General features: G+C 41.0%; 1 protein-coding gene across 1 annotated transcript; it reads right to left on the bottom strand.

The window, feature by feature from the left end:
- Positions 1-24,271: 24,271 nt before the first annotated feature.
- On the bottom strand, positions 24,272-59,710 carry LRIT1 (leucine rich repeat, Ig-like and transmembrane domains 1). The gene is made up of 5 exons (XM_072129969.1): positions 59,450-59,710; positions 45,464-45,930; positions 42,973-43,278; positions 30,151-30,327; positions 24,272-26,493 (listed from the first exon to the last, which is right to left on the bottom strand). The coding sequence occupies exons 1-5, from the start codon at positions 59,569-59,571 to the stop codon at positions 25,724-25,726; spliced, it is 1,842 nt and encodes a 613-aa protein (XP_071986070.1). The 5' UTR covers positions 59,572-59,710; the 3' UTR covers positions 24,272-25,723.
- Positions 59,711-72,089: the final 12,379 nt, after the last annotated feature.

Raw genomic sequence — 72,089 nt, 5'->3', positions numbered from 1 at the left:
GTGACTTGCTATACTTGTATTGATGTATTCCTCTCCTTCCATCTCTCCATTAACCATGCTGTTTTCCTTTTCCTGATACCATCCGTTACATTCAATCGGAAGTGGGGTGGAGCTACGTGAAGGTGTTAACTTTCTCTTCTCCTATATATTGTTTGCACTGGTCATTATGTTTTATGCTACGACTAAGGACGGTCAACGTCCGAAGCGCGTCAGTTTTTTGACCCCATGCTGTAACATTTTTTACTTTTTCCTAATAAATATGGACTTTTAATCTATTCACTGTTTGTGATGCTGGAGATACCTCCTCTACCTTTCCTCAAGTCTTCCACTAAGTTTGCTGCCCATGCAAACTCTCTGTGCATCAACACCCTAATGACTGACACGCTGCACTCCAGGGAGGTGAGCTGAATCCAACTTTTTTCTTTTTACTCATGTCTGACTTTGATAAATCTGGCGCACAGTTGGAATGAGCTCCGGAATGCCCCCTTAATTTGTCTTGTATGTAGAGTAGTATTCCTTACTTCATGATTACAATTCTATATGCATATAGCAGTTGATCCCGGATGCAGTTTTTACCTGTATAGTTTGCAGACGACGCCACATTCATGAAATGTGTCGTTTTTCAAGAATCTTGCACTCCCTGCACTGCCCCAACAGAGTGCACCAACTTTTTTTGTTGCACCTTTAACATGAGGTGTGCAGTACACTTCTGTTGCACTCTACATGATAAATGTGGCGTGCGGCCCGACTGTGCACCGGAACGCCAATTTCAATGACAAAATTGGTGTAGTGTGAAAGATAATGCACCCGCACCAAAAAAAAGATTGCCACATGTGTCGCACAACCACTAACCTGTGGTGTGAACAGCGACAAAGGTTCCTGCAAAGATGGAATACTTACGCATCAGAACAAGAACCCGGAAAGAAATAATTACAGATCTAATGTCAATGGACTGACCTACAGGAACAGATAAGTCAGACTCTAGTTACAAAACAAAACATATGATTTATTTTTAGAATTTAAGGACCTTGCCAAAATGTAATTGAAACATAGTTTTGATGTAATGTTCTTAGAGTTATATTTGAGTAAGGATAAGACCCCTAAAGGTTTATCTATACATATACAATCAGCCTTCCCTGACGATCTCCCATATGCAACAGACTGGAATAATTTCCTATCTGAATGCTCTAAAAGTCTGATATGATGTGGGATTGCTAAAAGAATGATGCTTATTGAGGAACTCACGGCCAAAATAATAGCTGTGGGAGAAAAATTAGAAAAATATTCAACCCACTCTGATCACTCAAAATGTACAAAAAAGATTAATCAACATAGAAATGAAATAGTATCATAGTATATAAGGCTGGAAGGAGACGCAAGTCCATCAAGTCCAACCTTTAAGAGTTAAATAAATGTTTTATCCCCATAACCTGTGATATTTTTGCTCTCCAGAAAGGCATCCAGGCCTCTCTTGAACATGTACATAGAGTCCGCCATAACAACCTCCTGCGGCAGAGAGTTCCATAGTCTCACTGCTCTTACAGTAAAGAACCTTTGTCTATGGTGATGGTAAAATCGCCTCTCCTCTAAGCGTAGAGGATGCCCCCTTGTCCTGGTCACAGGCCGAGGTATAAAAAGATCTTTGGAGAGATCCTTGTACTGTCCGTTCAGGTATTTGTACATTGTAATGAGGTCTCCCCTCAGCCGTCTTTTTTCTAAACTGAATAATCCCAAATTTTTTAATCTGTCAGTGTATTCTAGTTCCCCCATTCCCCTAATATTCCTGGTTGCTCTCCTCTGCACCCGTTCCAGCTCTACTATATCCTTTTTATACACTGGTGCCCAAAACTGTACACAATATTCCATGTGTGGTCTGACCAGGGATTTGTATAAGGGCAGAACTATGTCTTTATCATGAGAATCTATTCCTCTCTTGATACATCCCATTATTTTATTTGCTTTAGCAGCAGCCGCCTGGCTCTGGTCACTAAAATTAAGTTTACCATCCACCAATACGCCCAAGTCCTTTTCAGCTTCAGTTTTACTAAGTAATTGACTGTTTAGAACATAATTATACTTTTTGTTTCCATGGCCCAAGTGCATAACTTTACATTTATCTACATTAAACCTCATCAACCATTTCTCTGCCCATCCCTCAAGCTTCCACAAATCCCTCTGTAATGCTAAACTATCGACCTCAGTATTTATTACTTTACACAGCTTAGTATCATCTGCAAATATTGAAACTTGACTGTGTAAACCCACTACAAGGTCATTAATAAAAATATTAAAAAGAAGTGGCCCCAATACTGACCCCTGTGGCACTCCACTGGTAACATCAACCCAATCTGAGAATGTGCCATTAATGACCACCCTCTGTTTTCTATCACTAAGCCAATTACTTACCCAAATACACAGATTTTCTCCTATTCCCAGCAGTCTCATTTTATATACCAACCTTTTATGTGGCACGGTGTCAAATGCCTTTGAAAAGTCCAGATATACAACATCCACAGCATCCCCCAGATCCAGTCTTGAACTTACCTCCTCGTAGAAACCAATCAGATTAGTCTGACAGGACCGATCTCTCATAAACCCATGCTGACGCTGGGTTATAAGGTTGTGCACAGTGAGATACTCCAGGATAGCATCTCTAATAAACCCCTCAAATATTTTCCCTACCACAGCAGTTAGACTCATGGGTCTGTAGTTTCCAGGATCGCTATTTGATCCTTTTTTGTATATTGGTACCACATTTGCTATGCGCCACTCCTGTGGAACATAACCAGTCCTCAGTGAATCTTCAAATATTAAAAATAACGGTCTGTCTATCACCGTACATAATTCATGCAGAACCCGGGGGTGTATGCCATCTGGCCCCGGTGATTTATCTATCTTAGTGGTTGCGAGGCGGCGCGGTACCTCTTCCTGGGTTGAACTGTTGACATTCCATAGAAAATTTACATTATTCCTCATTGTGTCTTCCACCAGGGGATTTTCCTGGGTGAAGACAGTTGAGAAGACGACATTCAGTAGATTGGCCCTTTCCTCATCTCCTTCCACCATGACCCCCATGTTATTTCTTAGGGGACCCACACTCTCTGTTTTTAGTTTCTTATCATTTATATACTTGAAAAATAATTTGGGATTATTTTTGCTCTCCCTGGCAATATTTCTCTCAGTCTCTATTTTTGCGGCCTTTATCTGCTTTTTACAGGATTTATTTTTCTCTCTATAATCCTGTAATGCCTCATCGCTACCTTCACGTTTTAGCACCTTAAACGCTTTATCTTTCTCGCTTATTTCTTTCCTTACAAGACTAGTTAGCCACATAGGGTTTTTCTTGTTCCTTTTATGCTTTTTCCCATAAGGTATGTGTTTCTCACAGGACTTTTTCAGAATATATGAGAAAAAATCCCATTTTTGGGGGGGGGCTTTTGTCTTTGAGAACATTATCCCAGTCTATGCCTTTAAGGTCTTCTCTTAGTTGTTGAAAATTTGCCCTCCTGAAGTTTAGAGTGTTGGTTGCCCCTTCACTAACGCTCTTAGTAAAGCGTAATACAAAATCAATGATATTATGATCACTATTCCCCAGGTTCCCCCCAACCTGTAGTTTTGATACCCTATCAGGTCTCTTGGTAAGGATAAGGTCCAGCAGTGCCCCCCCTCTTGTTGGCTCCAGGACTAGTTGCGACAGGTAATTGTCTTTTGTTGTTGACAAGAACCTGCTGCCTTTGAAGGACCTGCAGGTTTCGGCCCCCCAGTCGATATCTGGGTAATTGAAGTCTCCCAAGATAAGTACTTCACCTTGCTTTGAAGCCGCATCCATTTCACTTATCAGCATTTCCTCTGCTGCCTCCACTATATTTGGAGCCTTATAACAAACCCCTAGTAATATTTTATTATTCTTTTTCCCTCCTCTTATCTCCACCCATAGGGACTCCACATTTGCGTTACTGATGTCATCTCGCAGGACGGGCTTGAGGCAAGAATTCACATATAAACAAACCCATCCACCTTTTTTATTTATACGATCCTTTCTAAAAAGACTATAACCATCTATAGTAACAGCCCAGTCATAGCTACTGTCCAGCCATGTCTCGCTAGTACCAACTATATCATATTTCCGCTCCAACATCAAGAGTTCCAGTTCCTCCATTTTGTTTGTGAGGCTTCTGGCATTTGTGTACATACACTTTATATGGTTTTCCCTGTCCGTATTCCTTTTGTCCTTATTCCCCAATCTCATTCCAGCCCCCCTTCCTCCCCCATGGACTATGACTCTTCCCAGCTCTCTATGTACACTGTCTATTTGCCCTGCACAAGTGTAGTTGCCCTCCCCCCAGGTCTCTAGTTTAAACACTCCTCCAACCTTCTAGCCATTTTTCCCCTAAAAGAGCGGCCCCCTCCCCATTGAGGTGCAGCCCATCCCTACTGTAGAGCCTGTAGCCGAGAGAAAAGTCAGTCCAGTTCTCCATGAACCCAAAACCCTCCTTCCTACACCAACTTTTGAGCCACTTATTTACCTCCCTGATCTCCCGCTGCCTTTCTGGTGTGGCACGTGGTACAGGCAGTATTTCGGAGAAAATAACCTTTGAGGTCCTTGCCCTGAGCTTATGGCCTAAATCTCTGAAATCATTTTTAAGGACCTTCCACCTACCTCTTACTTTGTCATTAGTGCCAATGTGGACCATGACCGCTGGTTCCTCACCAGCCCCTCCCAGTAATCCGTCAACCCGATCCGCAACATGCCGAACCCGAGCACCCGGCAAACAACACACTGTTCGGAATGCACGGTCTTTGTGACACATTGCCCTGTGTGTTCCCCTAATAATAGAATCTCCCACTACCAGCACCTGTCTGACCTTGCCTGTGCTCCCATTACCCTTCTTACTGGAGCAGACAGTCCCCTGGTTGCTAGCGGCCACGTCTTTCTGCAGCATTGCTACCCCAGAGCTGATATCCCCCTCATCCGCCAGCCTGGCAAACTTATTGGGGTGCACCAGATCAGGACTAGACTCTCTACAACTCTTCCCTCTACCCCGCCTTCTACATGTTACCCAACTAGCTGCCCCCTCACTCTGCACCTCCATACTTCCCTCCCCACACCCATCTTCCCCAGAGAGTTTGTGCTCCAGGAGCAGCAAACTTCGTTCCATATTATCAATTGCCCGCAGCCTTGAAACTTGCTCATTTAGATCCAGAATCTGGGCTTCCAGATGAGCAATTTTCACACATCCCACACAGCAGTATTCCCCCTCGAACGGCTGTTCAAGGAAAGCATACATGGCACAGGATGTACACTGTGTACCAATGCCACTTATGGAGTCCATTGTTCTAATGGGGATTACAATAGAAATATGCACGGAAAGAAGAATTTACAGTCAAAGTAACACAAAACACAGCAGTTACCTGCTAAAGCCCCTCAAACGTAAGTCCCTTAAACCTAAGTCACACTTAAGACACTGCCCACACTTGGGATCAATGCACACTCGCCGCCAAGCTCACACACTCGCTTTTCTGATGCTTTTTTTAAAGGTAATGTGCCACAAAAATCTGCAGAGCTCACTGCAACAAGATCTGGCTGCCGAAAAAACCAAAAAACTACTCAACGAGAACCCTAAAACAAAAAGAACAACTACAACCAGAAGTTTGGTAATACAGCCAAACAACACCTTTCCAAATACTACTCTATACAGCATATCCACAACAAGAGAACAGAAACAGAGTATATACCAGAAGCATATCCAAAAACCCAAGAGAACAACCTAAACACGCACCAATGAGAAAAAGAATAGAGAATACAAACAACACACAGTTAACTAACAACCAACAGACCCCAAAACTGAAACAGATCATTCCCTCAAGCGATATATCAGCTAATCCTTTTTTACCATCGCTAAAGATAAATACCACACCCACAAATGACAACCAAACAACAAAAAATAGAGAAAATGTAATTGACTTCAACGATACAATACTCACTACACATGAAGATACACCAAACATCTCTAGATTCCCCTCCTGTAGCTCAGATATTAGAGCCACCATATTAGAAACTCCTCCATCACCTCTCTCTATCAATCTCTCCCACAATGAGTGTTTTTAAGAGATAGGACCTACTCGTCCGCAAACCCCACTACAACAGATCACCAATCTGAGTAGTTGCCAAACTCTGATACATATCACAAGAATGGAAACAAATACATCTCTGAAAAAGAAAAAGATACAGAATCAAATAATAAAATTCTTTGTTCCCCTACACACTCCCAACCCCCAAAAAAGAAAAGAAAAAAACGAGGATGTAGAGGAGGAATCAGAAAACGAAGTGAAACAAACCAAAAAAATTCCCCAAAAAACACAAAGAAAAAATCCAAAAAACAAAGAAGATAAAACATTATGTACCACAAAAATATTCAACCTGTCTACAAAAATACGAACAGCAGATGAAATTACAGCGCTTGAAAAAGGTTTAAATTTCTGTCTGTCAAAAAATACAGATAAATTAAACTTTTTCTTGATTCAAATCAGTTTGTAAGAAAACTGACCCTAAAAAGATTCTTCAAACATAAGAAGAAACCAGTCACACAGACCATAGAGGAGCCAAATAAATCAGATTGTTATACTCACCAAAATGTGAGGGGGAAATCAAAATTTAACCCAACACACACCAAAGGTTCACGTCTGGAAACTTTTTAAGATTTAGTAGCGCAAGAATTCTGAAAGATTAGCGCAAAACAATCACCTGGGAAAAACTGGACTCAAAAAGGGAAAATAGCACTGCATGTTTTAAAAAATAATAAAAATATCATGATAAGAGCAGCGGATAAGGGAGGGGGTATCGTGATACAAGATAGCACGACCTACCTTAAAGAAGCAGAGCTAATACAGTCGGATAAAAAATATTACAAGATCCTAAAAAAAGATCCTGCAAAAGAGTATCTACAAGAATATAATATTCTCATCAGTAGTGCATCAAAAAATAAAATTTTAATAAAAGAGAGAAAAATTTTCTTACAGTAAACTACCCAAAAAATGCTTTTTTTACCAATTACCTAAGGTACATAAGGATGAATCAAATCCCCATGGTAGACCTATCATTTCAGGGATAGGGTGTTTGACCAGCAATTTGTCGCACTTCAGAGATTTATTTCTCCAACCGCTAGTAATACAGTTACCTAAAAAATTCCACACAGTTATTTAAAAATCTAAAAACTGTAAAATGGACAAAAAGATACCACTTTTTGACAATGGACGTTATGTCACTCTATTCCAATATATCCCACAATCTAGGACTTAGAGCAGCAGAGTGGTTTCTCTCCAGTGATACAGACCTGTCATATACACAAACCGAGTTTCTTCTCAAAGGCTTAGAATTTGTACTAACCCATCATTTCTTCGATTTCCAGAATAAACAGCATTACCAAATCCTTTGTACGGCCATGGGTACTCGAGTGGCCCCCAGTTATGCCAACTTGTTCATGGGCCACTTCGAGTCCCTTATGGTATACACTACAAAATTCATGTAATACACACATAATCAAATATTTTTGTTACATGCAGATCTTAAAAAGGTACTTGCTAACCAAAATCTGAACAATATATATGACGATTTATACATGGCAGCAAAAGAAATTATACTTTTTTTTCAAATAGACATCAATCATATTCCAGGATAGATTTTTTCACAGTTAGAAAAGAATTATTGAATAGAATTTTAAACAGAAATTCTTCCATTACATGTTCTGACCACACTCCAATCACAATGACCCTAACTAGAACAGGAAGGGTACTTGTCTCAAGTCGGCGCACACAGATACGTCATATGCACAAGATGAATCCAATAAAGGGGCGTATTTTTTTCGGTATCTTAGGAACACAATGCGTTTCGGAGTCTAATATGACTCCTTTATCAAGTGGGTAGATACTGCAGCGCGGGTGAAGTATCTACCCACTTGATAAAGGAGTCATATTAGACTCCGAAACGCATTGTGTTCCTTAGATACCGAATAAAAATACCCCCCTTTATTGGATTCATCTTGTGCATTTGACGTATCTGTGTGCGCCGACTTGAGACAAGTACCCTTCCTGTTCTACCAACTACGCTTTTAGACTGGTTTGGCAACCGTGTCTCGACGACCCTTGTCCACAGGCAGCACCAGGAGATATCAACCTTTTCACCTTCATTAGAGTTGTGCCTAATACAGCACAACCAAATCCGGTGAGCCTCTCTCCACTTTCCCTAATCAGCACCACTGCCTACGACCATACTACTCTATGAGCGCTTTTTGGTCTTTCCTTGTCCGCCTTTCAATGACCCTAACTAGACATATGGTTCCATTCTCTAATGCTAACTGGAGATTAAACTATTGGACTAAAGATATAAAGATAGGGTAGACATGGCTACACAGGGGGATAAAACAGGAAGATAACCAGGAGATGCATTGATAGGTAAAATTTCAACATTAGAAGAATTACATAAACAATCACCTACAGACCTTATTAATATTCAATCACTGGATTTAAGACAGTGACTCCAACATTTACTTGAAAAAGATTATACTAATAATTTATATAAATTAGGCATGAAAAAATATAAAGTTGTATCAAGGGCAAAATAATCATTATCTAATAATTTAAAGAGAACAAGTAGACAGGAAAATAGAAAAATTAATACTCAATGGCCGAGAAATTTATGATCCACAAAACATACTAGATAGTTTTAGTGACTATTACTCAGATTTATATAACTTAGTAGGAGCAGGTAAAGTAGTTAGACCCTCAAGAGAAGCAATGAAAGAGTACCTAAATTCCCTAGGACTACTAGAATTAGATTCTAATCAAAATATGGTTCTGGACGCACCCTTTACATTAGGGGAAGTTAAATGGGTTTTCAAGCATTTGACAGGGTTCTTTAGATATTCCTTGAGGCTGTCTTAATCCAGTTTGGTTTCTCCCTGACTTTCCAGGGATTAATTATGTCTCTATATTCAAATACAAAAGCATATGTCTCGGGGATGGGGCATATCTCTAAAAAGTTCTTAATAAGGAATGGGGTTAGGCAAGGCTGCCCCCTATCACCTTTAATTTTTAATTTAATAATGGAGAGCCTTGCCCAGGCTATAAGACAAAACCTGCATATCCAGGGGATTAACCCCTTAACGCTGAATCCACTTTTCACCTTCCTGACACGGCCCATTTTTTCAAATCTGCCCTGTGTCACTATAAGTGGTTATAACTTCGGAACGCTTTAACATATCCAAGTGATTTTAAAATAGTTTTCTCGTGACACATTGTACTTCATGTTAGTTGAAAAATTTTGGTGGTATGTTTTGCATTTATTTATGAGAAAATCAGATATTTGGTGAAAATTTGGAAAAATTCTTGATTTTCAAACTTCAAAATGTTCTACTTTTTCCATACATAGTCATAACCGCAAAAATACTTAATAACTAACATTCACCGAATGTCTTCTTTATGTGGACATGGATTTTTATGCATAGTCTTATTTTTGTAGGATGTTATGGGGCTTTGAACGTTAGGTGCGATTTTTCACATTTTCATAAAAAACGCAAAATCCTGCTATTGAGGGACCTGCTCTGGTTTCAAATCACTTTGAGAGGCCTAAATAAAAGTAAAACCCCATAAATTACCCCATTATAGAAACTATACCCCTCAACGTACGTAAAACAACTTTTATGAAGTTTGTTAACCCTTTAATTGTTTTACAGGGGTTAAAACCAAATCGGATGCAATTTTGAAAGGGAAATTATTTTTACTAAATTAATGTGTTTTTCAAAAAATGTACAAATTTTCAGTGGATAAAATACCAAAACTCTCCACAAAATTTGATACCCTATCCCTCCCGCGTATAACAATCCCCCATATGTGGTGGTAACCTGCTGTATGGGCACACGCCAGGGCATCAAAGAGAAGCTGCGCCATTCAGAGCAGATTATGCATTGTCACTTTTATTGGCTATACAATCTTTATTTTTTGGGCAATTTGGACATTTAAGGGCTTATTTTTTGCGACATGAGATGCACTTTACAAATACTTCATTTTAGTGGGTCATTAGCTAATTGATGAGGTTTAATTAACTCTTGAATGTATGGGTGAAAAGAGGTTGTTAGGGGTTAACACCCGCGATCGGAGAAATCTCCGATCGCGGGTGTTAGAGGCAGGACGCTAATATATAGCTGACACCCGCAGCTTCTGGCCCCGGCTCCATTCAGGAGCCGGGGCCAGAAGCATGACGTAATAGTACTGCATTTTGCGGGAACGCACCTCCCCCGATGCAGTACTATTACTTCAAATGTCGGGAAGGGGTTAAAAGCAAAGAGTCAGAGCATAGAATAGGTCTATATGCCGACGTTGTAATTATTACTTGTCTAGACCCATTATCATCTTTAGAAGCCGTAAGGCAAACTATTGAAAAATACTCCTGCTTATGATACTATAAAATAAATGAAACAAAAAGTAGTAGCTTCTTAACCCCTTAGCGCTCCGCGCCGTAGCTGTACTGCGCAGCTTCCCACTATTGGCGCTCAGCGCAGTACAGCTACTGCGCGAGCGCATACTATTTTAGAATTGTCACCACGTCGCGAGACGTGGTGACATCGGGCTGAAATTTGGGTGACAGAGGCAGGAGGAGTTCCTGTCTCCGTCACCCGACCAATCAAATTGGTCCCGCCCGCCAATCGCCGTGATTGGCCAGTCAAACCTGACTGGCCAATTACAGCGATTTTAGGCTAAAAAACGTGCTTTTAGCACTTTCCTCTTCCTCCAGCGGCACCATTTTGGTTTGGTATCGCTGGAGAGAGGAAAGAGCGTTACTGTGTGCACCAAAATACACTTTTACACTATAAATAGTGTTCTGATCCTTATCTGATCCCTATTGTTCCCTACAAATTCCCATCCTATCTGTTTTTTCCTGTGTCCTGTGTGTTCCCTGTGTGATCGCCTTGTGTGATCCCACGTGTCTTCCGTTTTTCCCTGTCTGTCCCTTCTGAACCCAAACGCACTTTTCAGTGCGCTGTGTTAGCGTTGTTCTGCACTGGACGCACTTTTCAGTGCGCCGTGTGAATAGCGCTGCACAGAATCTTTAGCAATCTTAGCGGTAGTTAGTTTGTCTTAGGGCAAGCTAGGTGCATTTGTAGCGCCTTTTTGCGCGGTGCACATAGGTTTTTTTTCGGTGCCTGGTAATATTTTTTTCCAGAACGCCGTAGGTGTACCCGTACATAGCTACTTTTTGTGTGTGCCATCTGTGCGGCTGGTCCGTGTGGCTTGGTGTGCATTATCTTTTTTTTTTGTGTGCTATCTGTGCGGCTTGTCCGTGTAGTTTAGTGCGCATTATTTTTTTTGTGTGCTATCTGTGCGGCTTGTCCGTGTAGTTTAGTGCGCATTATGTTTTGTGTGTGCCATCTGTGCGGCTTGTCCGTGTAGTTTGGTGTGCATTACCTTTTTTTTTGTGTGCTATCTGTGCGGCTTGTCCGTGTAGTTTAGTGCGCATTATTTTTTTTGTGTGCTATCTGTGCGGCTTGTCCGTGTAGTTTAGTGCGCATTATTTTTTTTGTGTGCTATCTGTGCGGCTTGTCCGTGTAGTTTAGTGCGCATTATTTTTTGTGTGTGCCATCTGTGCGGCTTGTCCGTGTAGTTTGGTGTGCATTACCTTTTTTTTTGTGTGCTATCTGTGCGGCTTGTCCGTGTAGTTTAGTGCGCATTATTTTTTTTGTGTGCTATCTGTGCGGCTTGTCCGTGTAGTTTAGTGCGCATTATTTTTTTTGTGTGCTATCTGTGCGGCTTGTCCGTGTAGTTTAGTGCGCATTATTTTTTGTGTGCCATCTGTGCGGCTGGTCCGTGTGGCTTGGTGTGCATTATCTTTTTTTTTTGTGTGCTATCTGTGCGGCTTGTCCGTGTAGTTTAGTGCACATTATTTTTTGTGTGTGCCATCTGTGCGGCTTGTCCGTGTAGTTTGGTGCGCATTATCTTTTTTTTTTTGTGTGCTATCTGTGCGGCTTGTCCGTGTAGTTTAGTGCACATTATTTTTTGTGTGTGCCATCTGTGCGGCTTGTCCGTGTAGTTTGGTGTGCATTATATTTTTTTTTTGTGTGCCTGCTAGACGGTTTATCCGTGTAGTTTGGTGCACATTATCTAATTTTTCTTGTTCTCTATTTTTTTTTGTGTGCAATGTCTCAGAAGACGTACACCGTGTTGGAGGCATATAACATGCTTGCCTCTGACACCGAGTCAGCTAGTGGGGATGATGGTCCCTTTTACCTATCATCATCCTCCTGCTCATCTTCCAGTGACCTGGAAGGACCCCCAAGAAGGCGCCGTAGGGTTCCAGGGACTTCTGCAATTGAAGTGCCTGGGACTTCTGCAGGAGAAGTGCCTGGGACTTCTGCAGGAGAAGTGCCTGGGACTTCTGCAGGAGAAGTGCCTGGGACTTCTGCAGGAGAAGTTTCTGGGACTTCTGCAGGAGAAGCGTCTGGGGCTTCCACTGACCCCACATGGGTAGCCCCAGATAATTATACCCCTCAGGTCCCTGACTTTTTGGGCCATCCTGGCATTAACTTTGACACGACAGGGCTCAGAGCTGTAGACTTTTTTAAGTTTTTTTTTGATGAGGAGCTGCTAAATATTATTATATTTCAGACAAATCTCTACGCTGCACAACATATTGCCCAAAACCCCACGTCCTTTTATGCACAACCCTACAGGTGGACCCCTGTCACTGCAGCAGAGATGTACAAGTATTGGGGCATAATACTCCTTATGGGGATAGTAAAGAAGCCTTCAATCAGGGACTACTGGAGCACAGATATACTGTACCACACCCCCATGTTCCGCATGGCAATGAGCAGGATGCGCTTTGAAGCCATCCATAAGTTTTTGCACTACACTGACAACACACAGTGCCCACCCAGAGGTGACCCCAGTTATGATCGGTTATTTAAGGTCAGGCCCATATTAGATCATTTTAGTGCCAAGTTTGCCCAGGCATATACTCCCGCCAAACATGTGAGCATAGACGAGTCCCTGGTACAATTCAAAGGGAGACTTCAATTCCGCCAGTACCTGCCCAATAAGAGGGCAAGATATGGTGTGAAAATGTATAAGCTGTGCGAAAGTTCATCAGGGTACACATACAAGTTCAGGGTATATGAAGGGAAGGACTCCTCTATAGTGCCCCCAGAATGCCCCCCCTTCCTGGGTGTTACAGGGAAGATAGTGTGGGATTTAGTGCACCCACTGCTGGACCAGGGCTACCACCTCTACCTGGACAATTTCTACACCAGCACCACCCTGTTCAAGTGCCTCACTTCCAGAAATACTGCGGCATGCGGCACTGTACGCAGAAATCAGAGAGGTCTCCCTAAGTCGCTGCTTGGGCAAAAACTTAAAAGGCACGAAAGCAGGGCACTATGCAGCGACTCTGTATTGTGTGTTAAGTACAAGGACAAGAGAGAGGTCCTTGTATTAACCACAATACATGAGCACACCACCACCCCTGTCCCAGTACGAGGTGCCAGTACAGAAACCCCCAAGCCAGACTGTATTTTAGATTATAACAAATACATGGGAGGGGTGGACTTGTCTGACCAGGTGCTTCAGCCGTACAATGCCATGCGGAAATCGAGGGTGTGGTACAAGAAGCTGGCCGTGCACATCATGCAGATGGCATTGTATAATGCTTATGTGCTGCATCGATATGCCGGCCAGAGGGGAACTTTCCTGGAATTTCAAGAGATGGTAATAAAGTACTTTCTTTTTGGAGACCAGGAAGGGGGGAGTGCTAGCACATCTGGAAGTGAGGCCACATCACGTATTGTACCAGGGCAGCACTTTCCAGGAGTAGTTCCCCAAACAGCCAGCAAGGGAAGGTCACAAAAGAGGTGCAGGGTGTGCTCCAAAAATGGCATTCGGAAGGACACCATTCATCACTGTGAGACATGCCCAGAAAAACCAGGGTTATGTATGAAAGATTGCTTCCGAATTTATCATACATCCCTGGATTTTTAGAGTACCCTGTTGTTACCCTGACGCACAGCTTATACATCATGCCGCACCTTCCCTTCTAAGCCCTGCCATGTGCCCAGCCTCTAGATTACTGTCCCGTATGCTTTACCCGGGAAAACATGCATCATGATTTTTAGGGTGTTTGTCTCCCATGGCAGCAGCTGGGCACAAAATGACATAATAGATATTTTTTACTATGCACTATCCATTTTGCACTTTTTCAGGGGTCCACCTGTGGGGTTAAAATGCTAACTATACCCCTAGATTAATTCATGGAGGGGTGTAGTTTCCAAAATAGGGTCAGTTCTTAGGGGTTTCTACTGTACTGGCCCCTATTGGCATCTACAAATCTTTCATGATGCCAAAAAGAAAAAAAAAAGTACAATGTCTGTGCTCCAACAAGTTATTCCCTTTTGAGCCCTGCCGTGTCACCATCCTACAGATTATTGCCTCCTATGGGGTATTGCCCTAACCGGGGTAACCCGCAGAATGATTTTTGATGTGTTTTTCCCCAGTGGCATGAGTTGGGCAAAATACTTTTGTCACTTCAATGGCATATTTGATAAATTGCAATACAACTGTTTCTCTGCACTACTCACTTTGTATTACATTTGAGCCAGCACCTTAGGGGTTAAAATACTCATACAAGCCTACATACATTCTTTGAGGGGTGCCCTTTCCAAAATGGGTTCACTACTTGGGCTTTCTATTGTACTGGTACCTCGGGGGTACCCCCCATTACCAATCTAGTGAAAACGAAGCTTGAAAACCTAAATTGTGCTTCTTTCTTCCTGACCCCTGCCGTGTGCCCAGCCTGTAAATTATTGGCACATGTGTGGTAATGCCGTACTCAGGACAACCCCCAGAATGATTTTTGGGGTGTTTGTCTAAAGTGGCATGGGTTGGGCACAGTATATGAGGCACAAAAATGACTTTTTTGAGATAAAAACACAATTTTTACTCTGCACCATTTACTTTGCATTCAATTTTGACCAGCGTGTTGGGGGTTAAAATGATCATACAAGCCTACATACATTCTTTGAGGGGTGCCCTTTCCAAAATGGGTTCACTACTTGGGAGTTTCTATTGTACTGGTACCTCGGGGGTACCCCCCATTACCAATCTAGTGAAAACGAAGCTTGAAAACCTAAATTGTGCTTCTTTCTTCCTGACCCCTGCCGTGTGCCCAGCCTGTAAATTATTGGCACATGTGTGGTATTGCCGTACTCAGGACAACCCCCAGAATGATTTTTGGGGTGTTTGTCTAAAGTGGCATGGGTTGGGCACAGTATATGAGGCACAAAAATGACTTTTTTGAGATAAAAACACAATTTTTACTCTGCACCATTTACTTTGCATTCAATTTTGACCAGCGTGTCGGGGGTTAAAATGCTCACCACAACCACCGATAAATTCTTTGAGGGGTCTAGTTTCCGTAATGGTATCATTTATTGGGGGTTTCTATTGCACTGGCACCTCACGGGCCCTGCCAACATGACATGGCACTCCAAATCCAAAGGTGTGAAAACGGAGCTGGAAAATCAAAATTTCACTCCTTCCGTTCTCATCCCTTCTGTGTGCCCAGCCTGTAAATTATTGGCACATGTGTGGTATTGCCGTACTCGGGACAACCCGCAGAATGATTTTTGGGGTGTTTGTCTGAAGTGGCATGGGTTGGGCACAGTATATGAGGCACTAAAATGACATTTTTGAGATAAAAACGCAATTTTTACTCTGCACCATTTACTTTGCATTCAATTTTGACCAGCGTGTCGGGGGTTAAAATGCTCACCACAACCACCGATAAATTCTTTGAGGGGTCTAGTTTCCGTAATGGTATCATTTATTGGGGGTTTCTATTGCACTGGCACCTCACGGGCCCTGCCAACATGACATGGCACTCCAAATCCAAACATGTGAAAACGGAGCTGGAAAATCAAAATTTCACTCCTTCCGTTTTCATCCCTTCTGTGTGCCCAGTCTGTAAATTATTGGCACATGTGTGGTATTGCTGTACTCAGGACAACCCGCAGAATGATTTTTGGGGTGTTTGTCTAAAGTGGCATGGGTTGGGCACAGTATATGAGGCACTAAAATGACATTTTTGAGATAAAAACGCAATTTTTACTCTGCACCATTTACTTTGCATTTAATTTTGACCAGCGTGTCGGGGGTTAAAATGCTCACCACAACCACCGATAAATTCTTTGAGGGGTCTAGTTTCCGTAATGGTATCATTTATTGGGGGTTTCTATTGCACTGGCACCTCACGGGCACTGCCAACATGACATGGCACTCCAAATCCAAACATGTAAAAACGGAGCTGGTAAATCAAAATTTCATTCCTTCCGTTCTCATCCCTTCTGTGTGCCCAGTCTGTAAATTATTGGCACATGTGTGGTATTGCTGTACTCGGGACAACCTGCAGAATGATTTTTGGGGTGTTTGTCTAAAGTGGCACGGGTTGGGCACAGTATATGAGGCACTAAAATGACATTTTTGAGATAAAAACGCAATTTTTACTCTGCACCATTTGCTTTGCATTTAATTTTGACCAGCGTGTCGGGGGTTAAAATGCTCACCACAACCACCGATAAATTCTTTGAGGGGTCTAGTTTCCGTAATGGTATCATTTATTGGGGGTTTCTATTGCACTGGCACCTCACGGGCCCTGCCAACATGACATGGCACTCCAAATCCAAACATGTGAAAACGGAGCTGGAAAATCAAAATTTCATTCCTTCCGTTCTCATCCCTTCTGTGTGCCCAGTCTGTAAATTATTGGCACATGTGTGGTATTGCTGTACTCGGGACAACCTGCAGAATGATTTTTGGGGTGTTTGTCTAAAGTGGCACGGGTTGGGCACAGTATATGAGGCACTAAAATGTCATTTTTGAGATAAAAACGCAATTTTTACTCTGCACCATTTGCTTTGCATTTAATTTTGACCAGCGTGTCGGGGGTTAAAATGCTCACCACAACCACCGATAAATTCTTTGAGGGGTCTAGTTTCCGTAATGGTATCATTTATTGGGGGTTTCTATTGCACTGGCACCTCACGGGCCCTGCCAACATGACATGGCACTCCAAATCCAAACATGTGAAAACGGAGCTGGAAAATCAAAATTTCATTCCTTCCGTTCTCATCCCTTCTGTGTGCCCAGTCTGTAAATTATTGGCACATGTGTGGTATTGCTGTACTCGGGACAACCTGCAGAATGATTTTTGGGGTGTTTGTCTAAAGTGGCACGGGTTGGGCACAGTATATGAGGCACTAAAATGACATTTTTGAGATAAAAACGCAATTTTTACTCTGCACCATTTGCTTTGCATTTAATTTTGACCAGCGTGTCGGGGGTTAAAATGCTCACCACAACCACCGATAAATTCTTTGAGGGCTCTAGTTTCCGTAATGGTATCATTTATTGGGGGTTTCTATTGCACTGGCACCTCACGGGCCCTGCCAACATGACATGGCACTCCAAATCCAAACATGTGAAAACGGAGCTGGAAAATCAAAATTTCACTCCTTCCGTTCTCATCCCTTCTGTGCGCCCAGTCTGTAAATTATTGGCACATGTGTGGTATTGCTGTACTCGGCACAACCCGCAGAATGATTTTTGGGGTGTTTGTCTAAAGTGGCACGGGTTGGGCACAGTATATGAGGCACTAAAATGACATTTTTGAGATAAAAACACAATTTTTACTCTGCACCATTTACTTTGCATTCAATTTTGACCGGCGTGTCGGGGGTTAAAATGCTCACCACAACCACCGATAAATTCTTTGAGGGGTCTAGTTTCCGAAATGGTGACATTTTGGGGGGTTTTCTATTGTACTTTTACTTCAGGGGCTCTTCAATTACACTGTGGCACCACAAAATATTTGCAGCCAAATTGGCCTTCCAAATTCCCGGTATCGCTAACTCTGTTCTGGACATCGATGTGCGGGGAAACAGCAGCTGACATCCACATGTCTGGTATTGCCGTACTCGGAAGAAGCAGGGCAAGAAATTAGGAATATATATTTACCTCAAATTCCTTCTGAATGTATCCGTTTTAGGGCTAAATTGGAAAGATTGAAATCAAAAATTGAAATTTCAAAATTTCCACTCCATTTTCATATGCTTCCGGAAAAATAATTAAAGGGTTAACAGACTTCTTAAATGCTGATTTGAATAGGTTGAGATGTTAGGTTCATAAAATGGTGTTACTTGTGGGGGTATATAGTACATAAGCCTTTATACGGCACTTCCAAACTGAATTGATCACCAAAAAGTTCGCATTTTTCAAATTTCAAGAAAATCTGAGAAGTTGCTACTAAAACTTCAAACCTTCTCACATCCATAAAAATAATGGAAACGTAAAACAAATTATGGATATAAAAAGAAGACCAATGGCAAAAGGTTTCTATCAAAAAAAATTTGTGGTATCACTTTTTGTCTAAAAATTATAACATTTGAAACTTTGAAAATAGTCATTTTTTTCAAATTTTTCCTAAATTTTTGAATTTTTACCCCCCAAAAAAGGAACGGATCACCGAAATGACACTACTAACATAAACTACAATGTCTCACGAGAAAACAATCTCAAAATCACAGAGATATCTTAAAGCGTTGAAAAGTTATTACCACAGGAAGAGACACTGGTCAAATTTCCAAAAAAAGTTGCGAGCCTTAACCTGCAAACAGGCTGCGTCCTTAAGGGGTTAATGAAGCAAGTGAACATAATATTAACTCGAAATTTTCTTTTGATTGGGCGCAAACTGGTATGGTATATTTGGGAATTAGGCTAGCCTACAGTCATGGCCATAAGTTTTGAGAATGATACAGATTTTAATTTTTACAAAGTCTACTGTTATAAAGAGTGATCAGCTTAACAGCAATTAATTGCAAACTCAATATTTGCCTACACAATGAACTTTTTCCCCCAAAACACATTTCAACTTCATTGCAGGCCTGCCTTAATAGGAGCAGCTAACCTCGTTTCAGTGATTGCTCCATTAACACAGGTGTGGGTGTTGAAGAGGACAGGGCTGGAGATCAATCTGTCATGATTAAGTAAGAATCACACCACTGGACACTTTAAAAGGAGGCTGGTTCTTGGCATCATTGTTTCTTTTCTGTTAACCATGGTTATCTCTAAAGAAACACGTGCAGTCATCATTGCACTGCACAAAACTGGCCTAACAGGGAAGACTATTGCAGCTAGAAAGATTGCGCCTCAGTCAACAATCTATTGTATCATCAAGGAAATCAAGGAGAGAGGTTCCTTTGTTGCCAAAAAGGCTCCAGGGCGCCCAAAAAGGACCGGCAAGCGCCAGGACTGTCTCTTAAAAGTGTTTCAGCTTTGGGATCGGGCTAACAGCAGTGCAGAGCTTGCTCAGGAATGGCAGTAGGCAGGTGTGAGTCCATCTGCTCGCACTGTGAGGCGGAGACTCTTGGAGCAAGGCCTGGTGTCAAGGAGGGCATCAAAGAAGCCACTTCTCTCCAGAAAAAACATCAAGGACAGACTGATATTCTGCAAAAGGTACAGGGAGTGGACTGCTGAGGACTGGGGTAAAGTCATTTTCTCTGATGAATCCCCTTTCCGATTGTTTGGAACATCTGGAAAACAGCTTGTTCGGAGAAGACAAGGTAAGCGATACCACCAGTTTTGTCTCATGCCAACTGTAAAACATCCTGCAACCATTCATGTGTGGGGCGGCTTCTCAGCCAAGGGAATCGGCTCTCTCACAGTCTTGCCTAAAACACATCCATGAATAAAGAATGGTACCAGAATGGTCCTCCAAGAGCAACTTCTCCCAACCGTCCAAGAGCAGTTTGGTGGTCAACAATGCCTTTTCCAGTATGGAGCACCTTGCCATAAAGCAAAGGTGATAACTAAATGGCTTAGGGAACAAAACATAGAAATTTTGGGTTCACAGCCTGGAAACTCCCCAGATCTTAATCCCATTGAGAACCTGTGGTCAATCATCAAGAGACGGGTGGACAAACAAAAACCAACAAATGGTGACAAAATGCAAGCATTGATTATGCAAGAATTGGTCCAGAAGTTGATTCAGAGCATGCCAGGGCAACAGGTCATGTGAAACCAGAGGGCAACAGATCATGTGAAAATATAATATTTGTGTCCAGGGCCGATTCTAGCATATTTGCTGCCTGAGGCAAATATTAAAATGCTGCCCCTCCCCACACACTCCTGTTCCATTGCCCGCTCCCTGTTCAGTAAATGCTGAAAACTTTACTAACAATTAACATCCCCACAGGATCACTGACACTGTGTGACTGACTACAGGTTCTGAGAGTCATTAGTGACATCTAACACCTTATAGATGACAATCTCTTCCATCAGGAGGACTTTATTCCGGGTTCTCCAATCCATGACATATCACGGCTGAGTTCACAGCCAGATATCTTCAGCTCCGTGCAGCACATCTCCATCCGGTGTCGCTAAAATACCACAGTCAATTACAGTATGAAGTATGAAGGAACTGTGCTCCTAAATAATATATACCCCTCACAACACAACTGACCTCACTCTCCCACATATAAAACATCCCTATATATATACATATATATATATATATATATATATATATTTATATATTCTACTGGAATTATAGCATGCACAGCACTCCAATCAATATACAACACCCTGTTATTATGTTACATGTGATTTTATATAGAGTGCTACCCTGATTAATGTAATATATATATATATATATATATATATATATATATATATATATACAATAGGAAAATACAAGCAGCACACAAGACGTCTTGAACAGGTGGGTGCAGGCAACTTAGGACTGGGCCTTAAGTCCTCCAAATAGAAATATGAAGAAAACGTGCAGCACTCTGTTTGAAGTGAAAAAATATAAATGTGGTCCTTTTATTCCATCACATATAACAATAGTGACATTTCGGCTCAAGAGAGCCTTTTTCAAGCCCTCAATTTATTTTTATACGCCCCCCCCCAGTATAAACACAATCCGGCCCCATATAAATATATACAGCCCCCCCCAGAATAAACAGAATCTGGCCCCCCATATAAATATATAGAGCCCCCCCCCCAGCATAATCAGAATCTGGCCCCCTATATAAATATATACAGCCCCCCCCCCTCCTCCTCATGGCAGATGCGGCCCGCTGAAGTCAGCTGGAGTTCACCTTCTTCTTCCCGGGGGTTGTTAGTGCATGTCTTGCGACACAAATTTCTTTGTTAAATCCCCCGCGTTGTCCGAATCTGTTGAATCGTCCACCGGCCCACCCCCAATTTGTGTTGCATGAAAGCCGGCACCGATGCACCAAAATCCGATGCGCCAAAAACCCTTTCTAAATGCGACGCAAAACGGAAATCTTCGGGTATTCCGACGATAGTGCGGACCGCGGACCCTTAATAAATGAGCCCCTATATGTTAATAGATGGTGAGGTGGGGCAGGCCTCCCCAATATATTAATATATCGCTAGGCAGTAATCTTGGAGACCTGCAAAAAATATTGTTTAGATAGCCCTTCAGAAAATTGGATGCATATAGAGGCGGATTATGCAGGGTATGAGCAAATAAAATACTTGCCTATACTCACCAACCTAGGCATAAAAAAGGGTCACACTCAACTCTTCATTACCACCTGGGTGATGATTAATGTATGGGCTGGACTTTGTGCAAAATATTATGGGAGCTGAAAACAACTAGTTCTGGAACCATCAGATATAAAATTGATCCTGCTAAACACATGTGTAACTAACCTGAACTTTGGAAAAGACAAGGTATGTCTACATTAGCTGACATCTGGACAGAAGGGGGTATAGCTCCATTCAAACTCATAATAGAGACGTTTCATATCCCCACATCAGAATTTTTAACATAAAATCATAGATCTAGTAGTCAAAGAGCCCTTTATACTATCTCCAGAATTCCCAATATTAAATATTATGTCAAGAGATTTGAAAATTGAAAATTTTTTGAATATAGATGGATAATCAACAAAATTCTGTCAGTTGACAAAAAAATTGATAAATAAATGGAAATGGAAAAACAATGCGATCCTCTACATTAATAGAATGATACAAATGGTACGGGGGATATGCGGCATGTACAGTGTACAGTATATAAATAAGAGTAGTTGAATGTAACGTATAAATAGAAATAGAAACATAATTGGTATGTATAAAAAAGGGATGAAGATGAATATCTAAATTCTCAAGGTAAAGTATACAGGGGAATAATGGGTAAAATCAATGAAATTTTAGGTATACAGGTATACAGATTGATGGATAAGCAACAGTGTGAATAATTAATTAGAAATGAAAGGATCATTAAATAGCTGGAATACTAATGCAACTAATAACCAGCTAAGTACTAAGAAAGATAGGGAGGGCAAAAATCTTAGGAAAAACACATCTTATTTATAAATGAATAAATAAATTTAGTATGGCAGTATACGGGGATTTTCCTCCTCATTCATTACAATGTGCAATTAACACATTTTAATGAATGGGTTTAAAAGGAGACAGGTCTTCAGTAGAATCCATTTACATCTGTCAATCATTTGATGTAATTTCCTTTTTTTACAGTGTGCTTTTCTCAATGTATTAATGGGGCACTTTTACTTACCCGTCCCTGCGCAATCCCCGAGGTGCGTTCCCCGACGAGAATGCACAGCTGCCGCGATTCACTACCAGCGTGCGTCCGATATCCTGCATCTGTCCCTTCCCCGCTCAGGTCCGCCGGAGTTCACGTTCTTCTTCCCGATGCATGTAAGTGCTTGGCTTGCGACATAATTTAAATTTTAAGTCCCGCGCCTAGTCCAAATCAGTGATTTGTGTCGCATGAAAGCTGGTGTTGATGCGCCAAAATCCGATCGCGTGCGCCAAAATCCCCAGTTAAATACAGAATATCCAACGATAGTGCGGTCTGCGGACCCATAGTAAATGTGCCCCTACGCATGTTTTATATGCCTGATGCCACTTACTCAAGGCTCCTAGAATCTTTTTGTGCTGTGTACCCTTTAAAACCCAGATCAGAAGCAGCGAGATATGACTTTGCCTTGGTCACGGAGCAGACGGCTTGCAGCTTACCAAGACCATCTTCAACAAAAATAAAAAAGCCATCCGATGTTCACAATAAGGTAAGCCTAATATATATATATATATATATATATATATATATATATATATATAGATAGATAGATAGATGAAACGTAGCCTTGACACGTGTGAATAAATGAGTACGTTTTTCTGATTTCCACAAATCTCGGAGTGCTGCCACTTTTTTTTGCTGTTATATATATATATATGTTTATGTAAATCCCACTGTACCGAAGATACGCTTGAATCGGGCGCGCTTGCCCTCTGTTTTTGTTTCCCTTCTGCAAGGACCTACTTCTCCCAAATCCGAGAGAAGACACTTCAGCAGTTCCCAACTCCTTTGACATATGTGTCGCGGACAATTCTTAAATACTTGTGCAAGCAGTTTGCACATGAAACACCTTTTTGAAGGCTGGTTCCAATAAAACAATGGAAGACAAGATACCATGACTTTAGTTATTAGCCAATTTAGAAAATCTGTTCCAAAAAGAAATAGACCCCCATATGCAGACAGCTGATCCAACATTTCAGAACTACTTTGATGTGTCAGGATGATTAATATGTCTCCTTCTGAGGACTGCTTTTTTGGGCTGCCTTTGGGCTGCCTAAGTTTATACATGTCATGTGAGCAAAAATAAGAAAAGAAAACTAGGCAAAAAATGTGGCGCTAACGTCTAAAAAGTATTGGAGTATCCACATCAAGAAATATTGACTCACCTCCTTCTAATATAAATGAAAGGGCAATTTATTCAGCATAAAAACACACAAAGTAATAAAATATAATAATAAATTTTACAGTCCTTGTTTATGCGTTTCAGGGAAAACCCCTTTCTCAAAACCTAAGGACAAATATATGTTAGCTGTCATGGGCTGACAAGGGAACAAGCTCAATGTTGTGAACCAATGGACTACTGAGCCCCCCGTAGAGGTAATTTGACATACATCCCCGAGTACCCCCGAATAGGGTTTTTTTTAAAATTATCTCTCATCCATCTAGAAGATATCACCTAAAAGCAGTCTCCAATGGAGGCAAACTAACCTTTCCAGAATTTGTAAATCCTACGGTTTATACACTCAATCGATTTTGAGTTTGATTAACAAAGACCACACTATAAAGATATTATATTGACAGAATTTTCAGGAAACCATAAGATAATATTTATATCAAAATTTATTGATATTTGTAAAACATCACAAAACACAACAAATCAAGATAAACACAAAGAAGATGAACGAGTCCAAATTCCATAATAGCACAATCATAGATTTAAAATAGCAGTGATAAGGTCCAGATAACCAGATTATCAAGGAAATATCATGACTATGTTTCATTATGGAAGTCCATACCTTGTGATTGCAGCAATCTGTAATACATGGATTTATCCCCATATTTATAAAGTCTGCAAACTTGTCATTCACATATTCCTTACTCCAATAGAGAACCAGCACCAACATATGAACATATTTACTTACACTTATTTTACATTCCTGGTACAATGGGGTCATTTACTAAGGGCCGAATCGCGTTTTACCGTCGGGTTACCCAAATTTTTTCGTTTAGCGACAATTTACCCTGAATTGCCCTGGGCTTTTGGCGCACGTGATCGGATCGTGGCGCATCGGCGCTGGCGTGCACACGACAGAAATCGGGGGCGTGGCCAAACGAAAACCCTGATGGATTCAGAGAAACCGCTGCATTTTTTTTAAAAAAAGTGTCGCTGGACACGCGCTTACCTGCACTCGGCCTGGCTCGGTGAAGTCCAGTGAACTCCGATATACTTCAGCAGCGACACCTGGTGGACGTCGGAGGAACTGCCCTAGTGAATCGCCGCAAGACCCGAATCCTCCGCAGAGAACGCGCCGCTGGATCGCGACAGGACCGGGTAAGTAAATCTGCACCAATGTGTTAATAAGCTGTGGTTTGTAGATAATAAATAAGTGACAGAATACATTTTTTGTAACACATAGTGCAGGGGTCAGTGCATTGTTTCTTCAGATTTTTTTTTATATTACTTCATGAGGAATTCTATAGTTATAATTTACATTGTATCAGTTATTTTGTTAAACCAGTGAGATGCACAATGGTTGGTATGTCTCTTTCTTTGTAGTCACTTTGATTAGGTCATTTGTGCAGTTATGACTTAGCAGCTAATGATGTTTCTTTACTACATATTTCCGGCAAATGGTTGATACATTTTTCTGAATGTGAACTCAAATAAAGCATACACAACCTTTCAGCAAACGTTGCAAAAAATCTGTAGCACAGTGCATGTACATCTATGGAATAGCACTGTGTTTGGTCACTGAGTGTGTGGCATCACCTATAAGCTGCTTGGTGGAGGCCTGGCTTCTGAGAGTCACTGCCCCCTCTCCTCTTCCCTCTGTATATAACTTCTATGTAATCTGACATCTTGGTGTCTGTTGATCTTGCAAGCAAGAGGGAATGCAGCAAAGATTTCAGAGTGGAAAGATTAGGAGGAAGGTAGAGTTTATGTAGCAGAAGAAAGAGGCACATGTATCTGATAAAATATATCCCAAAGTTCACTATTGATTTATGCAATGTGTGTTGAAAAGTTAGTGATCTTTTAATATTAGTCATTCTGTATCAGCAGAAAAACTCATTGGGCTGTCCTTCAGGTTTTGGTATGGCTTCAGAATCCACACTGGATCGTGCAGACAGCAGCCTATTAGATTCATCAAGATTATGTCGAGTCAAATATTCTCCTTCTGATGCCTTTGCTTTGGAGCCTGTTGCCAGACTTTCAAACGTTACGTAGGAATCTTGTATGTCTTTAGATTTTCGACCTAGCCCCTTTTTGCATCTCCTTTTCAGAGCTCCACAGCAGACTACCAAGGTTAAAGGGACAGCAATGACACAGGCCACGCTGATCACCACTACATTAATCAGTTTCTGAGTCCCTCCAGCATTCACAGCTTCATCGGTGGAGAAGATAATGCATTGTTCTTTTCTTGGCACAAGCCCTTTTACACAAACACATGCAATGTATTTGGTTTTTGGAATTAGACCATCTATGGTAATTTTTGTCTTGCCGGGCTCTACATTGATTCTTCTCATTTCTCTCTCTCCAAAGATTGCATACAGAACACTGAAGACTGTAATGTTTTTGGCAAGAGGAGCTTTCCAAGCAAGTGACACACTGTGGTCAGTATCACCTATAACTTTAACCGCTCTTACCATCCTCTCGGTCTCTGGCTGTTTTGTTGGGGAGCTGAGCATGATATTTCTTGGATCCTTGATGTCCGGTTTCATTACAGAGTTGGGATTAATGTTCTGTAGACCACTGTCTGGCAATCTATTTCCACTGAGTTTAAATTTTTGCATCCAACTATTTTCTTCTGTAGATTGATATTTTCCTGAAATGAAGCAGATAATGGAAAATTACATAGGGAAAAAAGTCTCAACTTTAAAAATAACTTTTTATAAACTTTAAAACAAAAAATGTACAGAATTTCCTTGTTTAAAATAGGTTATGCAAAAGGTAGGTTTTAATATTTTTTTCTGTAAAGAGAACCTGTCCTGCCACATACAGTACCTTTTAGATTTCTATATACATATTCCACTGATATCTATGGGATATCTATGGGATTAGAGGCACCAAGTACTGGCATGGAGCCAGGGAGCTGCAGTATACAGTCAAGCTCATTTCCTTACTGATGCTCACACTGCTTTTCCAGCTTTCCTCATGAATGAGAGATGGATATGAGATTCCATGAAGAGAATTCCTAAGGGCACAGTGAGGTTGATTTTTCTTCAAATAGTTAGGTTTCCCTTATTCCCCACCTTCCTGAAGGAGTGGTTAAAGTTGTAGCAGAGGCATGTCACACATAACCACTGTGTGTCTCTCTCTCAATGTTCCAGCAATAGATTTCATACAGCCCTTGCAGGGGGAAGTAAAGTAAGCTTTATACCATATATATTCAAGTCTATAAAAAAGTTAACACTGTACTCACCTTTCTGACACCCCTGCAGGTCCTCTTCTTGCCTTGGGTATGATGGCTCCGTCTTCGGTTATGATGGCTACTCTTCAGGTACCTACACAATGCCAGATGCTCACAAACAATGACATCAGCAAGCGGGCTGAAGAGCAGGAGGACCAGAAAACAGAGCCAGAGCACCCAAAGCAAGATAAGGACCTGTGGGGGCATCAGAAGGGTGAGTACAGTGTTAATTTTTTTTTATAGCTTGGCATACTTGGGGCAGGGGGTGGGTGGATATATATTTGCGGAATGGGCTGGCTATACATTGGTGGGGCAGGGGAAGGCAGGCTATATACTGGGGACAGGGGCTGCTGGCTATATACTGAGTTCTGGGGCTGGCAGGCTTTTTACTGGGGTGCAGAGGCTTGCTGGCTGTATAGTGGGGGGCAGGGGATGGCTGTACACTAAGGGCAGGGGCTGGTAGGCTATATACTGGGGCACAGGGGCTAGCAGGTTGTATACTGGGGGACAGGGAATGGCTGTATACTGCAGGCAGGGCTGGATAACTGTAAACTGTGGACAGGTGGCTGGTTGACTATGTACTGTGGGGCAGGGGGGCTGACAGGCTATATACTGAGGGAGAGTGGCTGGCAGGCTGTATACTGAGGGAGAGGGGTTGGCAGGCTATATACTGGGGTATATGGGCTGGCAGGCTATATACTGGGGGGCTGGCTATATACTGGGGGCATGGGCTGGCTGTATACTGGGTGCAGGATCTGGCTGTATACAGGGGGGGCAGGGGCTGGCAGGCTATAAACTGGGGGATATGGGCTGACAGGCTATATACTAGGGATATGGGCTGGCAGGCTATATACAGTGAGCAGGGGGCTGGCCAGCTATATACTGGCTGGAGGCTGTGACCAATGCATTTCCCACCCTATCCTTATACTCGAGTCAATAGTTTTTCCCAGTTTGTGTGTTAAAATTAGGTACCTGGGCTCATACTCAGTTCGGGTTATATCCGAGTATTTACGAGTATATATATATGTCTGTGGTTGAATATTGGCAGATGGTCCCCAAGTACATTCTGGCAGAATGGTTGTAGAAGGGACAACTGTCAGGAACAAGGAGGGAGGGCAGTACATGTTTTAACACTGCAGTGTCATGGGTGTCCCTGTGCCCCTCTCAGTAGCGGCGCCCTAACGGACCCTCACTTACCTCACCACGCTCCTGCTTCCGTCCAGGCCAGTTGTTGTACGATCCGCTCCCTAGGGTACTCGCGAGCTGGCTCTCGAAGATTAAAAGGGCCAGCGCACCGCTGATTGGCACTGGCCACTTCCAGCGGATCTTTGATATTGCCACCGCTGACAAGCCGCACCTGTTGAATGACCTGGAGGCACCATGCTGCAGCAAGACCATCCTGCTTTGCAGCGGGCTTTGGTGAAGACCGGATGCCACTTAGATTCCGGTCCAAGGTGTCAGCTTGTGTCATTGTCCGCGGTGGTCCAGGGAGTTTACTAACCCCGAGTCCCGACATGCAGCCATGGAAAGGAACCATGGAAAGTGCTTTTAGTTAGAGTTTTTTTTATGAAGTATTTTGCATGGGTTTTGATTTGAATGGCAGGTACTAATACAGTATAAAGCAGCTAATCACTGAATTAAACACATGGCACATCACTGAGTGACACAAACTGGGCATCCAGCACTAGAATGGAAGGATCATCAATAAGCAGCTTGTAATGTTAGTTACGTAGATAACCTCTTAAGGGTTGATATCAGTTTTGCAAATGGAGGTTATGAATTTCAGCTCATTCATCTTCCATACTGTCTTAGGTTAGGACCTGCTTATACCATTACAAGGAAAAATATAAGGTTTAAATTGTCCTCTGTATGAATTGTCTTTCTGCATAACCTGTTATGCAGTTTTTCAAAAGCATGATGAAGTTGAGATTCATGTAGCCAGGTATTGGTTATTTGGTAGATTTACAGTACTTTTATTTTCATATTTACATGGAGATAATGGAGTGCAATGTGAGAGTGCATGATGTTCCCCCCACCAGATATACGAAAAGGCGTTACAGCTGTATTCTGCAGTTCAAAGTACAAAGTATAGCAGTTCAAAGCTATCCCCCCCACCACCATTATATGAATCCACTCATAATAGACAAGAGGGCGGTAACCTTTTCTTTTCATACAGCACATAGATACACACTCATTGTCTAGGAGAAACTATATCACATATACACATCTAGTGGTCATACATTTTGAATGCGTTGATGGAATAAACAAACACATAATTGAGGGACACAGTTACGATCACATAATGTATGCCATTAAGCATTTTGTTCTTTTTGAAAGATTCTATGCAAGAGACAAGATAAGTTTTCAGCTCAGTGAAAGTTGAGATTACATCCTGCCTACAGAAAGTTATGAAGATAGAAAGGACACAAAGGCAAAGATATACTTACAGACTTGGCTGCAGTTTTTAGTGAATGTTGTACATCACCACTGTGCTGGTCAATAATTCACTATAACTATCACAAGGTTCGGTATTGCATGGCATCTGCTGCTTTCGTGGTGCGGTGCTGGTGGGGCCCCGGAGCCACGGAGGCTAAGCCTATATGGGTGCTGAGGGAAACTAGGCCTTGGTCCCTTCTAGTTCTGTGTTGCAACGGCAGTGGATGCCATGTGATGCCGCACACAATAGTGTAGGGATCCACCACAACGTATTCACAGTGAAGTAGTTAGTGGCTCATGCAATTTGCTCAAAATGTAACTTAGAACCTTGAGTTTGTAAAAGTCTAGCGGAAATATGTCACTTATACGTGTGGATGTGTAGTCCAGACCTTTTTTTCTCTTCCAATGTCAATAATTCACTATAACATCTTCTATGCTACTAGAATTTGCATTGGTCTGTGTGATATGTATAGGAGAAATAAGCAGCTACATCTTCACTTTTTTTTCCATCAGGGACACAACATTCATGATTCAGCTGCATTGTCTATGTTTATATCACTTATGTACGGTACATCTAGAAAGGAGAAAATGCTCTGTCGCAACAATAAAAAACTACCACCTACTGTGACTACTTACCACTGTCATTCGGTTCATCAGTTGTGTTAGAGTCGGTGACTAAAACAGAAATGAAGGTTTCTGCCATTCCCAGGTTATTCCTGGCTTTACAGATATACTCGCCAGAATCTTTATAGCTAACAGTAGGAAGGTTAAGCATGGACCAGCTCATACCATCACTTGCTATTTCTTGGTGCACTGTAAAACAAAAACAATAAGAAGCTTTATGGATCAGTTTAAAGTTTTCAATGCCAAATGTTTATGCATAGCCACAATATGCTGACATAAGTACATGATCAGAACTGTAAATAAAGCGAGAAAATGTACAACTTTCACATATTTAAAAATATTATTGTTGAAAAAAATGCTAGCAAAATAGCAAAAAGGATATTAGAGCATAAAAACATGTTACTAGAATATGTTTCATTTAATAAAAAGAAATATAGAAAGGAACCTCGATACCACCAAACCTTAAATCCGTACACTTCATTTCAAGGAAATGTGTCTTTACTTTTTAATGATTTGTTAAAAAAAGTTTTGATGTTAATTTCTAGGATCAATATAAATATATCCTGAAATTCTCACTCTGGACAATAGGCTGAATAATAGACCTAATAATGACTAATTCATTAAAGGAAATCTTCCATAAAAATTCATCATGATAAACCAGGACTCATAGATCTAGGCACTGTGACTGTGGTAATCTTCTTATATTTGTTATCCATGGACTACTTCCTTCTAGAACAAACTAAATAGTTTAATGAGTTAGAAGTGCTATGGGGGCAATACTTGTGCTGCAGATTTATAGGCTGTTACACTGTGCAGGAACATAGTATCAAAGGATCATAGTTTATACACATGTCCATCAAGTTCAACCAAGGAAGAAAAGGGATTGGATGAGGAAGGGATTTAGGGGAAACAATTCTATATAACATAACTGTCAATGTTATTTAGGTGTAAAAAAGCATCTAGACCCTTCTTGAAGCTCTCTGCTGTCTCCGCTGTGACCAGCGCCTGAGGCAGGCTATTCCACAGATTGACAGTTCTCACAGTAAAAAAAACCCTGTCGCCTCTGGTGGTTGTTTTCTCCAGATGAAAACAGTGCCCCCTCATGTTACCCTATGCTCTTTCAGCACTTCTCCCCTCCCTCTGCTTGATGTTATCTCATACAGCATGAGGGGGAAGTGCTCTTGTACAGTATAACAAGCTTGTAAAGCCAGCTTAGGGAGGGGCTTTTGTATTGCCCTCAGAGCTCTTCTGCCTCACTACCATAATTTTAAATATTGATTTTTAGAAGGAAGGAGGCTATGGGTAACAAATATAAGAAGATTACCACAGTCTTGGTGCCTGGATCTATGAGGAAGTGTCCCTGTTTCATCATGGTCGATTTTGATGGTCAATTTCCTTTCAGGTTTTTCTCATCAGCAGTCATTTACTTTCCATTACAGACATAACTGATAGGATTGGATAACACAATATAAAGCCTCAGTAGAAAAGACCAGCACTGCCTCCACTATTCACAATTATGTCACTTTGTTTTACTTTCTATTGGCACATGCCTAGAAAACTTTCTAAGGAACTCGGTGAACCCATTGCATCCATTAGGTTGTTATAAAGTCTATTACTAAAGGCTAGAAAATAAGAGAAGGAAATAGTATAAGCAACCAGAAAATTAAAACAAATGAGAAACAAATAAAAAGAGCATTTCACCATTCTGGTTTTGATTATTGGAAACAAAAGTTGGGGCACAGTCCTTTTACAAACAACCTGTGTGCCATCTTAGAGGGGATGCCTTGGAATGGACCTTTTATTTTACCCCAACGGTTGTAAAAGTAACAACCTATACTTACTCCTCTCTCATGCTCCAAGTCAATGGGATACAAAAATTCAGTAGTGCGCACCCACTATAGCTAAATAGAGGCTGCACCTGCAGGCTAAAGCAAGAGCAGGCTGTCAATGTGTTGTCACAAACACAGGATGGTGGTGATTAGATGTGCTGTACTTGATGGGAGACAAAGGTCAGAAAGAGTTAAAGTAAAACTGTAAAATATAAAAACTTTTGCCTTACTCTGCACTAAGCAAAAATAAGTAATTCTCTAATTGCTGTAATTGGCTACCTGCAGGAGTTTAGCTGCTAGAGAAGGTTTTACCTTGTCCCCTAAAGCTAATCTCCATTTGCCCAGTTTCCTGGTGACCATGGGAAACCATATAGAACAGCTACAGACAACAGGAGGCTTATTGAGAGGTGCTGTAGGAGAGGAGTGCAAAAAATAGGACCTTGTGTGATGCTACAAGCATGTGACTCATCACATGCTTCAGGTCGTCCAATTACAAACTTGCTGTCTAGATTCATATGAATGCCTTCAATGCTCTTGCCTCAGTGCCCTAAGCTGATGTCACAACCAGGAAGTGCCTCCCTCTTTAGGAATAGGTGAATATGATTTTATAGGAGATTATGATAGATATACCAGGCTATATCTCAGGCTAGGAAGAATCCAGCAGCATGATACAGGTATAGTTGGAATTGTTGTGAAAGGCTCTCTCTATTTTTGTCAGTAACTTCACACTTAGGCTTTAAGTATAGAATGTTTGTGGTTTTTATACCCCTTGAAAAAACCTAATCCTGGAAACCCCTTTAACATCTCTGTTTTAAAAAATATTATGTAAGAAGTGTGAAAATACATGTTCCAGTACTAGCTTCGTAAATACTTAACATCAAATTCTAGTAATTATGAATAAATTGATGGATTTTAGTGATCTGTTAAAGATATATTCCTATACTGCTTAAGATTGTCCATTGAGTGCAAATATGAAACAAATCAATTGGGAACAAAATTGCAAACATTTTAAATATTTAATAAACACAATTCTTCAGCATAGTTTGTTTCTGAGGATTTAATGAAAGTATTTAGTGTAATATATATATCTGGAGAGATGGAAGGTCTGATTTTAGTCTGACATGAATAAAGCAAAAGAAAAAAACGTGAATCTTTGTAATAACAAAACTTAGTGGAAAACCCCCTAATATATATATGATGAAGGTACACAGTACAATATTCTTGAAAAAAAAAACAAAGCATTAAGCCAAATTAAAATTAAAAAGGTCTACTAGCCAAAAGGCAAAGATCACAAAAAAAATTGTTTTATTAAAAGCCTTGTGCCAAAATGACAGCCATTTTACTTTTATGACCTGTCAATTTTTCGGGGGGTTCACCAACTTCCAATTATCTGTATAATTTATATTGCCACAGTCCAGAGTGCTCAAGTGGTTTTTGTTGCTCCTATTCAATGTACATAAGGATCATTCTTTATAGTTCCCAACAAGAAATCTTATGTATCTTCTGCCACTTTACAATTAGATTTCAAATTCTACACACAAACAAATTCCTCCTATAACAGAAACAATGTTTTAAGTTTCCTCAATTAATGATCTCTCCTCAAATTTCCAGGTCAAAACCAAGACAGGAATCTAAGAAGTTTTTCAAAGGAAGGCTGCTCCCTTTTTAAGCCCATGAAAAATGTTCAATTACATTTGCCAAAATTAATAATGTTTTCTGGGGAGCTAGACAGCATAAGATCGGCCTGTTCACCGATGATACTATCCTATATCCCGTTTTCAACCCTGCTACCTCAGAGATCACTGACATTTCCACCCTACTTAAAATATTTAAATTACAAAAATGGTCAAAAAATTGAGTTTTAGGGGCAGGGCCAGATCCAGCTCTAGCTTTCAGTAGGCTTCTGGGCAAGAGAGCCTCTTTGCAGTGAACTCACGTGGCAGCATTAAAAATAAAGAAACTAAAACAGTCTCCTGTTCCCTAAAATCTTCCCTAGTTAATCATTAGAGATGAGCGAACATACTCGTCCGAGCTTGATGCTCGATCGAGCATTAGCGTACTCGTAACTGCTCGTTGCTCGGATGAGTATTTCGCCCGCTCGAGAAAATGGCAGCTCCCGCCGTTTTGCTTTTTGGCGGCCAGAAACAGAGCCAATCACAAGCCAGGAGACTCTGCACTCCACCCAGCATGACGTGGTACCCTTACACGTCGATAGCAGTGGTTGGCTGGCCAGATCAGGTGACCCTGGGATAGACTAGCCGCTGCCCGCGCTGCTCGGATCATTCTCTGTCTGGATGCCGCTAGGGAGAGAGCTGCTGCTGGTCAGGGAAAGCGTTAGGGTGTTCTATTAGCTTACTGTTAGGCAGGAGTGATTCTACAACAACCCAACAGCCCTTCTTAGGGCTACAATAACGTTATACTTTTTTTTTTTATTTGCTTGTGGCTGGGCTTGCTGGCACTAGTAGTGCAGCTAGTACCATATTGTGAGGAATTTGCAGGGGGACTTGCTACCGTTGTGTTTAGCTCTTAGTGACACACATATCCACCTCAAACACCAAAGTGGGAAAATTTATTAGGGGTTTGATTTCAATTAGGCACAGTCTGGCAGTTTCTTTTTATTTTACGTTTATTTTTTCATAACTCAGCGTCATCTCATCAGTGTGCTTTCCTACTTGGCTAGAAAATAGCCAAAGGAGAATCCAAACGGCTTACTTACGCCTACAGTAGCGTTATATATATTTGATTTCTGGTTGATCTGCTGGTGGCTGTAGTTGCTGCAGTGCATCTACTAGCAAATTGTGAGCAATTTGGAGTGAGACTTGCGACCACTGTGTTTTGCGCTTAGTGACGCACATATCCATCGCAAAGACCGAAGTGGGAAAATTTATTAGGGCCCGGGGTTGGATTTCAATTAGGCACAGTCTGCCATTTCCTTTTTTATTTTACGTTTATTTTTTTCATAACTCAGCGTCATCTCATCTGGCATAGTAGTGTGCTTTAATACTTGGCTAGAAAATAGCCATAGGAGAATCCAAACGGCTTACTTACGCCTACAGTAGCGTTATATATATTTGATTTCTGGTTGATCTGCTGGTGGCTGTAGTTGCTGCAGTGCATCTACTAGCAAATTGTGAGCAATTTGGAGTGAGACTTGCGACCACTGTGTTTTGCGCTTAGTGACGCACATATCCATCGCAAAGACCGAAGTGGGAAAATTTATTAGGGCCCGGGGTTGGATTTCAATTAGGCACAGTCTGCCATTTCCTTTTTTATTTTACGTTTATTTTTTTCATAACTCAGCGTCATCTCATCTGGCATAGTAGTGTGCTTTAATACTTGGCTAGAAAATAGCCATAGGAGAATCCAAACGGCTTACTTACGCCTACAGTAGCGTTATATATATTTGATTTCTGGTTGATCTGCTGGTGGCTGTAGTTGCTGCAGTGCATCTACTAGCAAATTGTGAGCAATTTGGAGTGAGACTTGCGACCACTGTGTTTTGCGCTTAGTGACGCACATATCCATCGCAAAGACCGAAGTGGGAAAATTTATTAGGGCCCGGGGTTGGATTTCAATTAGGCACAGTCTGCCATTTCCTTTTTTATTTTACGTTTATTTTTTTCATAACTCAGCGTCATCTCATCTGGCATAGTAGTGTGCTTTAATACTTGGCTAGAAAATAGCCATAGGAGAATCCAAACGGCTTACTTACGCCTACAGTAGCGTTATATATATTTGATTTCTGGTTGATCTGCTGGTGGCTGTAGTTGCTGCAGTGCATCTACTAGCAAATTGTGAGCAATTTGGAGTGAGACTTGCGACCACTGTGTTTTGCGCTTAGTGACGCACATATCCATCGCAAAGACCGAAGTGGGAAAATTTATTAGGGCCCGGGGTTGGATTTCAATTAGGCACAGTCTGCCATTTCCTTTTTTATTTTACGTTTATTTTTTTAATAACCCAGTGTCATCTCATCTGGCATAGCAGTGTGCTTTCATACTTGGCTAGAAAATAGCCATAGCAATAGGATAGCATCGTTTGGTTTTAAAAACTAAAAAACACACAAAAAAAAAAAAAAACACAAAAAAAAGTTAAAAAAAAATTAAAGTTATAACTCTCATTTTCAAAATGTTTAACCCGAGGGCTAGGGGTAGAGGACGAGGGCGGGGACGTGGGCGTCCAACTACTGCAGGGGTCAGAGGCCGTGGTCCTGGGCGGGGTGAGACACCACCTGCTTATGAGGGAGCAGGGGAACGCCGCAGAACTACACTCCCTAGGTTCATGTCTGAAGTTACTGGGACTCGTGGTAGAGCACTGTTGAGGCCAGAACAGTGCGAACAGGTGATGTCGTGGATTGCCGACAATGCTTCGAGCAATTTGTCCACCAGTCAGTCTTCCACGCAGTCCACCCATGTCACCGAAATCGGCACTCCTCCAGCTCCTGCACCTCAGCCTCCTCCCCCCAGTCTGCCCCCTCCCAGCAAAATTTGAACCGGCATACTCTGAGGAACTGTTTTCTGGACCCTTCCCACAGTCACAAACCACTTGTCCGGTTGCTGATGAGCAATTTTCCGATGCCCAGGTTTTCCACCAGTCGCAGTCTGTGGGTGATGATGACCTTGTTGACGTACTGGAAGAAGTGTGTAAAGAGGTGTCCGACAATGAGGAGACACGGTTGTCAGACAGTGGGGAAGTTGTTGTCAGGGCAGGTAGTCCGAGAGGGGAGCAGACTGAGGGATCGGAGGATGATGAGGTGACAGACCCAAGCTGGGTTGAGAGGCCGGGTGAACACAGTGCTTCTGAGACGGAGGAGAGTCCTCAACAGAACAGGTTGGAAGAGGCAGTGGTGGGGCCAGACGGAGAGGCAGGGCCAGAGCTGGTGCATCAGCGCCAAATGTGTCAACTAGTGAAGCTCCCGTGGCGAGGGCTCCTGCGGCGAGGGCTAGATTTTCAGAAGTCTGGAGGTTCTTTAAGGAAACACCGGATGACCGACGGACTGTGGTGTGCCACATTTGCCAAACCAGGATCAGCAGGGGTTCCACCACTAATAGCTTAACTACCACCAGTATGCGCAGGCATATGAATGCTAAACACCCCACTCAGTGGCAACAAGCGCGTTCACCTCCGGCCGTGCACACCACTGCTCCTTCCCCTGTGTCAGCTGATAGTCAGCCCCCTGCCCAGGACCCTGCCACAAAAACCCCATTGTCGCCTCCACGATCCTCCACAGCACCCACCAGCGTTCAGCTCTCCATACCCCAGACGCTGGAGCGGAAACGCAAATATAGTGCAACCCACCCGCACGCCCAAGCCCTTAATGTGCACATCTCCAGATTGCTAAGCCTGGAGATGCTGCCCTATAGGCTAGTAGAGACCGAGGCCTTTCGCAGCCTCATGGCGGCGGCCGCCCCTCGGTATTCGGTCCCCAGCCGCCACTACTTTTCCCGATGTGCCGTCCCAGCCCTGCACCAGCACGTGTCAGACAACATAATCCGTGCCCTGACCAACGCCGTTTCTGACAAGGTCCACCTGACCACGGACACGTGGACGAGTGCTGCCGGGCAGGGCCACTATATATCGCTGACGGCACATTGGGTTAACTTGGTGGAGGCTGGGACCGAGTGTGACCCTGCGGCTGGTCATATACTGCCGACGCCGAGGATTGCGGGGCCTACCTCGGTCCAGGTGTTTCAGGCCTACTATGCCTCCTCCTCCTCCCACCCCTCCTCCACCTCCTCCTCCGAACGACCATCCGTGGGCATGGCGCCATCAGTCGGTAGCTCTAGGCACAGCAGCAGTGCCGTCGCTAAGCGACAGCAGGCGGTGCTCAAACTGCTGAGCCTAGGCGATAAAAGGCACACCGCCCAAGAACTATTACAGGGCATCACGGCGCAGACTGATCTGTGGCTGGCACCGCTGAACCTAAAGCCAGGCATGGTTGTGTGTGACAACGGCCGTAACCTGGTGGCGGCTCTGCAACTCGGCAGACTGACACATGTGCCATGCCTGGCCCATGTGTTAAATCTGATAGTTCAGCGTTTCCTCAAGACATACCCCAATCTGTCTGATTTGCTCACGAAGGTGCGCCGCATCTGTGCGCATTTCAGGAAGTCCAGCACAGATGCTGCCACTCTCAGGGCAGCGCAGCGCCGCCTCCAACTGCCCGCTCACCGACTGTTGTGCGACGTGCCCACAAGGTGGAATTCAACACTGACCATGTTATCCAGAGTTTACCAGCAGCGCCGAGCGATTGTAGACTGCCAGATGTCAACTTCCACCAGAACTGGTAGTCAGGTCAGTCAGCTTCCTCAAGTCTACAATGAGGAGTGGACGTGGATGTCTGATATCTGTCAGGTGCTGAGTAACTGAGTCAACACAGATGGTCAGTGGCGATGCCGCCATCATCAGCCTCACCATCCCGCTGCTTGGCCTGTTGAAAAACTCTCTGGTCAGCATGAAGTCGGAAGCTTTGCGCTCCTCACAAGAGACGGGGGAAGAAGATTCCCTTGTTGATAGCCAAAGCACCCTTAGGTCTGTTTCTCAGCGCATATCGGAGGAGGTGGAGGTGGAGGAGGATGAGGAGGAAGAGGAGGAGAATGTTGGCGAGACACAAGAGGGGACCATTGTTGAGTCCTTCACTGTTGAGCGTGTATGGGCAGAAGAAGAGGAGTTGGAGGAGTTGGAGGAGGAGGAAATGGACAGTCAGGCCAGTGAGGGGAGTGAATTCTTACGCGTTGGTACTCTGGCGCATATGGCAGATTTCATGCTAGGCTGCCTATCCCGTGACCCTCGCGTTCAAAGAATTTATTCCAGCACCGATTACTGGGTGTTCACTCTCCTGGACCCACGGTACAAGCAAAATCTTTCCACTCTCATCCCTGGAGAGGAAAGGAGTGTGAGAATGCATGAATACCAGCAGGCCCTGGTGCACAAGCTGAAACAGTATTTCCCTTCTGACAGCGCTAGCGGCAGAGTGCGTAGTTCTGCGGGACAAGTAGCGAGGGAGAGTAGGCGAGCAGGCAGCTTGTCCAGCACTGGCAAGGGTACGCTTTACAAGGCTTTTGCCAGCTTTATGTCACCCCAGCAAGACACTGTCACCTGTCCCCAGTCTCGGCAGAGTAGGGCTGATCTTTACAGAAAGATGGTGAGGGAGTACGTAGCTGACCATACCATCGTCCTAAATGATCACACAGCTCCCTACAACTACTGGGTTTCAAAGCTGGACATGTGGCACGAACTGGCGCTGTACGCCTTGGAGTTTCTTGCCTGCCCTGCCGCTAGCATCTTGTCCGAGCGGGTTTTCAGTGCAGCTGGTGGCATCATCACCGATAAGCGTACACGCCTGTCGACTGACAGCGCTGACAGGCTGACGCTTATCAAGATGAATAAAGCCTGGATTTCTCCTAATTTCCAATCTCCACCAGGTGAAGGAAGCTCAACCTGAATAATTTATCCACTCCTCCTCCTCCTCATTTTCCTCCTTCTCCTCCTCTTTGTACAGTAAAGCAGAGGAAACTGGCTATTTTTTGACAGGGCCCACTGGCTCTAGCTATAGTACTTTATGCATTTAATTTTTATGGAGGGCCACCGACCCGGTCCTCTGTTTTAAACAATTTTTGGGAGTGCCACATACAGGCACTCAATCTATTCAATTTTTCTGGAGGGCCACCTACCTGCTCCTCTGGTTTGAAAACTTTTTTGGACTGCCACATACAGGCACTCAATCTATTCCATTTTTCTGGAGGGCCACCTACCTGCTCCTCTGGTTTGAAAACTTTTTTGGACTGCCACATACAGGCACTCAATCTATTCCATTTTTCTGGAGGGCCACCTACCTGCTCCTCTGGTTTGAAAACTTTTTTGGACTGCCACATACAGGCACTCAATCTATTCAATTTTTCTGGAGGGCCACCTACCTGCTCCTCTGGTTTGAAAACTTTTTTGGACTGCCACATACAGGCACTCAATCTATTCCATTTTTCTGGAGGGCCACCTACCTGCTCCTCTGGTTTGAAAACTTTTTTGGACTGCCACATACAGGCACTCAATCTATTCCATTTTTATGGAGGGCCACCTACCTGCTCCTCTGGTTTGAAAACTTTTTTGGACTGCCACATACAGGCACTCAATCTATTCCATTTTTATGGAGGGCCACCTACCTGCTCCTCTGGTTTGAAAACTTTTTTGGACTGCCACATACAGGCACTCAATCTATTCCATTTTTATGGAGGGCCACCTACCTGCTCCTCTGGTTTGAAAACTTTTTTGGACTGCCACATACAGGCACTATCCAAATTGAATTGTCTCCATAGCAGCCTCCACACGTTGTCTCCATTGCTACCTCCAAAAGTCGTCCATATAGCTGCCTCCATACATCGTCCCTTTATCAAACGAGGTGTGTCAGGCCGAAATTTGGGTTTTTTTTCATGGATTCCACATCAAAGTTGTTAACTTTGTCGCCACCCTGCTGTGTTATCCACAAAATACACTGGCAAACTTTTACCATTTACGGATATTATTTCAGCGCTTCTTGCGCATCTGTTTACATTCCCCTCACCCGCCATATCCTAAACTTATAAGAACGCTACTACACTTGATCTTATACAAAAGGTTCTTAGAAGTGCTGTTTGGGGAGTAGCCTAGAGACAGGGGCTTGGATTGGCGAAAGCTCGCCTGGCAGCGGAGCGCCAGCTCCATGCCAAGAACCAACTAACATAGTTTTAACTGCAGCACCTTTAATCTACTACTAGTTCACTGCCTCCATACATGGCCGCCTTATCAAACGTGCTGTGTCAGGCAGAATTTTGGGTTGTTTTCATGGCTTCCACAACAAACTTGTTAACTTTGTCGCCACCCTGCTGTGTAATCCTCAAAATATACTGGCAAACTTTTACCATTTACGGATATTATTTCAGCGCTTCTTGCACATCTGTTTACATTCCCCTCACCCGCCATATTCCAAACTTATAAGAACGCTACTACACTTAACTTGGTGCAGGCTGGGACCGAGTCTGACCCTGGGGCTGGTCATATACTGCCGACGCAGAGGATTGCGGGGCCTACCTCGGTCCAGGTGTTTCAGGCCTACTATGCCTCCTCCTCCTCCCACCCCTCCTCCACCTCCTCCTCCTCTGAATTACCATCCGTGGGCATGGCGCCATCAGTCGGTAGCTCTAGGCACAGCAGCAGTGCCGTCGCTAAGCGACAGCAGGCGGTGCTCAAACTGCTGAGCCTAGGTGATAAAAGGCACACCGCCCAAGAGCTATTACAGGGCATTCCACATCAAACTTGTTAACTTTGTCGCCACCGTGCTGTGTTACGGATATTATTTCAGCGCTTCTTGCGCAGATGTTTACATTCCCCTCACCCGCCATATCCCAAACTTATAAGAACGCTACTACACTTGATCTTATACAAAAGGTTCTTAGAAGTGCTGTTTGGGGAGTAGCCTAGAGACAGGGGCTTGGATTGGCGAAAGCTCGCCTGGCAGCGGAGCGCCAGCTCCATGCCAAGATCCAACTAACATAGTTTTAACTGCAGCACCTTTAATCTACTACTAGTTCACTGCCTCCATACATGGTCCCCTTATCAAACGAGCTGTGTCAGGCAGAATTTTGGATTGTTTTCATGGCTTCCATGTTAACTTTGTCGCCACCCTGCTGTGTAATCCACAAAATATACTGGCAAACTTTTATCATGTACCGATATTATTTGAGCGCTTCTTGCTCACCTCCTTTGGTTCCTCTCTGCCACCCATTGGTTTGAAGCCTGAGTCCATTTAGGGTATGTCGCCATGCCACTCTCTAGCCTGCCGCTGCTGCCGCTGCCTCTGCATGCCGTCCCCTATAGTGTCAGGGTCAATTATTGCATGTTTTAGATGCTATCTAGCCTCATTCTGTCACTCTGTCATGGTCATGCTGTTGCCCATACTTTTGGCATAATGGTGCGATTAAGCAGCCTCAGAGGCATCCATGCATGCTGCCCCTGCTGTTTCCTGTCCATTTCCGTGGTGTTTCCATCCTTTTCTGAGGTTCCCAGGTGTTTGGCCAAGCTTCCCTGTGCAGAGCCTTGGTCCCCATGAAAAATGCTCGAGTCTCCCATTGACTTCAATGGGGCTCGTTACTCGAAACGAGCACTCGAGCATCGGGAAAAGTTTGTCTCGAACAACGAGTACCCGAGCATTTTAGTGCTCGCTCATCTCTATTAATCATCCCAAACAGTACTCATGCTTATTTTATAAAAAGCCCCCCTCACACCCTATGGATTCATTAAATACAGCCCCCCTCCAGGGACGAATTAAAGGGTGAACCCGCACCACTTCGCTTTACGGGGGCCCTCCACCAAGTGTGGGAATTCCGTCCAAATCGCACACTATATACCATGATCCGACGATCCTCAGGCACCTACCCTTTAATCCAGCCCTGTTATTGTCTAAGGGAGATAGTGGAACAGTATGTTCCCCGCTCTGCCATAGTCTGCGGGAGTGCTTAGGACTGGGGTGTTGACGGCTGTATGTAGATGTATTACTGGGGGTAAGGCGGCTATATGTAGATTTATTAATGGTGGTGAGGCGGCTGTATGTAGATGTATTACTGGGGTTGAGGTGGCTGTATGTAGATGTATCACTGGGGGGAGAGTCGGCTGTATGTAGATGTATTACTGGGGGGTTGGCAGCTGTATGTAGATGTATTACTGGGGGTGAGTTGGCGGTATGTAGATAAATTGCTGGGGGGTTGGCGGCTATAAGTAGATGTACTACTGGTGGGATAGTAGATAGTGAGAAAAAAGACGTGTATATAAACGCTACATTCATTGGGGGTCTCTGCCAGATTTTGCGCCCAGGGGCCCCACCAGCCTTGATCTGTCCCTGCCCCCCTCACCCCTATGGATTCCTTAAGTACAGCATTATGTGGTCCCCCCAAAGCAGTTCTGGGCCCTGGAACTTGCCAAGGTGTGCCCAGTGCTGGTGCCGGCCCTGTTTAAGGGTCACTATTTGGAATTTTACCTGATCCATTAATTGGGTTCCCATCAGATCTTCTCCATGTCAGTTCTGGGATTGGAATACCCATGGTGCCACACCGCAGTAAGACTGTGCTGCCAATCATTGTCTTGAGCTTTGCCACAGAAGTGTGAATGACTGGACTCTGACATTTCCTCAGCTCCACTTGATTGAACTGTACCCCTGCAAGGCTGCGTGGTGAATAGCACTTTAGGCGAGGCTCTATGAATGCTACAGATGGAGATGGGAAGTTGAGGAAATGAACCATTTCATATAGGCTGCAATCACATAACCAAGGGTTGTCCTGCAGACCTGAAAACATGAACATATTTTGATTATTGTTTTTGAATTACTTTTAATAGAGATACATTTAGGCAGATGTATCAAAACTGTCTAAAGACATGACCCACATTCATAGACTGCACCAGATTTCTTAATTTTTTGCTTAGTTTATGCCAGATAACTATGGCAAAATTCTGATGCACTTGCATTATTTTTGACAAATAACCATTTTCCAGTGAACCCCCAATTTTGTTTTACTTTTCTTTAAAGTGTCATCTAAAATCTTTGATACATGTGGCACAAGGCATTTTATGTCGAAGAATTCAGTCAAAGTTGCCACATGCGATAAAAACCTACAAAGAATAATGGTCAAATCTTGTTTCCCTCTTCATGTCAAGAATAAAAATTTCAGAAAAGACTCAATGTCACAGCACGTTTGGTAGGAATGTGATCTTTAACTGTTCTACATTGTTTCTACAATGAATTCAATAAAACCATATCTTAATATTCAGATGCACAGTGATTTTGCATTTTAACATAACTAATCCAAAACTAAATGTCATCCAAACATGTTTGCTGAAGTAAAAGGAAGTAAAAGGTTGATCAAGATATAACTGCTACATTCAGAAATTATAGCAACGTGATGTAAATCTTATAGCTTGCATTTCCAGTGGATGTTATTAGAGAACCATAAATTTGCTACAGTTTGTTGAAATATGAATACCTCTTTAACCTCTTGCTCCAAACCACTTGTCATAGTAAAAATGGTGGGTGGTAAGGGGAGTATGGAGAGGGCTCACAAGCGGAGCTCTCTGCATGCAACCCAGGTGTTTGCTGCATTTTCTAGATGCAGATTGAGGAAATAACTTTCTGATTTAGAGATGATTTTAGTGAATGTTAGGACCCAATCATTTTTGTGGAAGGTTGAATCTCTATTTCTGGACCATCCCAAATAAAGATCAGACCATGGTGGACATTTTTGTAGCCCCTCTGACTCCGCTCTGAAAGGGAGCATTTTCCATTGTCAGAAACAGTGACACAAAAACTAAATCAATCCAACATTTTTCATAAGTTCCAAAAGAAAAATGGTCTAGGTGAACTACGTGTTTACTGCACCCTGCACGGAAAGTCTGTCGCTCTGGGAAAAATGTCATGAACGCCATAAATATTATTGAACAGCTCAAAGGACAGAATCTCTTTGTTTTGTGGGCATCAATGGATTTTGACATAAACATCGTTTGATCATGCATATTCCCTTTTCATTGGGGGTATTCGAGTAGAGTGCTGAGATATCAAGAGTGACCCTCAAGTAGGTAGACTTCCATTAGATGTCTCTAGGAAATGTGAGAACGCTCATAGAATCACGGTAGCTTAGGGGTTAGCATTACAGCCTTGCAGCACCGGGGACCTGGGTTCAAGCCCCAGGGTCAACATCTGCAAAGAGTTTGTATGTTCACTCCGTGTTTGTGTGGGTCCTCTGGTTTCCTCCCACACATACCGGTAGGTTGATTAAATTGAGAGCCCCTTTGGTGAAAGGGTCCAATTTGGCAATTTCTGTGCAGTGCTATATAATCTGTGTGGGCTATATAAATATAGGAATTATTATTATTAAGTTTGACCACATGTCTCATCCATCCTGCATTTTCTTCCCATTTTTTTGTGACTTTTTGTAGTTTGTAACTTTTTAGGCACAGAATCAAGCAGTGTACCAAAGTGACCTGCCTCAAGGATTTAATGCCGTTGACATATTTATCTTTGTAGTCCAGATGTTTGTTCAACTTGTGCGACTTTTGAAATTGAGCCATTCTTGCGCCTAATAAGTCACAAAACAGAGCACGGTAGACACAGATGTACTTTTGCACACCGAAACAAAAAGTTGCGAGACTTAACAGGCAACTCATCACATGCATCACAAAGGGGAAAAAAACTAAATATACATTGCAATAATTAAGTAGGCCACCTTTAGGATTCCAGCAAGGGAGAAAAGAATGACAGTAGACAGGCACACCTTTAGGAAGTCTGAAAAAGTGTCAGCCAAGAAACTATGATACATGTGCCTCTATGAGCATCTCTCTTCTTTTCTGCCTATCTATGCTATGATTTCAAACATAGGCATAAAACTAACGTATTAACCATGTAATTACCATGTTTAATAAAGTGCTTAGTGCATCTTTAATAAATTTCCTTTAGTATCTTGAGAAATTACTATTATTACCTAAGATTAAGGTGGAATGATCATTGGAAAAATATGAAGCAGAATGCAGGTTAAGCCAGGAGGCGATGAGTTCCTGAGGAAGTGTTAGGAGTTTATTGCTAGACAAATCCAGGTAGGTTATGTTTTTCATGTAGCGAGCTGCATCTTTAGGTATAGAGGACAGCTCATTATTGTGCAAGTCAAGCAGTCTTAGTCGGGGTGTGCTGGCAAGAGATTCCCAAGGAAAGGATGTAAGGTCATTTCCATCCAGTCTAAGTTCTTGAAGTTTTCGGAGACCTCGCAATGTTACCACACTCAAGCTCAAGATGGAATTATAGGGCATCCAGAGAAACTCTAGGTTGGTGAGAAGGTAGAAAGCTTCTGCCTGAACACGTCTGATAGATGTCTTCTCTATGCGAAGTTTAAAAGTGTCTGTTGGAATGTTCACTGGTGTCAAGGTCATCTCAGGATCACTACAAAGGACTTCCCTGCAAAGTGATAAAAATTAAAAAGATAAACAATAACTTAAATATGATGAGAATTAAATGGTTATTCTGTAACTTTAACCAGATTATGAGCTAGGTGTTTCTCAGACAAAAATAGTTGTACCTCATGGTGTGGTTCAAGCTAAATCTAGGAGAAGCACAATAAGGAAAGAAAATTCAGAGGTTCAGGTGCAATGTAAGGTCAAACTGCTCTTCATGTAAGAGGTAGGTAGAACTAGGGTTGAAACAAGGTTGTTATTTTATTCAACAGTTCCACAGCCAAAATAAAGACCCTTAATTGCCATTTTTGTCATGCCAATAGACTTAAGGGATCCACGTGCAAAGAGCCTTGTGTCGAACCCCCCTCCTGTAGGAAGACCAATTTCACCTAGTCTGAACCCCTGAATTATTTGTGATTTTTACTATTCCTAGGGTGCTTTGTGTTTCTGTGACACTATCATTGCTCTTACCAGCATTGACAAAGAGTAAAACCTGTTATGACTCTGAACTCTGAAGCTTTAACTTCTTAGTTGCAAGGACACAAAAGAACTTTATGACAAACCACTTTTGTGGTCATGGTGGTTTAATGCTTCTTATCTTTGTGCCTTTTTTATCATGACACTTATTTGATCATTTACATTTCTACAAAATGTAAAAAAAAATATATTAATAAATGAATTTAGCATAGTATTATACAGTATTTAAATGTGCAAGTTCATAAAAACAACATCTAAAAGGGAGTTCCCTGTTGGTTATTTTGAGATACAATATGTAGAGCACATGTCATGTATTAATCACGGTTTTACATATTTCCTAGATGATGGCTAACAATTTTCATTTCCAGACTCAAATCTGCTGATTTCCCAAAGTCATCTAATTTGGAAAGATATTTCTGTGTAAGCCATTGTCAGAATAAAATCTTACCAGCCTTTCTATTATACTGATATCTTCAATGAAAAATTGAGCACAGGCACATTATTAAGCAGTTATAATTAGCAGAGCCACACATGTAATTGACTTTGCACTTAAAGGGGTATTTTCATCTGGGCATTCACATTCAGTTGCATTAATCTGCCATATATAAACATTTCTTCAATTAGGTGTTATTAAAAAAAATCTTCCTGTGTGGGATTGCACAAACACAAGTTTTTTGTATATGAAATGTCTGGGAGTTACTGCATGTCCCCCAGACATTTCATATACAAAAAACTTGTGTTTGTGCAATCCCTTCAGCAGAGGTGGCCGTTTCCAGGCACTACATTTATGAGAAATTATCTTCACACAGGAACATTTTTTTTAATAACATCCAATTGAAGAAATGTTTATATATGGCAGATTAATGAAACTGAATGTAAATGCCCAGAAGAGAATACCCCTTTAAAGCCAGAGGAATGTGGGAAAATGTTAAAAGCTATTAATGGCTGGATAAATACAGTAACCAATGATTCCACTAATGTTCTTGATCATTGACTGAATTTGTTATTTTCCATCTTTTTTGTACTGGTGGACTACTATTATTGACTCAATACCAATATGCTGTTTTATGAAGACAAAAGTTTCTTGGAGCTGGACTTTAGCCTCATTATTACAATGATTACTGTTGGAAGTGCAAGTTCTAAAATGATTACAGAAGCAGTTCAGGTCTCCATAGAATTCTATGGAGACCTGTGTGCAAAAAGAGACTACCCTGATATATTCTGTAAAAAAATTGTGTGTAAAACAACACACTAGAACAAAAACAGGGAATCGTTTTTTTTGTATATCCTTATATGTACAATAATAAATATTAATAAAGAACAAAACGTGGCACTTACAGCATATTTGGATCAAATAAAAATGTTAGAAAATGAACATAAAAATAACCCAATAGAGTCAATTAAAGAAGAACTTGAGAAGCTTTGTTCTGAAGTTCAAATAATATGGATAAAAGAATATAGAGAAAATCTAAGGAAAACTATAGCAAAAAACTACTCCCTGGGTGACCGAGTAAATTCCTAGCTAATAGAATAAAACAAATTAAGCAAAATAATAAGAATGCAAAAAAACAAAACGATAAGGGTGAAAAAATACACAACCCAGTTGAAATAATGGAAGCTTTTCAAAACTACTTCTCTAGATTATAAAATATTGGGACTATCGAGGATGAGCCCCAAGATTGGGAAAAAAAATACTTTAACATTTTTTGATAGCTTACATCTACCAAGCCTTTCAAATGAACAAATTGAGATCTTAAACACACCTATTACACAGAATGAAATAAACCAAGTAATATGTTCATTAAAATTATCCAAAGCTCCTGGACCAGATGGTCTTATTAAAGAATATTATAAAGAGTTTGCATACATATTTACACCATATACTTACGCCTCGGTTCTAGCAGGATGTCTGAAGAGAGTAATTAATTACTTAAAACCAAAAGATCAAATGGGCTTTATGCCGGATCTCCAAGTCAGAGACGCTACCATGGGAACGCTTGATCTGATACAAATAGCACATGACTCGGGGATCCCCAGTGCATTTCTGTCATTGGAAGCAAAGAAGGTCTTTGACAGAATGCACTGGTGACTTCTTAAAATCTAAACTTTCTACAAGCCATTCTAGCTCTTTATAATAATCCATCAGCTCGTATAGCTAATGCAGGCTTTGTCTCAAAATTTTTTGATATTAGCAATGGTACCAAGCAGGGCTGCCTTCTATCCCCTTATATTTTTAATCTAGTTAACAAACCATTTGCTGAAGCAATAAGGAATGACTGTGAAATAAATAGCTTATGTGGAAAATCGAGGAATTTTACAATAAGTCTATATGCAGACAATATAATTTGTACGTGTATGAACCCTGGATCATCTTTAAGGAAATAATTACATATTATAGAAATTTATTCAGCTATTTCCTATTGTAAACTAAATTTTTAAAAATGTCATCTATTGGTGGTTAATGGTGGCGCAAAATTAAAAGAAGATCTAGCACAATCATTCCCCTTCACACTGGTGGAGAAGGGTTTTTCATATCTAGGTATCCTTATAGCAAGTAATTTAGAGAAAACCTTGAGATATAACTCTAGAGATGTGATCAAATGTATTAAGACTAAATTACAGAGAACGGGAAATATCATTTTGTCATTACTGTCAAAATGATTATTCTACCTATAATACTTTTTTATTTTAGATCAATACCGTTAAACTTCTCCAGAAAAGTAACTAGGGAAGTACAAAAATTAACCCTTAACTACATATGGGAAAAGGGCAAACAGAGATTATCTAAAAGATTGCTATACATACCAATGTCTAAAGGGGGTAGACAACAGCTAGTGCTAGAAACTGGGAGTTCTTGGAGAAGCACATAAACAACAATACAGCAACTAAAGCTATCCTGTTGCACCTTTTGTTCATAACAAAATCAATACAGATTAATAGTGAGATTACAAAAACTATTTCTCTCGCCTGGCTTAGATTTAAGAAATTAATGAATGGTATTAAATGAACTATGCTGACTTTCATCTTCAATATTTAGAAGGGATAATTCCGAATTTCAGATTGTTGCCTTTGGCATCATTTTGTATTGTCTCGCTAAAAGAACTTTCCCAAAAAGGTAAATTATTGAAATTTCCAGCTTTACAGATTAAATATAACATATTGACTAATTTTAGTTTTCAATATCTCCAAATTAGAGAATATTTAGGAACAAATAAACTACTTGAAAAAATTAAGCTGAAGCTCTCAGGTCACTGTAGATATGGCGTATTTCTCCAGCCTAATGAAACTGTCAAAAGGGGAATCTCTATTATATACTCAGAATTTATATACAACAAAATTAGGTATAAATTAAGCTACGTGATAAAATGGGAAGGCTTTCTTAATAAAACTTTTACTATTGAGGAATGGAGGAGAGCACTTTTAATCATATAGAAACACTTGAGAAAATTCAGTTGGGCTGGTATCTCTCGCCTTCTAGAATTTTAAAAGCATTCCACACCTATAGTGACAAATGTTGGAGAGGATGTGGGATGAAGGTCGATATCTATCCTCTGTTGTGGTCCTGTCCCCGAATAAAAGATCTCTGGGACAGTATTTTTACCATTATCTCTAAGATATCTGGTATTGTAGTTGGCCCTAGTCCGGAGATTGTTGAATTTGGCTGTAGAAACAATTCCAATAAAAGTAAGATGGATAGTTGATAGATTATTCTCAGCCATTCATGCTGAGTTCACTTCAAAATGGAAAAGTGCAAACCCCTCACCCCTAAAAAGGTAATCGAGAGGCTTATTACTTACTACAGTTGCGAAGAAATATTGTCTACGGACGGGATGTTGTATATAAAACAATTTTGAGAAAAACAGGCTCCCGTACAAGAGATAAAGAGTTTGTTAAATATTAAATAAGGTTTACCCTAAGATTAGTAGTATAGTAACACTATGGCAGGTACTAGGAGATTAAAGGTAATTACTGCACTTTAAGATCTTGCCAAATATTATATGCCTTTCATTTGGTAAAATTTACGAAGAACCTCCTTCATAAACTAATTGGGATCAGACATTTTTATGTCAATTTATTTATTTATTTTTCTATGTTTCTATGTATGTTTGTTTTGTATGTGTGTGATATTGTTTCTTTGACTTAGTTAATTGTTGGTTCCTTGTGGAACAAAAATCAATAAAAATCTTTAAAAAAAATATATATATATTTTTCTTTCGGGTCTAAAATATTCATGTACAAATTATTCCGATACTGCTAAACAACCACAAAGCTGCTGAGTCCTGAATTAAACTGACAGAGTTTAAGAGTATTTTAACCCACTTTAAAACCTGTAAGAAATCTGTTGCGGGTCCATGTGCTTATCGGATGGCTCTAATCCAATTTGTGCTCCTGCATTCCTAACTAAATTGACCACTGGTCTTGTTACTTAGCAATCCTCATGAGCCCTATGATTAGAATAAGCTGTTTTTAAGATCTTTTTGCAAACGTATTTCAATAAAGTGCACACAGACAACTTATCACAGCATTTGAACTATTGAGAAAAATATACACAATTCTACCATGGTGGCTTATTTTGGCTGGACAACCAGGTCATGGAAGAGCTGTGGTCATCCCAAACTTCTTCCCTTTAAGGATTTTGGAGGCCGCTGTACTCTTAGGAACCTTGAGCGCTGCAGAATTTTTTTTTAACCTTGGCCAGATCTGTGCCTTACCACAATTCTGTCTCTTGAGCTCCTTAGGCTTTTCCTCAGATTGTATTTCAGATTGTAAACTCAAACATTGTTGCAAGGGTATTTTATGTCTTACCCTAAATAGCATGTACTTCATTAGTGTTTTATCAAAGTAAAACATAGGAAGGAAATAATGGGGAATTTACACATCTAAAACAACCTGTTGTTATAGCCATATATCACATATTTTCATATTTTCTCAGAAACACGCAGAGGGTCTCATATGTCAATGTGTCTATAATATAATCTACTGCAAGAACAAACTGTAGGTTTCTATTCAGAAGGCTTATGTATATGCCTAATACACATGCGTGGATAAAATTATAGTATTGATAGATGTTATTGAGGCTCATGAAGTTCATTTAAATTTTTTATCAATTCATCTTTTTATACAGATGACCTTAAAAGAAAATCTACCATCAAAATCCATCGTGATAAACCAGGGATACTTACTCCAGAAGGGCATTGTGGGTGTTACATACAGTCCAGCAGAGCTCACCTCTCCACTTCTCTAGCCATTTGCTATGCCTGAGTTCCGGCCCGGGCATAGCATAACATTCCTGTGAAAGGAGCTATAGTATGGAAGGGCTCTGGTAACATCCCCAAAAGCCCTTCTAGCGTATTAGCATAATTTTAATTGGTTTTAGAAGGAAGGAGGCCATTGATAACAAATATAAGAAGATTGCCACATTCACAGTTCCTGGATATATGTGTAAGTGTCTCTGGTTTCATTTTGATAGACTTCTTTTAAAGAAAATAAAAACCCTCTGAGGAACATAGACCTTCCTATTATACTGCATAAAATATGTATGATGTAACAGGATTGTATTCAGTCCTATGGATGCTGCTACAGTGTAACTATATAGGACTTTAGACACAAAAGGCTTTAAATACTATGGGGGAGATTTACTATGTAGCTTCTTGGCGTATAATTGTTGTTTTTGCTCTAAAGTCCCACAATGGTGGAAAAAATATACCATAGAGTGTGCAACACCACATTTATCAACTGAGAATTTTCAAAAGAACGCAAATTTAATCGCAAAACTACACCACATAGGAGATGGTGTATGTGTGTTCATTGCTACTACAGGGGGGGGGGGGGAATTATCTTTATTTCTTGCTCACATTTTTGCAGGTTTTTTTGGCGCTGTTGTTTTTCTGCCGCAAACTTGGTTTTCTACTTTGCACTGCATCTATCTTCCCACCTGTTGTTTTTTCATTTTTTTAAACTTGCCTACTTTAAGCAGCTTACAGACCTCGGGCCGGCTATCCAAGGCCAGGAATTCTAACTGAATGTTGTTTTTGTTTAGATAGCGCCGTGTGTTGCGGGGGATGTGTAGCATAAGTCTAAAGACCTGTGCACACATTGGGGCTCATTCATTAAGAACAGTGCAGTGTGCACTATGTGCAGATTGCCTGTGTAGTGTGCAGGGGGCACCAGATTCAGGATTTCTGATGCACATTCTGCATGAATCTTTGGGTGGCTGGCCATATTATTTTGAAATGCTTCTGTGTTTTTCATCACCGGTCTCTGTAATCTTTTTCTACCTGTCCCCTCAACCGCCCACCATGAAATCTTCTTCCTGCACGCTCCGCTCATCTCAGAGTCCACTAGTGTATAGTTGCGCCCCACCCTGACTTTTCTGTCTCCATACACATAAAATGTATCTGTTCCTACTGACGTTTTTCCCTTTATAGTTCTGGTTAACCCCTTAATTGGCACAAATGCAACTTCCCCCACCGGGGCCTAGTCTTTTCTTGGGCTCTGGAGGCAGCCAGGGCCCAGAATACTGGAATGGCTGGCTATTGCAGGCTAGGGCATGCTGTTTTTACGGTGCTTGATACGGGGACCAGAGGGATTTCCTACAGCCTGGCAGGTCTCCAGCAGGTGGTGTGAGAAATAAAGAGGGAGAGGCTGATGTACTGGTTTCTCCCTGGGGCAACTCCTATGTGTCTGCAAGATGAGTCCCTAGGTAATGGATGGGGAAGCCCATGGTGGTAGACAGCCATATCCAGGGATCAGACGGAGGCAACATTGTGCAAATCAACTCACAGTTCTTTATTGAACAACAGGTAGCAGGCAACGGGCCAGAACAGTCAAACAACAGATTCCGGTTCTGGTACTGGAGTGGTCGTGAAGAGTGGTCCGCAGGAATAGTGCACCAGCCTAATTGTATATGCAGGCTGGCATAATTGAGATGGAGCTGTGGAAGCTACAACTCTGGGTTAGAGTCTCCTGACTCAGTTCCTGGGATTGGTTTCTGTGACAGCACAAAAGGTGTGATGCACACACTATCTCTCTGTTCACTCTGTCAATGTGCTCAAAGACCATGTACTCCCACTGCACAGGGGTTTTATACTCACCCCTGGTCAGCCGGTAGCACCTCTCTAATCACACTCCATTTTACAATACAGCCAACTGATTGGATAACACCCATTTAACCATTGCCTTTGCAGGCAGAGGCTACAGCTGCAAATTACCTAAGTTATCCCTGAATTGTCCTCTGGGTGAGTTGCGTAGGCTCACTAGAGGGCCCTATTCGCAACTAACCCCTTGCCTATACGTTGGCAGGGGCGTTGCACAAACATTACCTAGACCAGTGATTTTCAACCAGTGTGCCGTGGCACACTAGTGTGCCGTGACACATGGTCGAGTGTACCGCGTGGAAAGTTCCCCAAACTATGGTGCCCCCTGTGTTTTGTTTCCTGGCAATGCGCAGTCACCACTTCTTACAATGTAGGAGACGTGTACAATAACACATTCGCAAGCTTTGAACCTCGTGCAACAAAATGACGTCACCAAGGCCGGCGCATCATCCTGAGAGCGGAGAGACTCTCGCATTTGCCCACCACCAAGGTAATGCCCGCCAATAATGCTGACTATATGAGCTTTTGCCTGAGTGTATGAACTGTTGGCAGAGCTGGTACTTTTAGTACTCCAGCAGTGTACTGCATATAACAATGAGAAATGTAAAATGAGAAATACTATAGTCATGAGGCTGGAGTACTACAAGTACCAGCTCATATGCTGAGCTGGCACTTGTACTCTGGCCTCATGGCCATAGTACTTCTCATTGTACCCCTTTATTTTGCAGTATATGAGCCACATAATAATCAGCACCATATACTAAAAACAGGGAGAAACTGAGAACTATTGAGGAAGAGCTTCGTGTGTGTCTTTCCACCATTCCTGCCAGGATATCCCTTTTGTTTTTTATCGAAACAGGCCCAGGTTTCACACTGAGTGAGTAAAATAAATTTAGAATCTATATTATTAACTATATGTATAATATAGTCATAATAATATCATTTTGTGCTATTTTGGTTGGTGGTGTGCCCCAGGATTTTCTAAGTATAAAAAGTGTGCCGCGGCTCAAAAAAGGTTGAAAATCGCTGACCTAGACAACCAGCATGTCCTCCCCCTAGATTACAAGCATGTCCTCTCCCCCTTGGTAACGAGCATGTTCCCCACCCCTTTTTTTGTGTGTGTGTTTGTTTTTTTTTTGTCCAGGACCATATATGCTGTGAACTACTTCAGATTCAAAGGATTACGTCAATGACGAGCTTTTTTATTAACAAATAAAATGGTCAATGAGGGTTGTCTGCGTTTTTTGTTTCAATAAAATTTTCTATTTGTTAATAAAAGTGGGGGGGGGGTTTCTTTGCAAAACTCTTCAAAGTTTGCCATGGTAGTGGTGCTGTCTAGTTGACGCTGCTTATTACTAAGGACTGGCCAATGTTTCTGTTTTATTTTTTTTTTGCCAAATTCACACTAATGCAAATACCATTACCCTGGTACTCACCGCCACCACGGGTGTCGGGAAGACCTGGGTACAAACTACTACCTGACCAACTATACATGGTGAGGTAGCGGGGCGGCTGCAGGCTGTTATTGTTGCGCTGGAATATCCCCTGAACAGCGGGCTATCCCAGCTCAGTAATGGCAGGCTGCTGCTTTTTTGTATCTGGCTGATTTGGAAAATAGGGGAGAACTCACACCGCTTTTTTTCTTTCATTTTTTTTGGCCAACAATGAAAAAAATGCATAGGGCCTCCCCTATTAATTGGGGGGAACTCACACTGCTTTTTTTTCCAGGCCAGAAATGAGGTGTCCCCCCTGTTTTCAAAATCAGCCAGATACAAAAAAAGCAGCAGCCTACCATTACTAAAGGGGAAAGCCTACTGTTAGGGGGCTATTCCAGCGCAACAATAACAGCCTGCAGCCGCCCTACGTTCATGTACAGTTTGTACCGGCTCTTCACGACATCTATATTGGCTGTGGGTACTGGGGTAATGGAATTGGCATTAGTGTGAATTTGGCAAAAAAAAAAGCAAACACTAAGGCCAGGCCTTAGTAATGAGCATTGTCAACTAGTCAGCACCACTACCATGGCAAACTTTGAAGAGTGTTGCAAAGAAAAAAAAACACTTTTATTAACATATAGAAAATGTTATTGAAATAATAACGCAGGCACACCCTTGTTATTATTTGTTAGCAAAATGCTAGTCATCGACATAATCCTTTGAATTCAAAGTAGTCTGCTGCAGGTATGGTCCTGTAGGACAAATAAGTCAAGCACACACGAAAAATGGCTCGTTGCCATAGGGCAAGGGTTACATGCTCATTGCCAAGGGGGAGGGGACATGCTCATTGCCTAGGTAATGTTTGCAGGTAAGAGGCACTATTCTTAGTAAATGTTCCCCAATGTGTGCATTGGGGCAAGTCTCCAGAATTGTGCTATAAATCCTCGGCAACACACAGTACTATCCAAACAAAAACAACATGCAGTTAGATTTGCTGGGCCCGTGCTCTGTAAGCTGCTTAGAGTAGGTGTATTTTAGCACCTGCATAAGCACAAGTTTTAAAAAATGCTGAAAATAAATCAGGCGAACACAAGGAAAAAAACAACGGGAAGATAGATGCTGTGCAATGTAGGAAACCAAACTCACGGCAGATAAATTGCTAAATTTTAAAGTTTTTGCTCAATTTTATGTTTTGAGGTATCTGATAATTTCCTGTGCAAAAAACATTGCAAAAAGGCAGAAATTGAGCAGATGTTAAACATAAGTGCAACAAGTGCAGTCTATTCGCACACAGCTGAAGGCATTTAACATTCCACATACACAGTACAATAAAGCAGACTGTTGGAAACCTGCCACTCTAACACATAGGCATCTGCGCCAAATCCTACCAAATGATAAATCTCCCCCTATGTTCCCCAGAAAATAAGACCTACCTTAAAAAATAAAATCTAACATGAGCTATAGTTACATATAATTAAAAAAGGGTCCACGCAGGTATATATGTAAAATAGTGAATAGAATAGAGCAGGTCAGATATAATAGAAAGATCAAAAAAGCCATCAGCCCCAAAAGAATCACATCGCCAAAAGAAAGGAGATTCAAATGACACCACAGCAATAAGTGTTAGTCAGTCCTGCCAGAATCACTTTGTTGTTTTGGAGAAAAGGCATTATTATATTTTAATAATTGTTATTTTTTTTGTATACAATAAGTGTGACATTCTCCTGGCAATAAGGCCTAACCCACATTAAAAGCGGAAAATAGTATCTGACCCCATCTTATTTTTTTGGCAAAAGAATTGTTTTTGTCAAAACCAATTACGGTGCAGTTTTCAAAAGTTGAGTTTTTAAGGGTTTTTATGGGAACACATTCAGTTTTCAATACATGACATTGATGTAGTTCTGTTCTGTAAAAGCCTTTTGTTCAACCAAAGCTCGGTAATTTTGTAAACTGCTGCTTTTTAGTTGAGACAAATTAAATGTATACATAAATGTCTTCAGCGGATGTGATACATGGGAATATACCCTTGTAGTGACACGTCATGACTTGTAATCCCCTTGCTAAGAATCGTAATCGCACTGTTTAAAAGGTCCTATAATCTTAACCTATGTAAGGAATGAGTACTAGGATTTACCATTCTTGAAGGCCCGTTCAAATCCAATACTAGTTTTCCATGGTCTTAGTCTTGCCATTTTTAGGAGTAAGGGATATCCTATTTAATTAGAAAAGAAAAGACCATCTAAAAGGATGGGTTTTCCAAACTACTGTGATGGAGGTCTTGTTTATTCAATAAGTATAAGCACGTCACCATTACCAATCCTACAGTAATGTATTCCTATTCGGATAGATACTGTATCGGACAATTGGTGAAAATGTGCTTTACACGGTACTCCCTATATACCAGGACATCTTCAGCATCAATTACAATTTTATGCCAACCAGATCCTAATACAATTGTATTTCCCACTCCTCCATAGGAGGGGCTTTTGTCTGGATAGAGAGGGTTAATTAATTTGCATTACATGTGGCACATCTGTGTCTTTTTTCAATAAATTATCCATCAAGGACATAGATTATGAGCCCTCACGAGCAGAGTCCTCCCCCCACTTGTCTCCTGATCACTGTTTGTAATGTTTGTGAGCCTTTTATTGATTGTACAGCACCATGGAATTAACGATACCCTAAAAATAAATAATAATAATAGTAAAAAATCTCAACATGCTATTTGGCTCAGGGTCAAAGTCTCTGAAGACCATAATGCAGATAAGTTAGCAGCAATTAGAATTATTGGCCTCCTGAGCTGTAGTGACCTTCTCTTCTTCCGCCCCATTCGTAATTAAATGGACTGGTGACTAGTTGTTAATTTCTGTAAAGCATCTTTAGATGGAATTAATGGTTATTATGTGAGGAGATGTTGGAAAACCCGACAGAACTGATATAGTATAGCGAAAGATGTTGTATTAGTATAAAATGTCCATTATTGAATATTATTATTATTATTATTATTATTATTATTATTATTGGAATAGTTTAGTTTTAGCCCTACAAGACAATGGGGAACATTTACTAAGGGCTGTGCCCTGCACTTCTGTTGGACTTTGCACGTTCTTGTAGGGGAAAACTGCATGCACAGGTATTTAAGAAGTGTCTGTGGCGCTATTGCACGCGACCCTTTTGTGGTGCAGCTGCGCTGGCCTCCATGCAACACGAATTAGGAGATTTGCGTGCATTTAAAATGCAAATTGTGTCGCACACCCTATGTTAAAGGCGCAACACAAAAAAGTTGGTGAACTCTGTCGGCCATTGCGGGGAAAGCGTCAGATTCATGATTTCTGGGGCACATTCTTAATGAATCAGTTGCACCCAGCATTATACACAGGCAGAGCATTTTTAGTGAAGTTATCATAAAGTTTCCATTTTCTTAGTAAATGTGCCCCAATGAACTCTTTAATTGAATTTAGATTATAGGTGTATTATTTTTGGAATGTTATGCCTTCTTATTGTTCCTATGTTTATGTAATTTGTGACTGGACACTGTAAGTTGCTAATATGTTCTGGCTGTGGATAAATGCATACAATTCTGTAATCAGACCTACACAATTCTACGTGACCCTATTGTACCTATACAACTTTCCTGTAAAGGCATACATCTTCGGACACAGTCATTACCCAAAATGCTGTGTTTATATTATATTTTGCTTCATACTCTATTAGATTTTGTATAACCACTGTTTTGAACCCTATCTACTAATTCCTGTCATTAACAAAAATTTGGTGACTGAAAAACTTTGTAAAGTTCTTTCAGAACCTTCTACTGATTTCTTTGTTTTCTAGATCTTTCTAGATTGACCCATCTTTTTATATGGTGTATGTTGTGGCTACTGTTTGTATGCTGTGGTTTTCACCTCAGTGCCCCCAAAACCAAATTCTGCATAAATAAAAACATATCTCATGCAATATGTGATATTTAGATTGCATATATAGCATAGAATATTAAGCATATTAATATGTTCATAAACTTAGAGAACGAAGATTGTGAAACCCATACACCGATCTATAAAGTGTTCAGTGTAAGACAACTTAAAGACATCTTCTATGCATTTCCAGTGCATGTCGGACACAGCAGCTGTAAGGCTTCCTACTACAGGTACAGGATATGTGGCTCTTTACATGAGCCTGCAATATCCAGATAAGGTAAACTAGAAGACTTTACACCAGTAGGCAAACATTTGTAAAGAATAGATGTAATATAATTGTTATGTATAATATTTCCGTGGTAGTGTCTGCATTTTATAAATCTACAGTCTCTATGCAGTACAGAAGGCATCCGGTGCTTTCTGTGAAATCAGATTACAAACTGCTCAGAAGTTAATCCTTTGGCCACAGGAAGTGGCAGCACAAATTGAATGAGGAAAATAATAAATAGCAAACAAGCAATAATTGCATAGAGAAGAGAGTATTAACAAGTTACTAGTTAGCTGTATGGGTGGGTGTAGGACTATGGGTGACATACCTTGATTTCGGTCCATCACTGACAGAGTGAAAAGTGCAGCTGCACTGAGATGGACAGGAAAAGCAAAAAAAAGGAAGGCTTCCAAACACCAGGCAACCAAAGATGACCAAAGAGATACACATGGTGAACTAACCATGAGTAGCACCTTTGGAAACCAGGAGATAGTCACAAGCGGCACCTGGTCACATCTTGTTAAGCGTCTTCCTCTTCCAGTCGCAGACTGATGCTTTAGCTGCAGCTCAGTCCATCAGATAAAATAGGATAGGGGATTAGGGAGAGGACTTGGTTATTTTCCTGTCGCTGCCTATTGCTTCCTGGAATGTCATAGGAAAGCATCTAAGCTGCTATACAGGGATGCCACGGTGTTATATAGGTTACAGGCAGCGGATACCTTTGCAAGATTGAGTATTAAGGAATTATAGGATATTTGATATATTTTGGATAGTCTAATCAAAAATATATAAGAGTGCGCCAAATTAATAAAAATGGAGTATGGTCTTTATTAATCTTTGCGCCTCCTGCATTTTTTTGGTGCACTTTGTTCTTGCTGCAGAATTGTGGCGCAAGTCAGTAATAAAAGTGGCGCAAACTCCGACTAAACAGTAACACGCGCCATTATGTGCACGTTTTTTCTGTTTTGTCAGACGGAGCAGCCGCAACTCAAAATTGGCGCAAACTCTTTATGTATGTGCAAGCAGTTTGCACATTCTTTTCAGTGCAAAGTCAGATAGAAAACTGGAGCTTTAATAAATGTGGCAAATGTGAGAATATATGCAGCCAGAGCTGCCAGAACTTTTACCATAATCTTAACCCCTACGGGACACAGCATCTTTTGGCCTAAAGGACGCGGCCCCATTTTTCAAATCTGGCCTGTGTCACTATAAGTGGTTATAGCGTGGGAACGCTGTGAGATATCCAGGGGATTTTGAGATTGTTTTCTCGTGACACATTGTACTTCAAATTAGTTTAAAAATTTGGATGAAATCTTTTGCGTTTAGTTATGAAAAAAACAAAATTTGGCAAAAATTTTGAAAAATTCTTTATTTTCAACGTTCTAAATTCTCTACTTTTGATTCAGAAAGTCATAGCACCCAAATAAATTCATAACTTACATTTCCCAAATGTCTGCTTTATGTTGGCATGGTTTTTTCAGATTCCACATATTTTACTAGAATGTTATGAAGCTCAGAATTTGGGTGCCATTTTTCACATTTTTTGTAAAATCGCCAAAACCTGTATTTAGATGGACCTGCTCAACTTCTAATTGACACTGAGAGGCCTAAATAATAGTGAGACTCGTAAATTACCCCATTGTGGAAACTACACCCCTCAACGTATGAAAAACCACTTTTAAGAAATTTGTTAACCCTTTACGTGTTTTATAGGGGTTAAAACTAAATGGAGGTGGAGTCTGCAAATTGTAATATTTTTTCACAATACACTCATTTTGGGTGGAAAATTAAACATTTGTAATGGATAAAATGAAAAAAGGCTCCACAAAGTTTGATACGCAATTTCTCCCGAGTACACCGATACCCTACATGTGGTGGTAACCTGCTGTATGGGCGCACGGCCGGGCATAGAAGGGAAGGAGGCGCCATTCAAATCAGATTTGCTATGTCACATTGTACAGGCTATAATTTTTTTCTTTTTTTTATTGAGGACCTATAGGGGCTTATTTCTTTTGCCACATGAGATGCACTTTTCTAATACATAATTTTGGGGCATCTATAGCTAATTGGTGAGATTTAATTAACTCTTTGTTGGTGGAGGAAATGAAAATCATCAATTTTTAGGAAAATTTTTATGTGTTTTTTTTTTTGGCCGTTAACCATACCATGAAAATAGTATATTATTTTTATTCTTTGGGTCGCCACGTTTATGAAAATACTTCATTTATATATATTTTTTTATTTTTTCCCATTTTTACTGAATAAAAAGTAATTTGGCAACATTGTTGTTAATTTTAGCATCACCGTCTTTCATATGCATAACTTTTTTATTTTTCACCTCAAAAATCTGTTTAAGGGCTTATTTTTTGCAAGAATGATAGCTCTTTTAGTGGTCTTATTTTAGATTGCGTAACTTTTTAAAATCACTTTTTTAGAGCATTTTTAAAGGGCATTAATAAAAAATCATCTTTATCAGAGAGTTTTTTTAGGTTGTTTTTTACGGGGTTCACTTTGCGGATCTAATAACGATTCTGTTTTATTATACAGATTGTTACGGACGCAGGGATACCAAATATGTGGGGGTTTTGTGTATTTTATTCAATTGTACTGAATAAAAACTAATTTGGAGAAAATCTTATTCATTTTAGCATCACCATCTTTTTATATGCATAACTTTTTTATTTTTTGGCAGATAAATCTTGTTAGGGGCTTATTTTTTGCGAGAACAGTTGTTCTTTTTAGTGGGCTTATTTTGGAGTGCATAACATTTTTTAAATCACTTTTTAGAGCATTTTTTATAGGGTATTAATTAAAAATTATCTTTTTTCGGAATGTTTTTTGCGTTTTTTTCCTCCGGCGTTTACCGTGCGGGTCCAGTAACAATTCTGTTTTATTATGCAGATTGTTACGGACGCGGCAATACCAAATATGCGGGGGTTTTTTGTGTTTTTATGTTTTTTATACTTTATTAAGTTTTTTTATGGGAAAGTGACATTTTAGGGGCTTATATTTTTATGTATTTATTTTTTATTTATTATAATGTGTAGTGTTAACTGTTTTTGCATATTTTTACTTATACATACTTGAACTTAAACCAGTGATGCTCTGATCACTGGTTTAAGTTCAATACACTGCTCTACAATACTATTTTATTGTAGAGCAGTGTAAACTGTCTGAGCAAGCTTGCGCATGCTCAGACAGTTTACAGCCAGACCCGGAAGGGGTCTGGCTGCCATGGAGACCGGGCAGCTCCGGGGCACATGCCAGTCCTCGGAGCTGCCCGGAAGAGGATCGGATCCCCCGGTAAGCGGCACGGGGGATCTGATCCACAGCGCTAACACCCTTACACGCCGCGGTCATGTTTGACCGCGGCGTGCAAGGGGTTAACACCCGCGATCGGAGCCGGCTCCGATTGCGGGTGTTAGCGCAGGCTGTCAGCTGTACTAGACAGCTGACAGTCGCTGCTTCTGGTACCGGCTCCGTTCGTGAGCCGGTGCCAGAAGCAGGACGTTATAGAACGTCCCCGTGCGCTAAGCATCTAGCCCCGGGGACGTACTATAACGTCCTGGTGCGCCTAGGGGTTAAAAGTTTATTTTAAAAAGAAGGCCATGGATAACAAATATAAGAATATTACCGCAGTCACAGTGCCTGGATCTATGAGTAAGAGCCCCCTTTAATGACCAAGTATTTTTAGTATATTTGTGGATTTAGTAGTTTAATGACACACAGGAGCATTTATAATTTTTTTCAATTTATTTTTAAATTTTTAGTTTTATTTAGGATTTATAAGCCTTTTTTTAATGCATAGTGAATTATTTTTTCTTTAATTTCTAACTGGACTTAACCCCTTCCCGACATTTGACGTAATAGTACTGCATGGCGGGAGGTGCGTTCCCGCAAAATGCAGTACTATTACGTCATGCTTCTGGCCCCGGCTCCTGAACGGAGCCGGGGCCAGAAGCTGCGGGTGTCAGCTATATATCATAGCCGACACCTGCCCCTAACACCCGCGATCGGAGATTTCTCCGATCGCGGGTGTTAACCCCTAACACGCCGCGGTCGCGCTGACCGCGGCGTGTTAGAGGCATTTAAAGTTTAAGAAGAGGGAATCGGACCCCCCCCGCGGCGCTTACCGGGGGGGTCCGCTGCTCCGATCGCAGCCCCGGGACTGCCGGTGCCCGGGGCTGCGAGATCTTCATCCCGGTGCCGGGTCCCTGCCTCCTGGCAGGACCCGGCTGTAAGACACTGGGCATGCGCAGCATGCTCAGTGTCTTACATTACACAGTGCAATACATCTGTATTGCACTGTGTAACCTGTAAAAATGCTTGAACAAGTGATCAGAAGATCACTTGTTCAAGCTTAGATGGCAGTAACTGTAAAAAAAGTAAAAATAAATAAATAAAGGTTTTTTTAAATAAAAATAAATAATAAAATTAAGTGAAAGTCCCCCCAAACACCACATTTCCCTGTACACAAGTAATAAAGTATAAAAAACACTAAATCACAAAAAAACCCCACTTATTTGGTATCGCTGCGTCCGTAACAATCTGTACAATAAATCCTAATCATAATTGGACCCCCTCGGTGAACATGGTAAAAAAAAAACGCCAAAAACATGCCAAAAATTTAAACTTTTTATCAAATTGCTTTACAAAAAATGTTCTAAAAAGTTATCCGAAAAAGTTACAAGCACCAAAATGATACCAATGAAAAGAACAACTTGTCACGCAAAAAATAAGCTTACAACCAGCTCCGTCAACCAAAAAATACTATAGTTATGCTGCTATAAAAATGGAAATACTAAAACAAATGCAATTTTTTCTATTCTAGTTTTCCTTCAATAAAATTGGACAAATATGAAATAAACTATATAAATGAGGTATCACCGTAATCGTAGTGATCCGTAGAATAAAGATAATATATTATTGTTATGCTACAGTGAACACCCCCCAAAAAAAATGCTAAAAATCCAAAACAAGAATTGATGATTTTATTTTCCTCCACACGTAAAAAGTTAATAAAATTGCTTCAATAAGCTAAAAACCCACTAAAATTAAGTTTTTTTTACAGTGCATCTCATCTCGCAAAAAATGAGCCATTATGTGTCTAAATTGCTTAAAAAATAAATAAAGATTGTATAGCCTATTCCCAACGCGCATTGTTATAGAACGGTGCGGCGGGTAGTGACTTGCCAACACGGTTCAGACACAGTGATCGGGGCAAGACGGCGGCTGTTCCTGAGGGCCATTCATCCTGCCTCATGGACCAGAAGGGTTACGCCCCCCCCACATGATCGCTGCTACTGGCTCATCAATTCAGACCAGCCAATAGCAGCGAATTTACTTATGACGTAAGTAATAGCGGTCACCATGTCTGTAGACACGGTGATCGGGGCAGGGTGGCGGCTGTTCCTGACAGCCACCAATTTTGCCTTGCGGGCCAGAGGGGTTTTGTTGCCCCCCTCTGTCCATGTTTGCCGCTATTGGCTGGTCGATTTGGTCCAGCCAAAAGCAGCAATATTCGTCACAATGGGCATCGCTAGGGTGAATAAGAGCAACACTTGGTGAAAATTTCCCTACGAAAAAACAAGATTTGGTACAAAAGCGCTGGCCGTGCACATTGTACAGATTATGGTGTACAACTCTTACGAGCTGTTCCAATGTGCAGGTCCTGCCGTATCATTTCTCCATTTTCAAGAGGAAGATATTAGGAAACTAATATTGGGACAAGAAGGACGGGGCCCCAGTACCTCTGGTTTAGATGTTCCTGTGTTTTGCCAGGACAGCATTTTCCCGGTGAATTCTGCTGCTTCTAATGGTAGGACTCAATAAAGAGTCTGTTCCAAAAGAGAAGTTAGGATGGACACTACATACTACTAAGAGACCTGCGACAACTCCAGAGTGACAAAAGTTTAGTTGGTCCCCTGGTATATTCTACCTCCTTATACACTAGACATTCACAATTCACGCCCAACCTGTTGTGAATTAATTTCGGTAAAATGAATAATTGTAACAACTGTTAGGTTACGATGCTCCCTATAACCCTCCATTATTTCATATGGGGCGCCACATAACGGGCACTGAACGTTCCAGAAATAATTGCAATTTCCATCTCGGACTCCATTGCACATGATATTTGGAAACCACCTATATGTTCAAAATGCTCATTTCACCACATGTATTACACTATACCACATATTACACCTTGCTATATTCCCCAAGGGGTGTACATTCAACAATTAGGGTCACTTTTCGGGTTTTCCTCTGTTTTGGTACCACTACGGCTCTCCAAATGTATCCTGACACATGTGAAGGATTTCTGTCAAATTTGGCCTCTAAAAGACAAACATCCCTCTTTTCCTCTACTGTGCGCCCATAAAGTATTTTATATGCACATGTGGGGTACTTCTACACTCGGGAGAAATAGTTTCACTCCTTTTTTGGGGTTATTTAATATATTATCCCTTGTGGCTTACAAAAATTAGGGGTAAAGTGACATTTATAGGAAAATGTTCACCTTTTTAATGTTTAGGGCCTAATTGGATCATTCACCTGTAGGGGCAAATACATATATTACACATTGCAAAATTCTCTAAGGGGTGTGCATTCAAAAATTAGGGTCACTTTTCGGATTCTTATCTGTTTTATACCACTAGGGTTCTCCAAATGCATGTCAAACATTTCTGTCAAATTTGGCTTCTAAAAGGCAAACATTCCCCTTTCCTTTTACTGTGCGCCCATACAACATTTTATATACACATGTGGGGTACTTCTACACTTGAGAGAAATAGCTTTACACATTTTGGGGGGTTATTACATTTTTTTTATCCCTTGTGGCTATAAAAAATTAGGGGTAAAATGACCTTTATAGGAAAATTTTTAACTTTTTCCTATTTAAGTCCTAATTAAATCAAACACCTTTATGGACAAATACACATATTACACCTTGCTAAATTCTCTAAGGGGTGTGCTTTCCAAAATGGTGACACTTGTTGGGGTTCCCCTCTGTTTTGGTACCACTACGGCTCTCTAAATGCATCCTGACATACGTAAAGGATGTCTGTCAAATTTGGCTTCTAAAAGTCCAACGCCCCTCTTTCCCTTCTGAGCTTCACTGCGTACCCATACAACATTTTATTTGCATGTGTGGGGCAATTTTATACTCGGGAGAAATGCTAGTACACATTTTTTTGGGGTTGTTTCATCTTTAATGCCTTATGGGATACAAAAATTAGCCGTAAAAGTGACTTTTTTGGGAAAATGTTCATCTTTTTCCTTTTAGGGACCTAATTGAAGCAAACACCTGTAGGGGAAAATACACATATTACACCTTGCTAAATTCTCCAAAGGGTGCACTTTCCAAAATGGTGACACTTGTTGGGGTTCCCCTCTGTTTTGGTACCACTAGGGCTCTCCAAATGCATCCTGACACATGTAAAGGATGATTGTCAAATCTGGCTTCTAAAAGGCCAAAGACCCTCATTCCCTTCTGAGCCCTACTGTGTACCCATACAACACTTTATATGCAAAAGTGGTGCAGTTCTGTGCTTAGGAGAAATAGTTCTACACATTTATGGGGGGTGTTTCATCTTTTATCCCTTGTGGCTTACAAAAATTTGGGGTAAAAGTGACTTTTTTTGAGAAAATTTTCACCTTTTTTCCTTTTTGGGGCCTAATTGAATCAAACACCTGTTGGGGCAAATACACAAATTACACCTTGCTAAACTCTCCAAGGGGTGTACTTTTCAAAATGGTGTCTCATGTTGGGGCTTTCCTTTGTTTTGGTACCATTATGGCTCTCCAAATGCATCCTGACACATGAAAACTTTTTCAGCCATATTTGCCCTCCAAAAACGAAACAACGCTCTTTCCATTCCAAGTGCCCCCCTGTGCCCGTACAGCAGGGTACAGTGACAAAAGGGGTATTGGCATACTCAGGAGGAATTGCCCTCAACATTGTAAAATGCATTTTCCTTTTTAACCCATTGTGAAGGTGCAAATTTTAGTGTTCAATGAATCTATAGTAAGATAAAATTACATTTCTCTAATTTCACTTTCATTTATCTTTCACGCTCATGAAACGCTCAAAGGGTTAACAAAATTCCCAAAGGTTGTTTTGAATATTTTGAGGGGTGTAGTTTCTAAAATGGTGTCATTTGTGGGGGTTTCCTGTCATGTGGGCCTTATAAAGTCACTTCTAACTAAATTGACCCTCCAAAAGTAGGTTTTGATGATTTTCGTGAAAATCTGAAAAATTGCACCTAAAGTTATAAGCCTCCTAACATCCTAAATAAAGGAAAAGATGTTTGAAAAATGATGCCAAGTTAAAGCAGACATATGGAAAATGTAAGTTATCAAGTTATTTTAGTGATATGACCAACTTTCCAAAAAGTAGAAAATTTTGAATTTGGAAAACATAGTTTTTTTCAAAATTTTTGCCAAATTTCCATTTATTTCATAAATAAATACTAAACATATTGATTAAATTTCTCAACCAACATGAAGTACAATGTGTCACAAAAAAACAATTTCAAAATCAACTGGATATGTTAAAGTGTTCCAAAGTTATAACCATTTATAGTGACACAGGGCAGATTTGAAAAAATGGGCCGTGTCAGGAAGGTGAAAAGTGGCTTCAGCGTTAAGGGGTTAAAAAGAAAATTATTGAAATTTGAAAAGTATAGTCTCATACAAACAAAGAGACAGCACAATGGGGCAAATTTACTTACCTGGTCCTGTCACAATCAAGCGGGCGATCGCGTGCACCAAAATCCCTTGTTAAATGCCATGCAAAATTGAAATCGCCGGGAAACCCAGCGAAAATGCGCTCCACGGACCCTTAGTAAATGAGCCCCAATGTTTTGCATTAGTTTGAGCAGGGAATTATTTTTCTAATTTCTGATTGCCCCCTTTACACAAGGAAACCACTGCCTCTATTCACTACATAGTGCTCATTCAGTGCTAAGAAGTGCAGATTATATAGGACCACACAGTCTTTATCGTCAAATCAATTTCCTTTCATTGGATAGTAGATTACATATTTTGGAGGTGGACTATCTTTGTCAGATCTACTAAAATATTAAGAAAAACACCACCTCCACAATTTACAATCATATACTGAAAAATACACTCAAGTTAAGATGCCGATGATAATTATTTTGTGTTAGGACAGTGATGGCGAACCTTTTGGAGACAGAGTGCCCAAGCTACAACCAAAACCCACTTATATGTTGCAATCCATTTCTATCCACACCTTCTTGTGCCTCCTGTAATCCTGGCAGCCAAGGATGTTGCTTTAAAATAGCGCTGAGCTTGGCACGCCCTGGGCTGTATTGTATCACAGGAGAAAGCCTTGAGTTCGAGCTGGCAAACTCGTTGTTGGGGTGAAGGCCTGAGTGCCCACAGAAAGGGCTCCGAGTGCCACCTCTGGCACCCGTGCCATAGGTTCGCCACCACTGTGTTAGGACATGCACTGCCCATTTAAAGCGATTATTAGGTTAAATGATGGAGGATGTGTACTGATTTTAACATGAGATTACATGTGATTGGCTAATTCTGAACAGAACCACAAATTGTTGGGTGTTCACACCTATGAACCCACTTTCAATTTCATTTTATAAATTTTCAATCTAAATTATTTCAGTTTATTTTTTTAGCGGAAACGTTGACAAAAAGTTCTGAAATTATTCGACTTATCTTTTTACATGACAAAAAGCTGACATTTTAACATGTGTTGATTTAGATTTTTTTGTATAATGTATTACAACTACTGCACTACTTTTTCTTTTCATTTGGCTTGATATGCCGCGATAGCTTCTTTCACACATGACTGCATAGTTCCCCTTTTATGACACACACATTCACCATGACCAAATATGTGCCTGATGAAGTCACATTAGCCCCTTTTACGCCCCATTTATCAATAATACCCCTTCATGTCCTCACCTAAAGTGGAAGCCCTCGATAGGGCTTGAATAGACATGATCCCCCTATGTCTACTATGTAGTAATAATGACCTGTATGTGACTCTACATAGTAATAATGTCCCTGCCGTTAAACCTGTCCCACTCCATCCACCTAAGAAACTGGGGTTTTTACTTGCACCAAAAAGAGGATGTTGCAACTATTTAATAAAATCGGTCCTTAATAAAAAAAATAAAGTGTCAAATTTCAGAAATGATTAGGAAAACTTGCTAGAAAAAGCAATTAGAATTTCTGACCTGCATTTGTTTAGTTCAATGAAAATGCAGCCATGTGTAAACTGAGCATGAGCTCTTTATATGCGAATTGAAGATGACCTACTTGTATGAAATGTCAAGTGATAGCAGCAGTAAGATTGTAATCTGGGAACACAAACCTCGCATATGACAAGGTCATATTCATGTTGTAAACAACAAAGTAGAGACATTAGTTGAAGGTTTTATTAAATATGATGGTGTATTCTGAACAGAACACAGAGAAAACATTATTTTATGACAAGGACGAGACCATACCTCATTGCTTATGTAAACCTTACTGTAATAAATAGAGACAACCAACATAATGTACATTGCTGCAGTCATCACTGGAACCAGAACACAATAGGAACCTCCAGTCACATGTATATAAGCTATATAAGTATATACTGACAGTCCCCGGGTTACGTACAAGATAGGTTCCGGAGGTTTGTTCTTAAGTTGAATTTGTATGTAAGTCAAAACTATATTTTATAATTGTAGATCCAGACAAAAAAATTTGGGCTCCAGTGACAATTGGAGTTTAAACATTTTTTGCTGTAATGGGACCAAGGAATATCAATAAAACTTCATTACAGACACCTTACAGCTGATCATTGCAGCCTGAGACTCTAGTAAAGCATTCAGAAAGCTTCACCAGAGGTCAGAGGTGTCTATCTGTAACTATGGGTTGTCTGTAAGTCGGGTGTCCTTAAGTAGGGGACCGCCTGTGTATTATTGAATAAATACAGATTCTATATAGAAACAGTAAGGAAACTTCTCCCTTTAACAAAGGTATAATAAAGAGGCTGCAAATTGTGAAAAGACATCCAAGGCCACCCAGTATTTTAGCCAAACCCAGCAGGGACCATAAACATGTTTTAAAAAGTATGATTTACACATCTTACATATATTGGACCTAAGCTTGGTTCTGTCTTAACAATGATGATGCAAAATAATACACAAAATACAGCCTTCTAAGAAATGTATTGGAAAGCTGGAAAAAAAATTCTATATGCAGTATAAATGAAGTAAAAACATACTTTACTACAAGCTTTAAATATGTGGTCCAAAGTTCCCATCATCCTATTTATTTTTTGGATCAGAGTTACTAAATTTATATCGTTTTTGTTAAATCTTTTTAAAAACAATTCTATACATTGCAGTGAAGAAAGCTTTTCAGGACATTGGTCGGATGATTGCATCAGTGTTTGTAAACCAAAACCAGAAGTGAAACCTAAACATTGGAAACTATTTTATTTTATTTATTTTTTATTTTTCTGTCTACAGAGGAATCAAACTTTAACATTACTGCTTCTTATTCTGATAATGCATTTTTTTTAAATTCATTTCTCTGTAAACCCTAATACCACAGGCAGCTGTCATAGTGCTGAGAATAGGTACAATAGACAAAAGGCAGACAAGACTGACCTTGAGCAATAAAAAGGATGTCTTGACATTGATACATTTTTTTGTGAGAAAACGCCCTTACTTATTGTCACATTTAACGAGCTTGTACAAATCTATTCCTACGCAAAATACTTATTAGGAAATGTGCGCCTTTCATCTCGTTACATATGTGTTCTGAATAAGACTGGTTTCTATCAGTTCTACAGAAGTCGGATACCAAGAGTATAAAGGTTTGAGTTGAGGTAAATATACTTTACATTCAATAGAAGAAATAGCAGTCAAGTATCCGAAACTCTCAGGGCTTAAATTATAAATGTACAGTTACTTTTGTCTTTCGCACAATGATATATAAATCTTCGTGGAAATGGAAAATGCATTTCATAAGACAAACCTTGAAACACAATACAGAGGCTGAAAATATCCATTATTTAAGAGGCACCACATGGACGGCAAAATGTAACATAGAATATAAACGGTGAATGTGACATAATGCATAATAATTCTAATTAAAGCAACCCACACACATGAGATATTGATTGGGTAGAATACATATGAATATAGGCCCATACCAATGCTTTGTACCTAGCTAAATAGGAAGATCCTTATAGCAACAAAGTAGACCAAATTACCAGATTACTAGAAAGATGTTTTTGTGGGAAAGAGATTTCTCAGAGGACCAAATCTGTCTCACTCATCCCGGCCACCAAGCAATGCTTCATAGATTTCTAAGGAGGCACAGATCATATGGGCCACAAAATGGGTCGGCCAGCCTGAAAACATTATTAGCTAAGTGGGTTAAAGAAATAGGAGAAATGACTTGCTTATCCCTTTCCAGTGATCTTCAGATCCCAACTGGTTTCTATGCCATGGGACAATCTTTACACACAGAAATACCCATTGATGGATGGAGACAGGTCACATTTATGACCAATGACTGGATGAGTAGACGTTCCTGACAAAGAATTAGGGACCAGTGGAAACTGGGTACTGTAAGTAACAGAATGTAAGTGAATTTGGATTTTGTGAGGTCAGCATAACTTCTTTTATGTTTTTTCTTCTTATTGTCACTTGCTTATGTACTTGACCTGTCCCCTGCGGATAATATTGCTTATGAATGTTTGCCTGTGTCTTGTCTTTTGCTAACAATGCCTGAAACACTGGTACAAAACAATTTCCTCAAACCAGGGAAGTAATAAAGTCCTATTGTATTGTATTCTAAGGCCTTTGTCAAAAAGAATATCCAGAAGATGAATTAAAGGGGTTTTCCAATTACATAAAACTATAATTAAAAATACTTAGTCCACTGTGTAAAAAACTATAATCATATACTCTATAATCTTGATC

The sequence above is a fragment of the Engystomops pustulosus genome, chromosome 11 (genome assembly GCF_040894005.1).
Source record: "Engystomops pustulosus chromosome 11, aEngPut4.maternal, whole genome shotgun sequence".
NCBI lineage: Eukaryota > Metazoa > Chordata > Amphibia > Anura > Leptodactylidae > Engystomops > Engystomops pustulosus.
Note: the sequence above shows the minus strand (reverse complement) of the source record. Positions and strands in the feature narration are given on the sequence as shown.

Bases quoted from the DNA above. Each gene is read 5' to 3' on its own strand.
- LRIT1 (XM_072129969.1), bottom strand. From the start codon at position 59,571: ATGTGTATCTCTTTGGTCATCTTTGGTTGCCTGGTGTTTGGAAGCCTT. The intron at 45,931-59,449 runs GTATGTCACCCA...ATCACTTTGCAG, and splicing joins AGTGATGGACCGAAATCAAG to GGAAGTCCTTTGTAGTGATC. The intron at 26,494-30,150 runs GTAAGTAGTCAC...GCTTCATTTCAG, and splicing joins TGATGAACCGAATGACAGTG to GAAAATATCAATCTACAGAA.